At 40.2% G+C, this 70731-nt stretch overlaps 5 protein-coding genes and 3 long non-coding RNA genes across 10 annotated transcripts; 6 read left to right on the top strand and 2 right to left on the bottom strand.

Moving 5' to 3' along the window:
* The first annotated feature begins 15704 nt into the window (after positions 1–15704).
* On the top strand, positions 15705–25903 carry LOC147504019 (Na-translocating NADH-quinone reductase subunit A). 3 transcript variants are annotated; one of them, XM_086557125.1, is made up of 4 exons: positions 15739–16027; positions 24889–24986; positions 25147–25415; positions 25653–25903. In XM_086557125.1, exons 1-4 carry the CDS (start codon positions 15946–15948, stop codon positions 25660–25662), a joined length of 459 nt encoding a protein of 152 aa, XP_086413251.1. In that variant the 5' UTR covers positions 15739–15945; the 3' UTR covers positions 25663–25903. The 3 variants fall into 3 exon arrangements, with proteins under 3 accessions (XP_086413250.1, XP_086413251.1, XP_086413252.1); XM_086557124.1 differs by lacking the exon at positions 25653–25903 and having other exon boundaries at positions 15705–16027; positions 25147–25540; XM_086557126.1 differs by lacking the exons at positions 15739–16027; positions 25653–25903 and adding an exon at positions 16125–19265 and having other exon boundaries at positions 25147–25540.
* Positions 25776–27182, bottom strand: LOC147504018 (uncharacterized). Its single transcript, XM_086557127.1, has 3 exons — positions 27044–27182; positions 26851–26920; positions 25776–26105 (listed from the first exon to the last, which is right to left on the bottom strand). Exons 1-3 carry the CDS (start codon positions 27180–27182, stop codon positions 25961–25963), a joined length of 354 nt encoding a protein of 117 aa, XP_086413253.1. The 3' UTR covers positions 25776–25960.
* Positions 27183–33543: 6361 nt separating this feature from the next.
* LOC147504017 (uncharacterized) lies at positions 33544–34863 on the top strand. The gene is made up of 3 exons (XM_086557123.1): positions 33544–33701; positions 33805–33889; positions 34062–34863. Exons 1-3 carry the CDS (start codon positions 33690–33692, stop codon positions 34628–34630), a joined length of 666 nt encoding a protein of 221 aa, XP_086413249.1. The 5' UTR covers positions 33544–33689; the 3' UTR covers positions 34631–34863.
* A 6967-nt stretch (positions 34864–41830) lies between these two features.
* LOC147504016 (uncharacterized) lies at positions 41831–45532 on the top strand. The gene is made up of 3 exons (XR_015220326.1): positions 41831–43563; positions 45044–45112; positions 45248–45532. It is a non-coding gene; the product is annotated as an uncharacterized LOC147504016 (long non-coding RNA).
* A 1763-nt stretch (positions 45533–47295) lies between these two features.
* LOC147504015 (uncharacterized) lies at positions 47296–48273 on the bottom strand. Its single transcript, XM_086605041.1, has one exon. The coding sequence runs from the start codon at positions 48271–48273 to the stop codon at positions 47296–47298; it is 978 nt and encodes a 325-aa protein (XP_086461167.1).
* A 4746-nt stretch (positions 48274–53019) lies between these two features.
* On the top strand, positions 53020–66377 carry LOC147504012 (uncharacterized). Its single transcript, XR_015220325.1, has 2 exons — positions 53020–53511; positions 65951–66377. It is a non-coding gene; the product is annotated as an uncharacterized LOC147504012 (long non-coding RNA).
* Positions 55007–57064, top strand: LOC147504014 (uncharacterized). Its single transcript, XR_015220324.1, has 3 exons — positions 55007–55260; positions 55349–56149; positions 56241–57064. It is a non-coding gene; the product is annotated as an uncharacterized LOC147504014 (long non-coding RNA).
* On the top strand, positions 57909–58633 carry LOC147504013 (uncharacterized). Its single transcript, XM_086604026.1, has 2 exons — positions 57909–58039; positions 58111–58633. The coding sequence occupies exons 1-2, from the start codon at positions 57998–58000 to the stop codon at positions 58534–58536; spliced, it is 468 nt and encodes a 155-aa protein (XP_086460152.1). The 5' UTR covers positions 57909–57997; the 3' UTR covers positions 58537–58633.
* Positions 66378–70731: the final 4354 nt, after the last annotated feature.

Below are 70731 nucleotides of genomic sequence, written 5' to 3'. Positions count from 1 at the left end.
GGAATCTAGATCAATGGTAGAGTTGCCTAGTGACGATGAGGTATCTAGGGCTTGGCAATGTTTTGATGTGGAAAGCACTAGTGAGGCTGTTTGATGTTTTGTTTTTGATTGACTTATTAATATGAATACAATTTTGGAATTTGTTTTTAAAAGTCTCTTATGATTTATATCATCCATTTTATTAAGTTTTTTTGTGTTTTGTACAGTTATTGAGGTATGAACACTGAATGTTTATAGTCTAACAAGAGTATGAACATTCAGTGTTTGTAGTTTCATGGTATGAACACTGAATGTTCATAGTCCAACAAGAGTATGAACATTCTATGTTCGTAGTTCCATGGTATAAACACTGAATGGTCATAGTCCAACAAGAGTATGAACATCCAGTGTTCGTAGTTCAAAGGTATGAACACTAAATGTTCATAGTCCAACAAGAGTATGAACATTCAGTGTTCGTAGTTCCATTGTATGAACACTGAATGTTTATAGTCCAACAAGAGTATGAACATTCAGTGTTCGTAGTTCAAAGGTATGAACACTGAATGTTCATAGTCCAACAAGAGTATGAACATTCAGTGTTCGTAGCTCCATGGTATGAACACTGAATGTTCATAGTCCAATAAGAGTATGAACATTCTGTGTTTGTAGTTCCATGGTATAAATACTGAATGTTCATAGTCCAACAAGAGTATGAACATTTATTGTTCGCAGTTCAAAGGTATGAACACTGAATGTTCATTGTCCAACAAGAGTATGAACATTCAGTGTTCGTAGTTCAAAGGTATGAACACTGAATGTTCATAGTCCAACAAGAGTATGAACATTCAGTGTCATTTTGCAAACATGGAGTCCACAATCAGTGGTGCAATTTAGAAAATACAAATCTCAGGTCAATTATAACTTTCTTAATGTAGAAGTTTATAAGAATTTCAGTGAATAATTATGAATTTACCTATTGGTTTGCTACAGACATTTTGGAGACTGTATTCTTACTTGACTACTGAGCAAATGAATTGTCTTTTTCTCCTTTCTGATCCGAAGATTTTTTTCTCAACCAGTTTCTTCTTCTGCAAAATAACAAGAAGTTATTCCTTTACTTATGTTAGAAGATACAAAAGTTTCTTCTCATTTTAGTGTTGAAATTACCATGTCTTTTGCAATTTTGGATGACTTTTTCTCGTGGCTTATGGAGTTGAAATGTAACCATTTCTCTTGTTTTTCCACTACGAACTCCACAGCCAGTAGTGTCCAATGGTTTTCTGAATGTATTGGAATCACCAAGAATTTGGCACTCAAGTCGATTGTGTCCACTATTTTTGACATGCCTCCTTCCAATATATTCTGTGACATTAAGTGCGTGAAATAATAAGAATGTGAGACCAACCACAAAATAGATATGAAACAATAATTTGAAATAAATAATTCACCTTTGAGTTGGGAGATAGTAGACATGTTTCTTTTTTGTTTGGGAACTTTTTACGAAGTTGGACAGACCACCAGTCGATGACCTGTTGAATTGAGCATTTTTGAGATTCAAAACAAAGTATAAATGAAGTAAGTTCTACAAATAAATGAAGGTCAGATATCGAAATTAAAAAGTAGCAAAATATAAACATTATTCTGTTGATGTAAGGCCAGGTATGAACATTCATTGTTCATAGTCCACTAGGTGTATGAACAATGAATGTTTATAGTCCAACAAGAGTATGAACATTCATTGTTCATAGTCTACTAGGTGTATGAACACTGAATGTTCATAGTCCAACAAGAGTATGAACATTCATTGTTCATAGTCTAGAAAAGGGTATCAGAATTTATCTGATAATCAATTTCCCTATCAAACAAAAGGTCTTCTACTAGAGAACCACCCATTTGGAAATTGTCACCATCTCCACATGCGATTGTGCTTCAAAAACCACAAGAAATTAGCATAAGTCAAAAATGCTATTTGATGTCATTTTAAACTTGTAAAACACATACAATCTTCCTATATTTACCTGGTGTCCGCTATTTTGAAGAAAGTGTCGATAACTTGTCTGTGGCTTTCTTGTAATCCATCATAGTAGGGACTTGTCTTAGGGTCTAGCAGTGACCTACTGTCAATATCTCTGACTTGCTTCCCCTTCGTTTATCAAGAATTTCTTTGCCAGTGCCAAGGTTCTTGACTTTTTTGAGTGGCTTCGTCTTCCCTTCTTTGGTGAAATTGGGGTCCATCTGCTTAGTTTTCTTATATGTATTGTTCTTCACTTCCCTGGCTATGGAAGTCATTTTAATTTCTCCCCTACCTATCTCAGTTTCTTTCTCCCCATCATTTCTTTGTTCTTTTTCTTTCTCCTTGGGTATAGGCGACAGAGGAATATCGAGGGAAAATGATGGACCTCTAAAGTCTAGTATACTTTTCTTCCCTTGCTGCACCATTTCTGCAGACTCATTTGGCACCATTTCTGCATCCTCATTCGACACCATTTCTACATACTCATTCGGTACATGATGGTGGACTGCTTTATCAGTTTGAGGTTGCACTTCTTCCTTATGCCCCTCTTGCTAGTCCTTCTTTTTCAATTCTTCCTTCAACTTTTCATTTTCTTCTTTGCACAACAGAAGTTCTTGTTCGAGTATGTTGACCTTCTCCCTCAAAATTTGGTTCTCCAGTCTTATTGACATGGCCTCATCATCTTCTTCAGTCGTAGGCTGGACAATCATTTCTTGATATGAGGGTACAGCGTCACTGTATATGTTCTACAACAATTTTCTTTCCTTATTTGTTATAGCTTCAGCATCAACAATTACCTGATGAAGTTCAGCATCAACAATTAGTGTTTCAAATTTGGACCATGAACAATCAATGTTCATACTCTTATTAGACTATGAACAATCAGTGTTCATACCTATTTGGGGATATGAACACTGATTGTTCATAGCCAATGGAGTATGAACAATGATTGTTCATAGCCAGTTTAGTTGTATGAACAATATTTGTTCATAACTACTTTTGGATATGAATAATACTAATACTATAATATATTTATACACTAATACTATAATGTGTATTTATACACTTCATATAGGTCGAAATCTACCTGATCTGCTTTTAACATGTTGAGTGCTGTGTTTCGGAATTGTTCAATCAATTTCTTCAGATTCTATCTCGCACACCTTGAGAATTTGTTTTCATGATTTTCCACCTTTTTGATGAGTGCGGTGTGCCCACATATCCAAAACTGCAATGCGTGTGATGAAACCCACATTTAGTGCAAAAAATATTATACAAACAGGCATTTACAATGATTTCATATATGAACAATCATTGTTCATACTCCACCAATTGTTATACAAATATACAAACATATATTAAGGAGATGCAGTTGAAATACTATATTATAAACATTATTGTGCATCGAAATATTCAATATATATTCATACTCTTGTTGGACTATGAACACTAAATGTTCATACACCCATTGTAATATGAACAATGATTGTTCATACTCTTGTTGATTGTTCATAGTCCAATAAGAGTGTGAACAATGAATGTTCATACATATATTTCCTAACATTCAAATCCTAACATGTAAACTATGCAAGTTACCATGAAAATCCCAATAGTGATATGAACAAATAATGTTCATATTTTTTTCTAGCAAAAAAATCACGAATTTCGATAATTATAACAAGAAAAATATAATTCAACATCATTTAAAGGTACCTGTAATGGTAGTTCGTCTACTTCCCCATCATCAACTTATTGTGAAAATAACACAAGTTGTTGGTTTACTTCATCCTCTTCATTCAAATCATCACTTTATGTTTTCTCACTCGTACCCTGATTTTGTTATTCTATATCACCTTTTCTTCTGTTTTCATTCACATTAACTTCTTCATTTCTATCCTCATCATAAAACATTTTCTATGGTATTTGATAATTCTTCATGGTGTTCTTCACAATAAATTTGATTTTCAAGTCTTAGATTTGTGCAATTTTCAGTGTTGCATGTGTTCTCTTCAGTCCGCAACGGTAAATTTGACATTTTGTTATGTTTAGATGGAAATTTGAGATTTAGGGTTTCGATTTGTGGGAAGTTTTTTGCGAAGGGGGGCACCTGTTCCGTGTTTTTGAAATTTTCAAAACACGTACCGTATTTGATGGTGGACACGTATTCAAGGGCAAACTTGAACTTTCCCCATCCCTGTCCTTGAGAGTGATTATGAAAAAAGTTTGGATTTGGGAGTGATTATTTCACTTGTTTTGTTCTTGAGAGTCACTCTCTGTTATTTTTTTTTTCCATTGGCGAGTGTTGGAGAAATTTCATCTTGAGGTAGAGAATCCATTGACTAGACAAAAAAAAAGCTAGGGAGAGAATTATAATGAAAAAGAATAGGGACAAAAGTGATAGAGTGTTTATGCACTTGAAATTCGAAAAAAATCGTTTTTTGCCCGTTACAGCAGGAACGTCACTTGGAATGACGTTGGAGTTCAAATTTAAATGGGACGTCACTTGAAGTAACGTTTGCCTAAATCACCGAGCTATTCACCCGGGTCAGGACATTCCATGTCTTGCGCAGTAAATTTGATTGGGTTCGCGTAGCTAAAGCTCTGTCTGTCTAGATTTGGTTCGCCACAGAGCTGACACGAAATTTTCCTAAGATTATCTGTTATAATTTGTTTTCAAGTAGCACCATCTAAAATCACAGCTTTTGAGTACAAGTTTCTTAAAACATCTCTCCATAGTTTTCAAAACCAGAGGATATAAAAATGAAAATTATACGCCTGAAATAACCAAAATAATATCGGATTAACGTATAATTTTATCTTATTGGCAAAACCTCTATATGGATAGAGATATATTTTGAATGAGAAAACCAACTAAAAAAAAAAAAAAAAAAAAAAGGTCGATGTCTCCAAACGAGAATTAAAAAAATAGTTAGAGTAACCCAAAGTGATACTATTCTCTGTTTAATTCTATATTTTGCCTCTACCTCTCTATTTTGTCTCGAGAATCTGACGTTAAAAGACTCAAAAATTTTCAAAATTTCAAAATTTACCTTTCTTAAAAATCTCTCCCCTTTCGTTTAAATCTTTTCCCCTTCTAAATCTCTCTCGTTAATGAAAAACTTTTCAAAAATGTCTTCTGTAGCAAAGAGAAACCCTCCACCTAGCAAGATTAGATGGATCAATTTCAATGATCGTGTGCAAGCACTTCCTAGAGAACTACAGCTTAAGATATTGACACATATACTGAAAATCATTCCTAGTTTAGGTAAGAGTTCATACGCACGTAAGAGACGAGCTATGAGAGAAGGCTGGTGCTCGAATTGTCAAACATCAACTTGCCCCGGTCTTCAACCTTAGAATAATTTAGTTTTTACGGTTTTCATGTGCCAACCACCTGCTCATCGAGTACAACTGAGGAGAGTAATCCAGCCATCTGGTTGGGATTGACTCAAGTTTTCAAAAACTTTCAAGTGTTGGGGATCTGACTTAAAACGACTTGCATTTTTAAAATTTCAGTCAAACTTATTCAAAACTCAAAAAAAAAATTAATTAAAATTTCCTTATGTTATCTGTACATATTTCCCTACAGTTCCTGTACAGTTATTTCTATCATCTATTTTTCATCCACCGTTGGATATGAGTGTACTCTATATCGTTATGTTGAATTTTCGATGCTGATCGTTTTGATACCTCACGGGTCAAGATCAGACAAGTAACGAAGCGCGGATCGGCTCTTGAAGTTGGCAAGGCACTGAGGACAAGATTGGAATTTCCTAATTTCATTTGGGCTTGGGCCAAAATTTCAATTTCATTAAAAAGGCACGTGCCATCAAACTATTTAACCCACGCAACCGCCCACTTCCTTTCTTCTTCCTCGCGAAAATCCCCAACCCTAGCCACCCAATTCTGCTCACGCTCTCCCTTTCTAGCTCGCGACCGCGACCTCACCACAACACACCACCACTCCAAATTTTTACAGCCTACCCCATTTTCAACCCCAACAAGAAACCCCAATTTCATCAATTCCTACTCCAAATGGCTGGAGTTCTTAAAATCGTGCTAGAGCAAAATTTTCAAGACCTCTTCAATTTCGATCTGTTTGAAGTGCACTTCAGGGCTGAGATTAGAAGAAGAGGATGGGAACCCTTGGTTTTGTTGGAAGGTGCGGCTTATTCTCCCTCTATTACTCTTTCGTTTTATAACTGCATGCTTAGAGGGGAGGATGACCGCATCACGGCTGTTAAGAATGGCCGCTCGCTGGAGCTCACCAAGGAGGTGGTGAGTGGAGTTCTGGGGATTCCTCTGAAGGTTTATGTTCAGACGGAATAATCCCCAGACGGTAAGACCATTGATGTGATGATGGTAAAGACACTTTTTGAGGGGGTTAAAAACCCCAAGTCTCACTGCACATTTCAGAGTTCGCTACGAAGGAACCAGCTAGCAGTATCTCAGTGGATAGCTTACAACCTGCTAGGCTCAGCCAAGCCTTTGAATATAGGTAAGGTGATGCTTCATTTTTTATTGATTCTTCAAGAGCAGAAGAATAGCTTCTGCATCGTCTCCTTTATCTTTGAGCAACTCTGCAAACTGAAGAAGTCAACCGCCCTTCTACCAATGCTGGTCACCACGATCATGCAGCACTGAGGTTCCAAGCCACAGACGCCCTAGTGGAGGTCAGGGATGCTACCGTAGGTCCTATCTATGCCCACTACGTCCAGAAGTTATGGCTTCCACCTGCCGCCAGAGCCGCTGAGCAAGCACGCTCGACCCAGAAGGTGGATTACTTCACTGAAGATGCCACTCGATAGTTCTCTCAGCCCATGGACGGAATTCACTTCCTCCATGGAGGCCAGAGGATTCTGCATTTGTACCTCCACTAGCTCGGGGAAACTCAGGGTAACATTATAGCGAGCAAATGACCATCGAGAGGAGGCAAATGTCCTTCCAAAGAGAGAACAACGACGTTTTCAGCACAGTGTCACTAGAACACTGCAGAGCATCAGAGACGCATTCCCACGTAGTGATAGACATGACATGTCCCGACGTCAGCAGGGAGAAGGATCTTTTAGACGTTGAGACGAGTCATGCACGGATTTCTGACTAGGATTCCTTGTGTCCATATAGTTGGATTTATTTTTCTGTTTCTTTTTTTTACGTGTATGACGTAGTATAAGTTTAACTTTATGCTTAATATAATTTGCTTGTTTTATTTTGTTTTGTTTTTTCTTGTGGAATTTGGTATATGAGTAGAAGGTAAAACAAATACATAATGCAAAAAAATTCCATTTTTCTTTTATGCATTTCATATATGTTTTCAAAAAAAAAAAATACAAAAACCCAAAAAGATTTTATAGTAGAATAAATATCCCAAGTATAATAAACCATGCATTTCTCATTCTATATCAAACAACCCACACCCCAAACTTATTTGAGGGTGGCGTATTTTCATCATGAAGAACAGAATATAGGTGTATAGTTGTTTTTGCTCATGTTTCTATGGTAATATATTTTCTTAACTCTTCATACTTTGAGGACAAAGCATAGTTCTATTGGGGGGTGGTATAGCAACATTTTGTAAAAACTAGGCATTTTCTATATAGTAGATATAATATTATATTTCTTTCTTTCTAATTTTTTTTCGAAAAAGACCAAAAATATTTTTCCGTTTAGTATTAAAAAGTCTTGTTTCCTTTTTCTATAATGAATAATAAGTTTAGAAGTCTCATTATAGCAATAGAGTAAGAATTTGTTCTTCGTACTTGAACTAATATACGTACAATAGTTTCTGCATGTTTTCATGAATGACATGCATCAGCATTTGTTTATATATAGCAGTGAGTTTCCAAAGCCAAAATTATAACAATTAAGTTCCATATCCTGTGAGAATCTAGCCAAAAGCCTCATCTGAATGATTATTGAGTGATGACACAAAGAATGTCCGGATAGAAAGACCACACGTCTATTTGTTTGATCATCATATCATATCCTAAGAGGGAATTTAGGCCCTTTTTGGATTGATATAGCCAAATAAACGTTAAAAACTCAAAAAAATAGTTTTCCTCTAGTTACCCCTCTTGAGCCTTCACCATTTCGAAAAGCCTTTTTATTATTCACCAAATATTCCTTACCCATTACAACACATAATAAAAAGCTTACCTAGTTGACAAGTTGAGAATTGGATGGATATCAGAAAAAGAGAAGAGAAAACCTTGTACAAAAACAGAACAATTATTTGCTTAAAAAAAAAAAAAAAAAAAAAAAAAACCAATAAAAATCCAAAACTCCAAAAAAAAATCAAAGGAGTCAAAAAAATCGAATCTCCCAAAAGTTCAAAATCAAAAGGAGACGATATCATAAACAAAAAGAAACAAAAGCAAAGTTAGAACTCCCAAAATTTAAAATCATATGGAGTCATGATAAGTGCTCAAAAAGTGCAATTTAACCCTCGATTATGCCTCTTGTTTAGCCATCTTAGTGTTTGTAAGTTATATTTTATGATTCTACAGGTGAAAAAGAGAGTTTTGTGGAATATTAGAGAAAAAGGGGTAAAACGGAGTAATTCGGAGCATTAAAGATCACATGGGAAGCCCGTGGACAATCATGGAGAAGGCCAAGGAATTAAAGCTATTAAAGATGCGACTTGAACCTATTTTAAAGCCTATTTGAAAGCCCAAGGCAAAAGAATTCGTGAGGATAGAGTAAAAGAGGAAAAATAGACTTCCGCGTCTGGGACGCAAGGATCGTGCGTCCAGACGTAATGCTCGCGTCTGAGATGCAAGGATCGTGCGTCCAGACGTATGAAACGACACTGTAACTACTTCCTTCTCAGTTTTGGAGGCGAAGTTGGGCTCTGAAAGAAGTTGATTTGTATTAGGAAACAAATGGTGATTTTGAGTGCTTCTGGAACTCATTGTAACCCCTATAAATAGAGGACCTAAGTGCCTCATGTAATTTGCCAATTCACTTATACTCTTGTCTCTAGAACTTGAGGCAGAGAGAGATTAATAATAAAAGATTCGGTTTTAACTAGTCGAGTCTTAATAAATTAGTCTTTCTAGTCTTATGTTCTTCGACTCTTCTTCTTCTCGTTCTTCGTGTTCTTCCTTCTTTATGGAAGACTAATCTTCTCCTTCAAGGGAGAAGATGAAGCCGATGCTTAAGGTTTAATGATTCTTCTGGTTCATGGTATTCTTCAATTAGATTAGTTCTTTATGTTTTTAGTTATTAGTTTCATTGCCCAGACCAAGGGATGGAAGTATAGATTAAGGTTTTTATTTATTACAATCGAATATCATGCTAGTTTAGGGTTTTATTTATTGCAATTGAATATTTGTTAGTGACATGCTTTTATTTATTACAATTGAATATAATGCTAGAATATAGTTTTATTTATTATAATTGAATATTATACTATTATTCTTTACTTTTCTTCTAGTTGTGTAGTGTTTTAGAGTAAGGGAAGTATTCTTTGTGTTTGCCTTAGATGGTGATTAATTGAATAGCTGCCCAAGCTCACATAAAAGGAAAGAAGATATTAATAGCACAAACATAGGAAAAACCTTAAGTAGAGTTATTCGTTAACGATGTTTCGTCCAAGAGGGCATCGACACTCGCTCGATTGCCTAATTGTAGTCTACTTGTGAGAACAACCATGAAGCAAAAGGTCACAGATCAAAGGTATCGGTGGATTCTAATATCTTGAATTCCCTTTTTTTTATAAATTCTCAATAGTTTAGTTAGTTTAGTTTATTTTAGCATTATAATCTAAAATCTATAATAATAGTTTTTAATCCCTCAAACCCCCTTTCCAGTCCTGTCTTTCATATAAACATACACTTAAAAGTGGAACGATACCCTACTCATCCTTTACTTATTGAGGGATAATTAGGTTTTGATACGCTTCTATTTTGTTCAACGACTATCATCTATCTACATCATCCATATACCATCCAATAAACACAAAAAGGAGCGCGTGTCAAGTCAAAAAGCCAAAGGGCTAAAAGAATGTATCACAATTCGGAAGCAAAAGAACAAAATGAGGTTCTTCTCTGGTTACAAGTATATTGAAGACCCAGTTTCTCGACTTATCAGATTTTGTTTTTCCCTTTCTTTTTCTTTCTAAACCATCACCCTAGCCCCGTAACTCCTAATAAAAGACCTTTATCTCAATTAGGAATAGGATGGTGTGATAGTAAGTGGCAAGCGTGATCAATCGACAACCCCGATTTCTTTCGACATCATTTAAGTATGCGAGGAATATAAGTGCCCGCTGCACTTGAGAGAACGAACCTTGAGTGAATCTATCAGAGAGTTATGATTGTAACACACCCCTGTGAGAACCCACCTTAAAGAAGCTCTCTAAAAGCCTCGAAAACAACTCTGCTTTTGCATTTTATTGCTCATGTTTTGCACATTTATCTTTAGATGATTAAATTACTGCATATATGTTATTATAAGTTCAAAGGAGTTTGTCCTTATTCACCACTAATGAGATGTATGAACTTTTGAGAATAAATAAGGAAACAAGACCCTTTGTACTAAATAGAAGAAGTTTGTGAGTACCTTCACTGGAAAACTCTCACGAGGCTTAAAGCTCATCCACTAGGGAATTCCTATTAGTTTAAGGCATTGTGGCATATGGTCAATGCAATCGCGCTCTACGAAACGAGATTAGTATAACTTATAATAAATCACTCATTTATGATCTTAGTTTTTTCTCTCATCCTTGATTGAGGACAAACAAGATGATATTTGGGGGTGGTGATCAGCCCCCAAATGTGTGTTTTATTACCCGTACAACAAAAAGACAACTCATAGTTTTTATTGCCTTTTTCAGGTTAAGGAGTATTTCAGACCACTTATCATAAAAACTGCGTCTTAGCACTAAATTAAAAGGAGCATTAATCACGCTTATTATAAAGACCAGAACCTGCTATAGAAAAGTACTGAAAAAGTTAAAGTCAACAGTCAAAGTCAACAATCAAAGTCAAAAGTCAAAGCCCTCAAATCAGAAGACTAGAGATAGAGGCCCTTATCTCAAAATATGACATTTTCCTAAAACCTACCTTGGTTGATAAATGTAAAATGATTAGTTTTACCTATGAATAAATGATAGAATTCAAACGCAAGTAAAACTAAAACTAAACTAAGTCTAATTATCAAAGATTTATACTCTCGATTCTATTGAAATAAAGTTGGAGTAAAAGATTCGTTCCACTCCTAGTTCTTTAGAATTAACGTTTCCTAAGTTTATTGGTCTATCCAAAGTCAATGAGAGATTTAAGAATGTATACTACGATGCAAATTATACTCAAATACTTAACTATGATAATTCAACTACGACAATACTTAATTTATACTATGATAAGGAATTATGGGGGATTGATTCCACCTTAACTCGACTTAATTACTAACGAAGAATCGTCGTAATCCGAATTGAACTGTTTTCGCATAACAATTGGTTCTTCCTAATCCCTAGTTGTTCATGGTAATATCTACCAACTAACATCTAGCATGTGAAACAATCAAACCCATTCTCATGTCTCATGGTAAACTAATCGTTTCTAGAATGGAATGGAAATTACGACTACTCTACACTAACACAAATCAAGCTTCATCAAGGTTTCTTCAACCCCCTCTAATGGAGGTTTAGCCTAGAATCATTATGCTATCATTTCCCAATGAAATTAAACAAGACATCACATAAAGATTGTAAATTTACTAATTTGATCTAAACAATAATTCAAATATAAATTAACAACTAAGAAATGATTAACAACTAAGAATCGAAATTAGATCTAAGTAATTTTAAATAACAAAAACTGAAATTATAAAGAACTCACTACTTTTATTAATCTAATGAAGGAATAACAATGATTCAATAATCTAAATTAAAACAAGGTATGAAAAATAATTAATGGAATGAAAACTAGATCTAGAACTATGCTCTAATGGCCACTTGATACCTAAAACTAATTGTTACTTAAGAGTTAAGTCTTGTATATTGAAATGGAGGAGACCAGATCCACATTTTCGTGCATGGGTTGAGGAGCCATGTTTCGGGCCGGAAAATAGAGCCCAAAATCCAATTTCTTCAGTCCACATAGGCCTTTTCAGCTGGATTTGACTTCCACAGACTTTTCGTCCACTTTTGCTCTTTTTATTGGGTCAAGGCTTGGACCATTGGAAAGCTGATTCCAAGCCGGTCGTTTTGACATAAGGTAGGCCCAATTCCGAGGTCTGAGCCCAAAGATACGGTCTTCAAAAAAGTTCTCACTGACTTTTGTGTCTTTGTTCTACGCGTTGACTTTGACTTTTCAAATTTTGACCGGCTTTTACAAAGGCTTTTTCTTCTTGAATCTCGGCCTTTAATCACAGAACTTCTTAGCAACCAACCCTTGCTCCTTTATCTCGCCAAAGTGACACATTTCTGCACATAATTGACTTCAATGCCTGAAATACATAAAAGCACGTAATCAACATTAACTCTTATTTATTACTCGCATAATTGGTCTAAAAGTATTATTGTTAAGGGGTTAAAACTACAGTTTTGGGCTCTTATCAAACGAGATTAGTATAACTTATAATAAATCACTCATTTGTGATCTTAGTTTTTTCTCTCATCCTTGTTTGGGGACAAACAAGATGCTATTTGGGGGTGGTGATCAGCTCCCAAATGTGCGTTTTATTACCCGTATAACAAAAAGACAACTCATAGTTTTTATTGCCTTTTTTAGGTTAAGGAATATTTCATACCACTTATCATAAAAACTGCGTCTTAGCACCAAAAGAAGCATTAATCACGCTTATTATGAAGACCAGAACCTGCTATGGAAAAGTGTTGAAAAAGTCAAAGTCAACGGTCAAAGTCAACAATCAAAGTCAAAAGTCAAAGCCCTCAAATCAGAAGACTAGAAATAGAGGCCCTTATCTCAAAATATGACATTCTCCTAAAACCTACCTTGGTCAAGAAGAAACCAAAAAGCAAAAGCAAAAGTGATGTGTGAGATGTCTAATTTGTAATGGAGAAGGGCAAATCTGTAAAAAGCAAAAGTAGGGGTATATAACCCAAAAGTAAGGGAAAGAGAAACCATCCATTGTCTTAGGTTCCAAACCATTTGGTTTGTTTAATTTCTTGTCTAGTTTTTTAATTCATGTTTTTACTTTATTGTTGTTTTATTTCCTTTTAATCTTCACTTGTTATTTACTTGTTCTTATTTCAATCTTCACTTGTTATTTACTACTTCTTGTTTCAATCTTCAATCTCATTTTATTGTTCTTATTTCAAGTTTTAATCAATCTTTCCTTCTATGTTTTCAAATCATTTCAATACCAACAACTAAAACTTTCAATGTTTTCATTAACTTAAAACCATTCTAATCCATACAAGAGTCTACCTTTCTTCTTTATATCTCCCTCACTCAAACTCTAACCAATTTAGGATGAACCTCACTTATAAAACAACCTCTTTTGAAGTTACCACCACTATCTAAAGCTTTACTAACATATTGCTATTTTTGTGAAATCGGGCATAGTACATTGATACATTTGTTAAAAAAAATTGTATGTTGATACAAGTGTTAAATGGACCTAAGTACGTTGCATATTTCTGTAATTAAGCCAAAAAAAAAAGGATGCTAGTCCCAACAGTTCATATGGAAGCTTTAATGTTGGTGGCATGCCTACTGGGGAACAAGCATGGAGGCGTAAGTCCAATAATGATCACACTTGCAAATTTTGCTAGAAGGCTCTGGAGACAGATTTCCATATCGTTTTTCAGTGTGAATAGGCTAAACAATTATGGTTTGGATCACAAATCAGACTGAGAACTGAAGCACACCAAGGATGGACTCTAAAGCAGTGGATCTTACAATTTGTGGAGTGGGCAAAGAACATATTGAAAATGATAAGGAGCTTTAGTATGGAGACATTCACTCCTTAATTCTTTTACAGCATATCTGGATGAGTAGAAATGAACTTTGGTTTGAAAGGAAATCACATGTGGCCAGAAACATCTATGAGAGGATTGGAAGGAAAACTGAAAAAGAGATTAAAACCTTCCAAAAAGAAAATAATCAGGAGAAAGATAAACTTTTAGATTCATGCGTGCGTAGAGTTTAATACTTAACTAAAATGTATTGGATGTGTCTCTTATACCATATGGAATAAATTATTCTTTGATGATGGTGCCTATGACATGTTTTATGGTAAAGGAGCTGCTGCTGCAGTTTGTCTGGGGCCAGATTATCAAATGCTAGGTATGGTCTACAAAAAATTTAAGACAGGGAGTGCTATAAAGGAAGAATGCATTGGAACTGAGATTGCAGTTGGGCTACTCAAGGACTTGTAGCTACACCACACTATGGTTCTAGGAGATAATAAATATTTGATGTAGATGTTCAAAGGGAATAGACTTAATCCTTAGGAGTGTTTATTTGTTTTGTCTCGGAAAACTCTCTAAACTATGATTTGATCTTTTGTTGGATTAAGAGATTATGTAAGGTAGTTTAATCGGGCACTCATGAAAATTGCATTGGGCAACCCCCCAAAAAAATATTACAAGTTTGCCATTTTCTAAAAAAAAAAATGTTTTGTGTTGGGCAACCCCCAATTACATCAAGATACTCAAAGACTCCCCCAAAGCTTCTCATTCTCATACACCCCCCACATTGAAAACTTAACAACTTAAATTTCCCTCCACATCTCAATCAAAACTCAAAACATTACTCATTATCATACATCCCCACATTGAAAATCCCTCCATATTTCAATCAAACTAAGTCAAAACACTACTCATTTAAGTTAAACCCATTTAAATAATTTGAAATTGACAAAACCCATTTAAGTAATTTGAAATTGAAATATCATCTAATTTGAAATGAAATATATTTTTAACTGAAAGTCAAAAAAAAAAAAAAAAAAAATCAAGTCATTGAAAGTCCAAAATCACAACTGTAACGAGACCCAAACGACCTTATCATATTATTGGGATTTACTTCCAATCGACGCCATGAGGTCGTTTAAGTATATAGCGGAGCGGTCTAACAATGTCGTTTGAGCCCAAAGTCTCAAACGACCTTATCATATCGGTAGGATGTACTTCCAATCGACGCCATGAGGTCGTTTGGAGACTCTCTTGGGCGATATGGCTGGGTCGTTTGGACTCAAAAAATTGAGAAGTTAATTTTGTTTTTTTTGTCACTTTTATATGCTTGATTAACCCTTAACCAAATACAAACAGCCGTGAAACTAAAAACCAAACTCAAAACCTACTTTCCAAATCAATCCCAACAATGGCCATTATCGATAATCCTTTAATCGATTATTCGAAACATTAAAATACTTGGTTGTTTCATTATTAATTTAAAATACTTGTGCAACCTTCTTTCTTGTCTCGTTGTTTGTGTGTGAAGAGAGATGAGAGTCGAGAGAGAAAAAGAGAAAATGACAATGGCGGTTTTTTCAATTTCTTTGTGTGAATAGAGTTGAGCCCGACAGAGATGATAAGGGCTGAATATATTTTTCGGTTTTTTTTAGGGGGGTTATTGGACCTAAGTGATTGGATTTGGTTGTTGGGCTTGGACCGGAGGCTGCACAATATAATTTGGTGGGTGTAGGATACAAGACCCTTATGGCCTTATGTAATGATGATGATAGAGCCCCCCTTGAGGGGACCTATAATTTTGTAACTTCTTTCAGAACAGGTTAATCGAAAAAAACAAAATTCCAAAATTTCGTCCTTGGTCCGTTCTCGGTACTTTGCCTACAGTACCCAAAAGGGGTGCAGATAAGAGTATAACACCCCACGGAACGTTTGTAATTAACCAGAGTCCCTGGGACCTGAAACCACGGATGATTATTAATTAATTAATTATTATTTAGTTGTGGGGTGGTTAATTCGCCCAGTTTAGATATTGGAAATCCATGATCAAGTGTTGTTGTTCGTGAATTCAATGGACCCTTCTTCTTCTTCTTCTTCTTCAATTCAATCCACTCCACCCAACCAAGTACAAGTTGTTGCTGACGATGAGTGGGGTAACTAACTTTTACTTTTGCATTACTTTAATAACTTTTATTATTCTATCTAAATCTTCTTTTATATTGCACATGGTTTCTGTGGATTATTATATATCTCTATCACTCCTCACTCTCCTGTTAACGGCTTTACCTTCTACTTCTTCTGCTTTAGCTTGTTTGATTTGTGTTGTTTTTCCTTGTTACTCTTTCTTGTCGTCCAAGACTTCGGCTAATAGCGTTGCAGTTTATGTTGTATAATCCACTATTTGTTTCTCCAGAAAAATGTCTGATAGTTTATGTTTGCACTACAATTCACCTTAAGGCGTTTGTTTCCTAGATGACATTTGGGGTATTATTGATGTGGGCTGGCATTTTCTTCCGGCAGTCGACACTAGAGGAGGTGTGTATATTTTATGGGACAAAGGGAAGGTTGAGGTGTTTGAAACTGCAGTGGGCACCTTTACAGTATCGGTCATTTGCCTCTTTAGGGGCGAGATTATGTGTAAAGTTGTGACCGGTGTGTATGGTCCGTCCAATGGTTTGAATATTCAAGAATTTTGGGCCGAATTGGATGATACTTTTGCTTTTGGGAGTGCTTACCCGTGGTGCATAGGTGGTGATTATAATGTCCTTCGGCTGTCGAGCGATAGGAGGGGCGGTTGTCATATTGATTCGAGGATGGTGAGTTTTGATGATTTTAGCACTCGTTGCGAGCTTCTGGACTTACCTCTTAAGGGAGGTCAATTTACGTGGTTTAGTAGGCAAGATAACCCCTCTCTCTCTAAACTTGATCGTTTTTTGGTAAGTGTTGATTGGGAGGAAGACTGGCCTTGTTTGTCTCAGAATGTTGTTCCTAGTTCGGCATCTGATCATCATCCCATTGTCCTTGATAATGAATGTGGGTCGCGAAGACCTACCCCGTTTAGGTTGGAACTCATGGTTTGACGACCCAAATTTTGAGTAGAATATTAAGGATTGGTGGAACTCGTTCTCTTTTGAAGGGCGACCTGGTGTTATCTTTTCAAAAAAGTTGAAGGTGCTTAAAGAAAAGATTAAGGTGTGGAATAGAGAGGTGTTTGGGAGAATGGATAGGTGGAAAGAAGAGCTTCTCAGGGATATTAGGGAGTTAGACTTGAAAGAGGAAGTGGATTTTCTTTCCGATGAAGAAAGAAATTTGAAGGCTAAGCTTAGAGCCGACTTTCAAGTCTCGGCAAGAAGAGAGGAAATTTTTTGGAAACAAAAAGCAAAGGTAAAGTTGACAATTGAGGACGAACAATGTACTAAATTTTTCCACCAACTGGCCAAAGCTAGAAACCGAGTTAATTTTTTGGAGAATTTGAGAATAGAAGGGCGTGAAATTACAGGATAGGATAACCTCAGAGAAGGTATTGTGGGTTACTATAGTCATTTGTATACTAAACCTGGTCGCTTTAGACTGACAATAGACGGTTTGTGTTTGGGTAGCATTTCCGATGAGGAGAAAAGATCTCTAGAGGGTCCTATTGAGGAGGATGAGGTGTGGGCAGCTATTGTTAGTTTGGGGGGAGATAGAGCCCCAGGACTAGATGGGTTTCCGATTGAGTTTTACAAAAGCTGTTGGGAGACTGTTCGTGTGGATTTTATGAGCATGGTGAAAGACTTCTTTGATATGGGTTTCCTTGCTCATCATTTGAATAACACGTTCATTGTTCTTATTCCTAAGGTTAGTGACGTGGATGATATTAGTGAGTGGAGACCGATTAGTTTGATTGGGAGTGCTTACAAGATTTTATCTAAGGTTTTGTCTTTGAGGATAAAAAAAGTTTTGTTTGAAATTATTTCTCAAGAGCAAGGGGCTTTCATTAGCGATAGACAGATTCTCGATGGAATCCTCATAGCTAATGAGACTATTGATGATAAACAAAAGAGTGGTGAGCCGGGTATTGTTTGTAAAGTTGATTTAACGAAGGCTTATGATCATGTTAGTTGGAGGTTCCTCAACTATGTCTTAGGGAGGATGGGGTTTGGGGCGAAATGGAGAAGATGGGTGTGGAAGTGTATATCGTCGGTATCCTTTTCAGTTATAGTAAATGGATCTCCAGCAGGTTTCTTTAAGAGTTCGAGAGGTATTAGGCAAGGTGATCCACTCTCTCCTCTCCTCTTTATTTTGGTGGTGGAAGTTTTCGGTAGAATGATTTCGAGAGCCAACTCGAGGGGTGGTTTTAGAGTGGGTAGTGACATGTTCCGCATTTCTCACCTCCAATTTGCTGATGATACTTTGATTTTTCTTGGAGCGGAGGTGGGTCAGGTTAGGTGGTTGAGGGGCATTCTTTGTTGTTTTGAGGCAGTTTTTGGGCTTCGTGTGAATCTTGCCTAGAGTAAGATGTATGGTGTGGGGAGTGTTCCCTTTTTGAGCCATCTTGCGTCGGTGTTAGATTGTCAAGCGGATTTGTTTTCTTGTATGTATTTGGGTTTTCCTCTTGGGGCCGACGTGCGTTCTAAATATATTTGGGTTCCTGTTATTGAGAGATTCCAACATAAGCTGGCAGGGTGGAGGTGTAGGTATCTCTCGAAAGGGGGTCGTTTGGTCTTGATTAAGAGCACTTTGTCCTCTCTTCCAGTATACTGTCTCTTTTTGTCATTCCCAAGAGAGTTGCTAATAGGATTGAGAGTATCATTAGGAATTTTTTATGAGATGATTCTGAGGAGCAACATAGGTATCATTTGGTTAGGTGGGAGATTCTTTGTTTGGCTAAAAACGTTGGTGGTTTGGGTTTGCGTAGTATGGTAGCGTTCAACGAAACGCTTTTGGGTAAGTGGTTATGACGTTTTGGGGAAGAGAGAAATAGTCTTTGGAGGAAGGTGGTTGTGTCTCGATTTGGGGAAAAATATTTTGGGTAGGAGAGTGGTCCGGTTTCCATACCTTATGAGTGTGGAGTGTGGAAGGCAATTCTTAAGGTGCTCCCTTTGTTCTTAATAGGTATTCGATGTAGTTTTGTAACTGGAGACGAGATTCTTTTTTGGGAGAATCATTGGACAGGTGGTGGTGCTTTAGCCTCTGCTTTTCCTTTGTTGTTTGGTCTATCCAGGTTCAAAGGGAAACCCATTTTTGATTGTATGGTTAGATCCGAGGGAGGCATATCTTGGAATCTTTGACTGTGCAGGGCTTTGAATGATTGGGAAATTGGAGACCTAGCTTCACTGATGGCAAGGCTTGATGTGGCTATCCCGAATGCACAAAATGGTGATATAAGAGTGTGGTGTCCCAGCAATAAAGGTATCTTTTCGGTTAAGTCTTTTTATTTTTCTATCATTTCTTGGTTGTCTAATGCTAATAGTCCTAGCCCCATTCCTGAATTCCCTGGGACTATAATTTGGAAATCCAAAATTCCCTCCAAGATTGCTTTTTTTGCATGGTGTGCTTTCTTGGAACGCATCATTACCATTGATAACCTTAGGCGTCGGAAAATGTGTTTGGTCAATTATTGTCAATTGTGTAGAAAAGATGGTGAGTCTATGAATCATGAACTTCTTTGGTGTTCTTTTTCTTGGAAAATATGATTTGCTTTTCTTTTAGAGTCTGGAATGACTTGGGTATGCCCGGGCCGGGTATTGGATTTGCTTAAAGGTTGGAGTCATGGTACTTTCTCTTCTTCTGGAAATCGCATGTGGAGCTTATTACCTTTTGTGATGATGTGGGGCATTTGGCTAGAGCGAAACCGTCGTCACTTTGATGGCATCTCTATTTCGCATAAGAAGACAATTCTCTCGATAAAAGCTTTGTTATTTCGGTGGTCTAAAGTCTTCAAAGAGTTTAGAGGATGTTTCTTTGAGTATTTTGTTGCTAGGTGGGATCGTCTTATGTCAGGAGTTTTTTGTTTTTTCTTCTTATGTTTTGTTTCATCGCTTGTAAATATTTATTTTTCGGTTGTTCTCTTGTAATGTAGGCCTTCTCAGCCTACTTTTCTTTTATTAATGGAATATCACTTTTACCGAGCAAAAAAAAAAAAAAAAAAAAGGTGTTTGTTTCCTAGGATCCACCCTGACGATTTGTGGCAAATTGGAGCTGAATTCAAAGTGAATTGAGAGAAAATTTGTGGATGTACATGAAAATGTGTCCACAGTACAACAAAGTCTGGTTGGTCCAGATAAACCCCTAATCCATGTCAACCAATTTATTTTCTTTTTCCCAAAAATTAAAGATAAGAAACTTTGAGAAAGAAGAAAAATTACCCAATCATCTCCTCTGATCTGAAATCACCTCCCACACATGTACAATGGTCGGAGAAATCGGACTTCGCAATCATTTCGGTGTTTTTGTTCATGGTGTATTGCTCTCAAAACCTTTTGTTTTGAAATCTCAATATCAGGTTTTAGTTTCTGTGTAAAGATAGGAACTGGTATTCTAAACGTAAAATTTGAAGATAAGAACAAACAGTGAGTTTAATGTGGTCACTCTTTCAGGAATTTTTCCACCCCGTATTAGCAACTCTTTGTTGCTGTAACATCCATTTGAGTGTACTTGAATTTTCAATTAAAACTGTGACCTACCTTTGTTTTGATTGAAGAACTAAGAATCCAAGATAAGTAAACCCATTTTGCACAAGTTAGAACTTAGCTATTTTGTTTTTGATCAACAACTTAACCTTAGTGATACAAAAACCCACTGAAACTCAAGTCCCATGAATAAGGTTTGATTTTGACAAAGAATAAGCAGCGCTAGAGGTAATTTCAATCGGAAAAGATGGTTAAGGCTTTTTTCAAATTTCTATATAATTTTCTGGTCTGTACTTGTTGTAGAAAAGGAAAATAGGTTAGATGATGTAGCTTAGAGGTTATGTCGACCAACGAGACTTTGATGTCATGTGGACAGATTTATTATGTATTTCCCTAAATCTGCTCTCAAGTGAATTGGGTCTTTCTTCTGCTTACCCATTGATCCTCGAACGTGTGAGATCTAAAATTACACAACCCTATGTATAAATTGAAAATTTCTCAATGTTGTTGTTATTGTTTTAAAATTTAAATTGCTTCCACTCAGTCTCATTATTGCTTACACTCCTATCACCCCAAGCCACATCTTATTGAATCACATCAAATTGTTCCATACACCGGCATTCCCTTTGCAATGCTATTCTTCAGATCTAGGTTACATTGACACTCCGTATCGGACACGGATAAGAATTGTCGGACACGGCAAAATATCAAAATTCGAGATAAATTACATGCAATATGTGTCCGACACATACACGTGGATACGTATCCGACACGGATTTTTTTCAAAATATGGCGTGTCCATATAACCTAGCTTCAGATGAATGTATGCCATGATTCCTCTGTTGCATGGGTACGCCCTAATTTCCTCTGTATCGCGTACCCGTGTCGTGCGGACACGGATACGGACAGGGACACCTGGACACAAGCAAAACAGTACCCTAATTCTCAAATCTCGCCGTGTCCAAATCGTCGTATCCGTGTCCAAACCAGACACTCGTCCCGTACCCATGCAACACAGCATGATACACTTATTCAGTTGTTTTACTTTTACTATTTTAGATTTTCAAAATATTACCCAAACTAAGTTAACTTTTGTTTATTCTTTTATACAATCAGCTGGTTTTTTGTACTTAAATTAGTATACTGTGAGTTGATAAAAATAAACCATTCCTTACTTACAGAATTAAAATTCTTGCTTAGAGCATCAGCAGTTTTCCCTTTTAGAGACTATCATTATCAAGTGTGATGATATAACCCATTCTTCCATTTTATGCATTTTTTCTGTTGCACAGTAAGTGTAAAACGATAATTAATGTAGCATGTATGTACTATTTGGTGCTGCTGGTGCCCCTTAGTGATTGGGATCAAGAATCTCCTTGAAATCCGCAAGGTCAACTGTTGCTGTAAGGACATTGAGTTCTGATGGGCATGTTGATATTTTTCGTTCCTGTTTTAGTAATTAGGTTTGTATATATTAGGGCTTTGTCCTGTGATCAGCACGGTCATAAGTATTCAGTATGTTGTCCTCTCCTCCATGAATATTTTGAAATTAAAACTTTACCTTAGTGAGATATACTTCCTAGTTCTGCTTGTATAATTGACCCTTATAGTTGAGTCCAACTCTTTTTTTATTTTTTAAATTTGTTTTAGCACCTCTCAACTAAGAATAGATTCACAAATGAGAAGTTGGCAACTATAGTGTCTTTTTAGGTCAAAAGAGTCGATATGTGTGAGCCATCAGTACTCTCTTTCTTTGGATGTTTGTGATGTGTTGTGTGGTCTCTCTCAGCCGTTACAATTGTATCTCCTCATGGTGGACTTTAGAGGCCTTGCTACATGTTGGCTTGGAATAGGACACATGTACATGATTTTGTTTAGGTATAATATTGTGGTGCCATAGTACATCAATGATCCAGGAGGACCATCTGGGGGAAAGCAGGGATACCCCCCGTGAACATGAGGAAAGACATCTGAAAATTGTTGGAAATTAAACCGAAGTAATAAATACAGTAGTTTCTAGAGTTCATGTACCTAGTTGAGAGTAAAATATCTAGATCCTAAGAGTCAAATTATTAAGTATTATGCATGTGCCTGTGTGTTTCTGAGTTTCTATACAAGTCATGTATTCTAGTCTTTGTTAAGTAAGAAGTCCAGAGAAGTTTCAGAGTTAGTTTGTTCTCCTTGTGTTCTGAATTTAGTCTATCACAACGAAAATGGAGTAGGAGGTCAATGGAATTTAACTGCAGGATAACTGTCGGAAGTTGATAGTTTGAATTATTTCTTCACAAGTTTTGAGCTATATATCAGTTTGAGCTAATTCTCACCGTAAGCATTGTAACTGTAGACTGTAGTTTAAGAAAACGCATTGAGGCTTAACACTCAATGGCACCTCAAGGCCTCACCTAGAAAATTGCATTGAGACTATAGCCTCATGCCCTTACCACGGTTAAAATAGGCTTACCCTTGAGGCTCAAGGTGAGTATAACCTTTATGCACACATGAAAATAGTAACCCGTTACTATAGGAGATCTACAGTTTTGCAATTTCTTATCACCTTTTTTGTCTTTATCCCCCTCACTGTTATGTATCCACTATATTGAGTCTCATTTGAGTAACAAAACAACTTAGGTCCAGGTAAGTATTACATTTATGCTCTGGACCCTCATCCCCTTTTTGAATGATTTGTTATTTGCTACTCTTCTACTTTTCTATTGCTATATCTAGTGTTCATCTCCAACTTATTAACTTCCTATAGCTATGGCCTCGATAACTTATGATGTTCTTTCAGTGCTATGACTACATACTTTGTTCAAGTTCAATATGGAGCTCGACAATGTTATTCAGTGTAAACAATAGTGCCAATAATTTCTTGGCTTCTTTTAGTCATTTATTTCTTATCGTATGTAGTTTCTGGAATTCTTGTTTTATGTAAGTATTTTCTAGAATCTTTCAAACACATACTTCTTTTTAACATTTAGGATTACCCGTGGTATGCCTTTGAGGGCTCACTTTGGACATTAAGAGGAGGTACCCGCTGTCGAGGCTTAAAAGCATATTTTAGCTGTTGATAATAGGGTTGTGAGTGCAATGAAGTTTAATTACTAAGTTCAGTAAGTTGTATTAATAGTGTTCTTGAGAGTAAGTTACTAAGGTTAGCAAAAACAAAGAGAGTAAGTTACTAAGTTGTAAGATTCAACACTCTTTACCTATGTAACGTGGACACTTAATACTCCAAATATCTGTGTCCCACGCACAGACACCCGTGTCCGACACACAAGCAGCGCATCATGCATTTACGATTTTAAACTAGGGGTTCTTTTAAATCCTAAAAGGACTAAGAACATAATCTATCAACATAGTTGCAACTCCATGATATGCCACATTCACAGTAGTTTATTTGTGAGGCGCTTTGTAAGGTCTTGACTCTTGAACCCAAGAACTAGTCTTGTAATTCTGTAACTAATGAATAGTAATAGTTCTCTTTTTAATTAGCTGTGTCCCTGTCTCCTACTTCACATAGGTCGCCGTGTCGGAGACTCCGTATCCATGTCGGACACTGACATGCGTATCAGTGTCAACTGCGACTTAGCCCTTTACTAACAAAGAACCTAGGGATTAGCTAAATTAGTGAAAATCAGTAGTTGAAAGATTTTCTTTGTCCATAGATGTGCTTATACAGGATTATGGTGTCGGGTCTAGAGGAAGGTCCTACGCAAAGTAAGTGTCAATAAGGCATATGATCTGCATTCTGTACTTAGTCTAGACGTGTAGTGCCATACTAATAGTTGATTAGCAACAAGAAGAGTATATTTTTCATACTGACAAAAAGCAAAGTAGCAAGGTGTACACAGAATCAATCGACAAGCATGAATGTGAAGCCATTGACTCAATTCCATCTGTTAGAAAGGAGAGACCATACTACCTTTACATCTGATACCTTCCACAACATTTCAGTTTCTTGCAGTTTGTTTAATTTTTTTTAGTTGCATCTTATTGTTCATCTATGCACTCTTCTTGTGCTCACATCTATTTATATATTTAATGATTAAATTTGGAATATAAGTTTCCTTTGGCTAGCATATCAATAAGACAATAACAAAAACCTTATCCCATATGTTTAGGCCAGGAGCAAGATCCTGTTCTTGAATTGGTTTTATCCAATTTTGTTTCTGATAACTCATGTCCTTGACGTTGACCTAAGTGAAATCCATCTCATCTTCAGTACCTGTTGCTCATTTCCAAGTCTGAATGAATAAAATATCATCACCTTTTTTTTTGTGCAAATGTTTTCTTCATTCGCCCTAGTCCATGTTATGATTGTATGTGTTAGCGTGGCATATCTTTACATTATATCTCTGTTTATTGTTTACTGTTTAATTTTTAATTTTTGTTTCTTCTTTCAGATACTGATGGCTTCGTAATTCCAAGTCTGGGGATAGAAAACTCAGAGGTGAGTGAACCAGATGTTCCAGAAATAAAAGAGAAGCCTACTTCTCCCAAGGTATGTGCCAAATATTCTTTTCCTTTTAAGGAAGAAAAGAGTACTAAAATCTTCCAGTTTTCAATTTTCCAAGCTATCTTTCTGTGCCTTACCCCTTGCGTTTGAGTTCGTGTATTGAGTTTCAGTTCAAGATTATGGATTTCAATTTTCGCCTGGACAGGTCACTAAAGAAGAGGAGAAAATCTACTTGGGGCCACACGGCGCACCTCCTTCACAAGTGAAACAGCAAGAGCAAAACACGACAGGCCGAAAGCAGCGGTTCAAGCAGAAGCTGAGGGAAGCTGACAAGAAAGGTACAGGGATTGGAAGGGAGAATAAGGTGGAGAGTCTTCGAGAGCTTGTTGGCAGCAACAAGGGAAATGCTACGATGCCAAAGAGTTCTCCAAGGGATTGGCTCGATCCACATTGCCATGAGTCTCAGTTTCAGAGGTCTTACTCTCAATAAGTGGTTTGTTTAAGATACTTATTAAGGCTTGTACTTTTTTAGGTTACTGTTACTGAAAACCGTAAGGTTGCAAGTTGATCACTATGAATATAATGTACCTTTTGGACTTTGTTACTGAATGAAGGGATATAAACCCCCTTTAATCTTGCTTGCAAATAAGATAATCCATAATCGTGCATTGACTACTGAAGGTAAAAATGTACTTTTCTTGCTATTTGCAGCCTACTTTAAGCAATGCTAGCCGCCTACTTCTGGACCAGCCAATTCAGGTGATCATTCCATCTACTGGTATAAATCTTATCCACGACTCTGGACCAGCCAATTCAGGTGATCATTCCATCTACTGGTATAAATCTTATCCACGACTTTGATATTGAAATTGAAAGGAATCCTCAAACGAGTTACAGGAGGATTGCATCAAGAACAAACAGTAAAATGGATAATAAAAAGAAAAAGTCAAAATTATAGATTCTTTGACACATTGTCATATGTTGCGCTCTTCATCGTGCTGCTGTGGTCTTATACCTCCTCATCGAATTGGCACTTTGATCCATCCATTGGCGAAACCAAGTGCTAATATGACAAAAGGGGTAGACATACCAAATAGGATGATGTACGGTAGTGGCGTTTTCATGGGATTTTCTCCCTTTCCTTCTCCGGCTGCCCGCCAGTACCTTCAGATGCAATTTTTTGTTATTATTAGTAACTCAGTGCTCTACTCTGAACTGTCTATGCTTTCCCCGCCATCATATAATCGCAGGAAATTTAGTTTCCAATTTTCCGTCATATGATTGCAGGAAAGACATGAAAAGTTGTTTAGTCGTGTGAATGAAAAAAACACTCAGTGGAGAGAGAAAGTAAAACAAATATATGTACGCAAATAAAAACAAATATATGTACGCAAATAAATTTGAATGCAAATACAAAATCTAGGAATGTACGCGCGGAGTAGTCTTGAATTGAACCATTTTTTTTCTATCTTCAATGAATCATATATATAAATAAATAAAGGTTGAACAGAACAAGTAGTCAGATTGGTAACCCCTCCGTTAATTATCACTTCCCAAGCTTTGGTATTTGCATGATCACCTAAAAGAATGATTGAAAGGAAGTAGAAGATGGTAAAATTATTTATCCAAAATTCTATAGCAACCGAATGTTTTGAACCGAATTTGTGAACACAGACATGGCACTCATCAGGCAGGAGGTGCGTGTGTATTGGTCAAAGAAGTACTGAAAATCAAGGTCTCTCTGCTTGCCACGTCAGTGTGTTCACAAATTCGATTCAAAAGTGTGAGTTGCTGTAGAAACACTCATTATTTATTGAGATTGATTTTAGATTTGAAATTTAATGGGTTATCATTGATCAGTGTAAGAATAAATATACGGTAACAACGTAAGATATGCAAGAGTGCTCACTGTTCAGGTTCTTGTTCTCTAGTGATGAACTTCTTCTTCCCTGCTCCTTTGGTATTGCCATCTCCCCCACCTACACAACCCATTGCCATCTAAGCCTTGTTTGGCCAAACACGTACACAACAATATAACAATGGCTGACATTAATCAAAACAAAGTTCAAAGCAAGATATTGACAATCATATAGTCATCTTACCTAATTGTGCATGAACTTTGAAACTTTTGGACCTTCTCTTAGTAGGTGAATAAAAAAGAGTGCAAGGGTGACCAGATGGCAATGAGTTTGGAAGGAGGGAAGGGAGAAGTAATGAGGATGCAAGAGTCATATTAGCCATTTTTCACTCTTCTTTTTTTTTTGATAGGAATTTTTTACTCTCTTCTAATATGATCTGCACTTGATCATCACATATATCTTATCTATCTATTCAGGAAATGAAGTTGTATGAATCTAATCCTATCTATTCAGGAAATGACCACCATACCCACTCTCTCACACCCTGTACATGCTTAGAGCCTTAAACATCTTATACTTATACCGTCCAATCGCAGGTAAGCATTGAAAATCATGAAATATATAGTTTAAGGCCACATAACCACGTCAGAGTCCAGGATGCATTGGCGCATATATTGTAGTTATTTAAGGCCACAGGGTAGAGTCGTTGGGTGTATTGTTAATTACCTCATCCTTTTGTGGTACTTAATATAACAAGTTAACGACAAACTGACACAAGCAAGGCGGCAGTCAGGTATATTATTATATATTGTTGTTTTGGTATACGAACCTCTAAATGTTATATTTCGTCTTTACACGTGTGTAGGTAATTTGGAGGACAGTGGGCATCCATCTAAAATACTTTAAAGATTACACCTCTCATCTACAGTGGGGCAACAATATTTTATTATTTTTTAATGTATCTCTTAGTTACTTGGTCATTTATTATTTGTCCTTCTATTTTTTGATTATTTACCTAATTTACCCTATTTAAAAGAGAGAAACAGAAAAGTTGTTGGGCATAAAAAAGAGAGATATGGTTGGGTGAGAGGAAAGAGAGAAACGTGCATAGCACGTGCACCATTCTAGTGTTTATAATGTCTAACTTTACACGTGTGTAGGTAATTTGGAGGAGAGTGGGCATCCATGTTTATAATAGGTTGCATCCATGTTTGACTCATCTGAGTGTCAGAGAGTAGCATAAGTCGGTAACTTTTAGGACGTGCTCATTTTGGTAAGTGAGCCGATAAACTACGTCACAGTTCGGTGTTTGGGTCGCGAGGTACGCCAAGCTATCAGCATGGCGATTCTCTTCTCGTAGGAAATATTGTATGGTGACTCTTTTGAAAGACGGTAATAATTGATCTACAACTTGAAGGTACTTAGAAATGTTACCTTCATTGGTGGTGTATTCATGGGTGACCTGGCGAACTACCAGTTGTGAATCGCTAAAGACCTTGAGCTCCTGCACATCAAGTTTAATGTCATATGGAGTCCCATGATCAGGGCTTCGTACTCCACTTCATTGTTGGAGGTCGCGAAATTGATGCGAACTGACTTCTCCATCATAGAATCATCTGGTGACACTAGGACTACTTCGACACCACTGCCCCCTAGATTGCTAGCTCCATCCACGAATAGTGACCATACCGATAGGTCTAGTTGTTTAGAAGTTGGGGCGGTGTCTTCTGGTTCCCAGTTCAGATTGTCAACTGGGAAATCTGCTAAGAAATCAGCAACGACCTGACCCTTCTGAGAGGTTCTTGGGGTGAATTCAATGTGGTGTTCACCGAGTTCTTCTACCCATACTGCCATGCGAGTCGTCTTGTTGACTTTAAGAAGTATTTTCTTTAGTGGCAGGTCGGCGAGCACTTTGATTGGGTGCGCTTGGAAGTAAGGCCTGAAGTTTCTTGCTGAATAAAGTAGTGCCAGTACTGCCTTTTCAATATGGGAGTAGTTCTTTTCTGTTGGCAACAATGTCTTGCTAGTGAAGTAGATTGGTTTCTCTGTGTTCTGTTCCTCTTTGAAGAGAACTGAACCGATAAAGCAAAGTCGAAACTTGACTAGATGCTTGCCCGCAAATTCACCATCAATCGGTTTTGCCATCACAGGTGTGGTGTTGTCAAATAGTCCTTGAGAGTAGAGAACGCTTGGTGGCATTGGTCATTCCATGAGAATTGTTCACCTTTCTTGAGGATTTGTAGGAAAGGTCGGCACTTGTCTGATGCTCTCGATATGAATCGGTTGAGGGCGTCCACCATTCCTAACAATTTCTATATTTGTTGCTTTGTTTTTGGGTCGGGCATATCCAAGAACGCTCGAATCTGGTCCGGGTTCGCTTCTATCCCTCGTTGAGATACTTGATACCCCAGAAATTTCCCGGAGGACACATCGAAGATGCATTTCTCTGGGTTGAGCTTCATCTGAGTTCGCTTGAGTCTGGAGAACACTTGTTCGAGATGATCTAAATGATCTCCAGATTTCTTACTTTTTACAACCATGTCGTCTATGTAAACCTCCATGGTGTCTCCTAACATGTCCTGGAACATTTCGGTGACCAATCGTTGGTAGGTCGCTCCAGCATTTTTTAGGCCGAACGGGAGTACGTTGTAACAGTAGATGGCCTGTTCTGTTACGAACGATGTTTTCTCTTGGTTTTCTTCTGCGAGTGGGATCTGGTTGTAGCCACTGTAGGCATCCATGAATGACATGAGTTCGTGGCCAGCGGTTTGGTCCACGAGTTGGTCAATTCTTGGTAAGGAGAAACCATCTTTAAGGGTTTTTTGGTTGGCATTGGTGAAGTCGACACGTGAACTGTGCCGTTCTTTTTTTGGCACTGTTACTATGTTAGCAATCCATTCGGGGTATTCCACCTCTCTAATGAAGCCTACTTTTTTGAGATTGTCGATCTTGTCGTGTATTGCTTTTTTGAACCTAAGAGATAGTTTCCTAGGTCGTTGGCGAACTGGCTTAGCATTAGGGTTAACATTTAACTTATGACATGCAATATTGGGATCAATTCCAGGCACATCGATATACGACCAACCAAAAACATCTTTATTTAATGATAAAAAGCTTACAAGTTGTGCCTTGAAAGTAGAATCAAGGTTAACTCCTACATAAACGAACTTGGGGTCGTCCTCAGTTCCTAGGTTGACTTTTTCCTTCATCTCGGTCTGAGTAGCCGTTTCAGTGGGTTGAGCGACCTCTGGAGTCTTGGTCCCTTGAGGTGTCTCTTTCACTGGAAAGGGTGGGGCGACCTCTGGGGTCTGGACTTCTGGGGGGACGTTTTTGACCGAGCCCCCACTGTTCTCTTTAATGAGCTCGCTGCGGGGGGTATTGGTCAAGGTCTTGACCTCAGAGATGAAGTCTTCTACCAGGTTGGTTTTGGTGATCTCGCCTTTGTTTTTGAGTGAAGCCCCAGCGGGCTTGCTAACTGAGTGGATCTGATTACAGTTGTGAGCGTCGAGTTGGTTGCTGCGGAGCTCCATCATGCCTCTGGGGCAGGGGAAACGCAACACTTGATGAAGTGTTGATGGGCTTACATCTTGTGGATCCAACGACGACCTAGTATAGCAGTATAGGACAAGTTGACATCCAGAACGCTGAAGCGTTTGTTGATGCTGACCTTGTCTTCATGTGATCCCACCGAGACAGGTAGAATGATGTCACCTATTAGATTAGCTCATGATCCGTTAAAGCCATAGAGGGGGGCTATTGGATCGACCATAACTGATTTGGGCAAGTTCATCTCCTTCAGAGTTCGATAGAATAGGATATCGCACGAACTACCTAGATCGATCAGGACGCGTTTAACAATCCAGTCGCTGATTTTGACATGGACTACCAAGGCATCATTATGTGGGAGGTACACTTTGTTGAGGTCGACTTCAGTAAAGGGGATGTCTCCTGAGCTGCGGCCATTTGTGCGTGGGATGGGTGCCGCTTGTGAGGAGAATTGGTAGACTTCGTGGAAGACACCTACTCATCCACTTTTCTCTCTGGAGGACGTGACCGAGTCGTCTTGGAAGGTGATTATGTTGATGGTTCTGTTGGTGTCTCTGTCAGAGGAATGCTGGCGTCGCTCGTGACGTGATCGCTCGTTTGAGCATCCTCTAGCATGAGAACGAGCTCTTTTGCTTGGGCGCAGTGGAGTTCGGCTTCGCTCTCTGCGAGCCATGAGTTTGTGACGCAGATCGCCATCGGGTATATCAGTATAATGTTTGATATGTCCTGCCTCGATGAGGTCTTGAAGGTAGTACTTGAGCCCCCGGCATTCGTTGGTCTCATGGCACTTTACTTTATGGAAAGCGCAGTACGACTTTCCTGGTGTGTCCTCTTGCCGTTTTACCTCAAGTCGGTAATAGGCCATATTTTTTATTTTCTCTAGTATGTAACTTGGAGATCTTGTAAGCACTGCGAACTCACTTTTGGTTTAGTTTCGGTTGCTAGTCTGCTGACCCTGTTGCTTGGGTCGCTTGTTGGAAGATGAGGCATTATCTGAGATCGTAGCGGCCTCGCCTGCTGCCTTCAGCTATTCTTTTTCGATGCCTTCCGCAAGCTTGATGTACTTCTCCATACGTGCGTACAATTCGGCCAGTGTTTCAGGGTGCTCTTTCATGAGCGACCTGGATAGATTAGTGTTTTTCCCGATCGCATTGGAGAAGGCCACTGTGGCGAACGACTCCTTGAGGCCGCTCTCCATGAACAGTAGCTCTGTATTGAAACGTCCCAAGAAGGTGTGAATTGGTTCGTCACTCTTTTGAGACAATTGGAAGAGTGAATTGAGGTCGGCTGTCTTACGTCTGTTGTGGACGTACTGGCTGGCGAACTGGTTGGTGAGCTTTTCGAAGCTGTCGATTGAGTTTGGTCCGAGTGAGTAGAACTAGTCGAGAGCTCCATCCTTTAAACTTGCTGGGAACAAGCGGTATTGTAGGTGGTTGAACTCCTGCGCATTGTTGAGTGTAAGGCTATGAATATAGCGAGCCACGTGCTGACCCGGGCACGTGCTGCCGTTGTACATTGCGAACCGAGGATGAATGAAATCCTAGGGAGAGGCTTTATTGAGTACCTCTAGTGTGAAAGGTGATGCCCAGTACGTCTTCAGCATCTTATGGACGACCTGAGTGGCGTCCTTCTTCCCAGTGCTCTGTTCGATCCGCTGGGAGAGGTTGTTGATCTGTTGGTTGACCTCATTGATCCCGTCCTTAGCGGTAACCCCATTTAGTCTCTGGGACTCGACCTGGGTTTTGAGAGCGGTGTTTTCCTGTCGGAGCTGGATGATGCTACCGTTCATGGCTTCCACCTGGGTAGCCATAGTCTTCAATTGATCTTGGAGGCTTTCCATGCTTCGTGGGCTTGAAAATTTGCAATTATAAGAAGATGGTTGGAAGTAATGTAAATTTTGAGTAGATGAATTTTCAAGAAATTCGATCCACAGACTGCGCCAATGTAAATGTTATATTTCGTCTAACCTTAAAGGTGTAGGTAATTTGGAGGAGATGGAATGGTTGATTAGGTTTGACCGAGTTCGTATGGACGAACTGTCTACGTATCAAGTTATCTCTCTGGGAGGGGGGGACTTGAATCAGGTCAAACGTAGTTCCTCAGCCTCTTTATATATGCAAGATGCTCGCGCCTCTTACTCTCCCACTTCAGATCAAATCCAGGTCTTCAGGTCACTTATGAGCCATGAATGTGAGTTATGAAAAATCAATGAGTTGCGTGCCTAAAGCTTTGGTCTTGAGGGTTGCAATAAAGGCTTACGTTATTGAGGACGCGAGGAATGAGCGCTAGTGAGGTCACTTCATGGTGAGATTGTCTACTCGACTCGAGTCAGTTTGAAGCGAGCTTGCAGGTCGAGTATGGGAGATCGGTTGGTGGTGACGTTACTCTGGGTATGAGTTAAATAGGTTGCTTGCCTTAGTCGAGTCACTATGAAGCGAGCTCTGAGGACGAGAATACGAGGTTGGTTGTTAGTTCTTTATATGCTGGACACATGTATGGTATTCATTGGATGTGAATACTACTCCTTCACAGAACCATAGTAAAAAAAAAAACAAATGTAGCAGTTTCAGCCTTTCCGGTGTGGTTGTTTTGGGATAGGATGGGATAGGAACAATAGTAACAAAATTCGAACTTTATACCAATTCATATTTACTCGAGAATGTATGATTGGGTTATAGGTGAATAGGTGATTGTGAAAAAAGAAGTTGTTCAAATACCACTTTCAATCAATTTTTCTTTTAGACTGATAGGCAATAATGCAATATAAGCTGTATATATAACTATAACTAATTTAGTCAATTAAAATAAATAATTGTTGTACAACGTGGGTTTACATCATATCGTTGCCAAATGCCAATGTTTCATTTTCAATAAGAGATAAATTACCGGAAAAAAAATCAATAATAATAGATCAAACTTTAATGATGATTGAAGATGACGATGGAGACCATATATTAAGAATCGAGTAAATAGAGTTTTGAACAAACTTTCACGTGAAAGCTTGTACATTTTGTCGGCAAGTATACGCTATGTTACTCATGCTCCGTTGTATCTGGTACCAGAAATGGAATTGGAAGAATATTACAGACAGACTATATCACAATAATCACCGTTAAAGACACGTGGCATCATTTGGTTAGATGCAGTATAGACTTTCCAACGTTGGCTTACAATATTAATTTTGGCACGATATAATAATGCTTACGATCTTGCTTGATTTATCATTTTTTTCTTTTTGCCCTTTCACTTTCTCCACCCGCTGGCCACTCATATTAATAACTCCAATCTTTCTCATATTTTGAGTTCTTATCTTGATCATTTGCAAGTTTTTTAGTGTCCAACAATGGCAGAAAAGGTTCTTGAAACTTTACTTTATTTTGTTTGTTTCAAAGTTCATTTCAGTTGTAGTACGGTACTGTGGTTTGATCCATTTTCTCTATTTTTTGTTGAATATATAGATATCAACATTGGTGTTGAAAGTGGATCTTAACTGCACCAAATGTTACAATAAGATGAGGAAAACTCTTTGTCAATATCACTATGGTGAGTTGTTTTTTATGTCATTTTCATAAGTGTTGAATATTTTTAGTTATTCTTTGTATCATATTCATAATCTTTTTTTCTTAAAGTGTTTCTGGTTGTGTATATAAAAAGTAGAATTAAAGAAGAAATGGTACTTAGAATGATATTTGGTGGTCTGTTTTTGGAACAAGAGAAATCTATAGCCAAACAATTGATAAGAAGCACGGTACGATTACAATAACTGGTCATTTCGACCCGCAAACATTCTCAAAGAAGCTCAACAGCAATGGAGGTAAAGTAATAAAAGGTATAGAGATCAAACAAAATGCCAAGAAGGAAGAAGAGAAACCAAAGCCAAAACAAGCCGATGCGAAACCCGACAAACCAAAGCAAGCCGATGCAAAATCCGACAAGCCACAGGAAATAAAGGCCGCCGAGAAGCCGAAAAAAGCAGAAGAAGCCAAATCAGATCCACCAAAACAAGCTGCACCGGCAGCCAAACCATCTGAACCAGGGCCACCGATGAAATTGGTGGAACCGGGTCCGGTCCTTGCATATCCACCATGGGTCCAACCATATGGTGCATATTCAGTACCATGTTATGAGGGTTATGTTGGAGGTCCAGTTTATGATGGTTATGGACATGCTTATGGAAGACAGCCGTGCTATGATAACTATGGAGGAAATAATAGGGTCAATGGGTACAATAATGATGGTTCAGATTATTTCAGTGAAAAAAACCCAACCTGCACTATCATGTAATTACTGGATGTAGCCTAATAATGTTCTAAAGCTGCTTTGTCCTTTTTGGTAGGGGCGGTGGTGGCTATTTGCCCAAATTGAGCTAAAGTTTGGAATAAGAGGTCTAATTGAGACTCAATGAAATAAGCAATATTGTCTTTATCAAAAGAAAAATATAAGCAATATTGTAATTGAGACAATGTTATTATGAAGTTACTGAAAGTTTCATACATAATCACAATTATACTTATTTTTCTTTGTTGTGAAAGAACTTATCGTAAACTTGGTGATTGGCATACTTATAATAATTAATCTTACTTGAGGTTGTTGCTGTTTAGGGTTGTTTCTTTTTGCCGAATTCTCAATTTTTTTGAAATCCGACTCAAAATTGGTCTGGTTCTGGGTGTAGTTTTCATGAGCCAATTTTCCGATTTCCAAAAATTTCGAAAAAAAATAGATCGGATTCGGATATAACTCTAAAAACCGATCTGATCCGATATCCGATCCGAAAGTTTCGATATATAGCCGATCCAAAATTTCCGATATTTTTGTCAATTTATTTCGAAAATATGTACTTCTCTCACTATACACTTGATTAGATCTCAACCAGATCTCGACCGTTCATTTATTTTCTAGTTTTTTACTTCCAAAAACAAAACAAAAACATAACCTAGCCGCTACTTCCCCACTTGAATTGGACCACTCCACTGTCATTACACCGTCTGCCTTAACAACAATGATATGAAAAAAAAAATGTCATTGAGTCATACAATGACTTCCAGACCAATTCAAAAGCCAAATTTCAATAGATAGAATGTTATGTAAAGCTACTTAGAGTCCAAGACCATAATCCATTATTCATGCAGACACTCCACGCTTCAATTTCCATACACGAAAAAAGATTGAAACATTACAACTATCCAGACCTTAACAGAATGTAATGCTTGCAGTTGGTGACTGCAGGTTCTTTTTCTCATTTTTTTCTTAGATAACTTGTTTGAATGAAAATGGATTTTCTCAGTAAACAAGTGTGTATTGCTGTTGGTAGTTGGTGGCTGCAGGTTCTTTTTCTCATTTTTTTCTTGGATAACTTGTTTGAATGAAAATGGATTTTTTCAGTAAACAAGTGTGTATTGCTGTTGATACATTGGTGTTGTGGACATGGTTTTCTCTCCCTAAAATGAACATTGGCGTATGATATTCCAACAATAATTGAAAGTAAAGAGATTTTTAAAAATTTACCATGTATTCCGAAATTTCCGAATTATTTTGAAATTGAAAATATATTTTGAATCCGAAAAAAAATTGGAAAATTCCAAAAGAGGTAATCCGATCAGATCGGAAGTCACCCCCACCTCTATTGCTGTTACATCAGGTACCACAGCAAAAGTTTTTGATACAAATTATCTGGTCCTACCGTCCTAGAGACTAGATAAATGGGCGAGAGACTAAATAGTACGACTACTGATATGTATTGATTGCGTGCATGGCCTGTGTTTTCAATGGAGATCGACTTTACGGCTGTTACGGAATCTTTTTTAAGGAGTGTATATTTACACCGTACCAAAACGTTTTAGATGAGTGTAATAATAATCAAATTGGTGTAGGAAAACTTTATCATCATAATTACAAGATTGATCCGTTTGATCTTAGCTTAGCTTAATAAGAAAGTATCTCCACGAAGAACTTGTAATAATATAACACAAAAGAGAATAAAAGATGGTGACACCTGAACGGAGTTAATGGTTGTCTAATTTGGCAAGACATCCTTTTCATGTTTATTTCGTCTTTATGAAGGGCCATTCACCATTTTTTCTCTCAACACATCTACAAGTATCTGAACCGTGCCATGTGTAAAAGAGTAATACTTTATTTATAGATTAAGGTTGTAATAATGAGAAAGTAGTTGCATTCTTTCTTTGGAGAAGAGTTGCCTACATATTGAGTCTTTTTGCCAAACTCGAATCAAACCAATCATAATTCCTATTTCCCTTTTATAGTTGTAGGACTGCCATTTCCTCTTCTACATGAAGTCGTTACAAAGTAATGACCTGGTTGAGCTCTTGCTCTCATTTCTTTTAATGGGTGTGTAACTTTCTTCATGTAGATTTGTTTTCTTCACAAAAACAACTTCACTTTGATTGTACAAAGTACAATATAGAAGGAGATGATATATATATATATATATATATATATATATATATATATATATATATATATATATATATATATATTTTTTTTTTTTTTTTTTTTTTTTTTAGCTAAAGAGTGATTTTGTATTAAAATAAAAATGATACAAAAGTAGCAAAAAGAAAAAGTTTACATTGTTTCCTGGGCTGTGGGAGACCACACCCCTTTTCTAACTAATTGAGAAACCTATAGTAGGTTAACTCTGGGTTCTCTATCCGGTTCAGAAATTGTAGCTTTCCATTCCACCATTGTTTACATCCCCTGTTAAGACTTATTCCTTTGTTTGCGCAATGATCAACAACAAAGTTAACTTCGCACCAAGAGCTTGTAATTCTCACATCAATGTTGCTGAGTTTAATTCTATTCCATGTTGCTCGTACTTTCCACAAAACATTGTCAGTTTGAAAGGCCTTAGCCGCTGCCGCAGAATCTGTGTCCACCCATATGTGTAGCCAACCTTGCTCGATAGCTTTCGTTATACCTTCCACTATGGCAGTAGATTCTGCTTCATAATTCGTTGTCACTCCCAATCCTCCAATATATGTACCAATGACAGTACCATTATAATCTCGATACACTGTTGCCCATCCAGCATTGCCCGGGTTCCCCCTTGACGCACCATCAGTGTTCACTTTTATGTACCCTGAAGGAGGAAGGTACCAATAGCACTCCAACATTCGAGGGGCACTCCTTTTTCTTGTTTGTAGCTGAAAATTGTGCAAAGTAGTGAGGTCCTTGGTTGTGTTGTCCATATTCCCCTTGGACTGCTCATATGCATACTTCGCTGCCCTTGAAATACAAGGCACCATGTTGTGAAATCTCCCACTTTTGATTTCATCATACACCATTTTGTTGCAAAATTTCCAGATGCTTACCATCGCAGTGACTGCGCATGCTTTCCATATATCCTTGATTAAAGGGCTTCTCTCCTTAAATGCTCCCATCATATCTGAAACTTGATCGATGCTTTTTATTTCGCAAAACCAGCCTGTAATCAGTTCCCACAACCTTCTAGAGAGTGGACAAATAAAGAATAGGTGAGTAAAAGTTTCCGAGCTATTTTTACACATACAACACATGGATGCCAGTTTGAACCCTCGAACTATTAGGCTTCCATCATAGTAGATGCCTTTTTGTAGAGTCTTCCACCCCAATGCAGTTGTTCTTGGATGTATTTGGGCAGTCCAGAGGAATTTGTGCCATGGCAGTGAGTTCTTTTTTTCTCTGATGGCTTCGCATGCTATTCTAACAGTGAATTGGCCACATAGGTACCCTTCATTTATTTGTTTTTGGATTGAAATTACCGTTCAAATTTCAAAATACACACACACACGCCATGACACAACAATTTAAATATTGCCCAAAAAGTATAAAAGCAAAGCTTTTGGATTAATTTATCACTAAAAATGTAAGAATGAGGGACAGTAAGAGTGATGACATTTAAGTACATAAAAAATAACAAAAACGCAACCGAATTTTCATTAATTTTTTTTTTTTTTTTTTTAGCGAATTTTTGAAAAATTAGCCAAAAATTCGGAAAAAACTCATATTATTCGTTTCAAGGCAAAAAATCATGAATTATTGCGAATCTTTCAAACATTCGGAAGTATTATACGTTTTGCCCTTCAAAAATTCGATTCGCGAATTATTCACGAATAATTCGGCGAATTGCTAACAAGGACCTCAATACCAACTCGAGTGAGAATTTGAGTCATAGTGGGGGAGAAATTCCACCCATTTGGATTGATGTACAAGCTCAAAGTATTTTTTTAATGGCTTCCAGAGGGGATTGCTAGTCATCAGCAACTCACTCACACTTTTCTCTCCAGCCCACCTATCCTTCCATAGATGTATGCTCTTGCCATTGCCCACGACCCATGTGAAGTGATCCTCTATGATTTTTAGTACTTCTTTCATCCCACTCCAGAGCAGAGAGTATTTCTTCATGATTTCACCAGCCTTGTTGAAGTACTTCCCTCTCATGTATTTAGCCCATATACAATCTTCTGTGAGGATGCCCTAATTAAGCTAATTTCATCAGCATGGACCTGTTGATGTCTTTGAATTTCTTGAGCCCTAGCCCTCCCTCACACCTCGGTTTGCATACTTTATCCCATGCAACCGTAATCATCTTTCTGTCGGTAGATTTTCCAGTCCAGAGGAAGTTTATGATAATTTGTTCACACTCCTTTCTTACCGCCAAGGGCCATCTATAAATGGCCATGTTATGTACCGGGATACTGTTCAAAACATGCTTCACCAAAAGAATTCTCCCTTGAAAGGATAAACTCTTGCCAATCCAGCTAGAGATTCGAGTTCTTATCTTATCCAAAAGTGGAGTAAGCATAGCTTTCATGACTCTTCCTTGGAATAGAGGCACTCCCAGATACTTTTCCGGCAGTTCACCTTCTTTGATTTCCAGTAGGCCCTCTATCTATGTTTTTCTTTGTCGGTGCATCTTGCTTAGAAATATTTTACATTTTTCCCTATTGACACTACACCAGAATTGTAAAAAAAGGACGGGGTCTTTAGACGGATTTGGTCGTCTTCAATTTAGGATGGGCTTCTTAGTCCCAATTGAGAAAAGCCCGTCGTGTTGTTTATCTTTGAAATATTGAGGACGTTTTTCCTTGTCCTTAATATAGGATGGACAATTTAGTCTCAAATTTTGCTAGACGATACCGTCGCTACGAAGAAAACCCCCTCTTTAGCCATCGCACACTTTTCTCAAACAATTTTTTTTCTTTTCTTTAAAGTGGGAACTCGCCTTCTTCCTCCCCTCCACAAACCTTAGTCTTACTGAAAAAAGGATCGGCCCCTTAATACGTCAACGGAAGTACTCAACACAAATCTGCTCCACCAGTCCTAATTTTCATTTATTCTCTTCCTCTCTCCTCCATCACTTGTGTGAGTGGGCTGTGTCTGCTTACCCTCGAGACTCCAAGGTATGGGTTTCTCATTTTTCCTTTTACAACTCTTTGCTTGGTTTTTCAGTAATCATTTTGATGTCGGATTTGGGGGTTAGGGTTTGCCAACTATGGGTTTGAGAGACTTGCTGAGAAAATGATTTTCTTGTTGGGTTTAGTTATGTCGGGTTTGGCATGGAATCTCTGAAATTGTGCTGGTACATCATAGTCAATCAATTGCTTGAAAACCCTTTCATGTTTATAAGTTTTAACAATTGATTCACTGTTTCCCAGTGTTTGATTATATGACTAAAATGAGTGACAGTTATATGAACCAATTCAGCGTAGACATTTATGGTACCATTAATGCTAAAAAGACCCGGGAAGCCCTCTTTGGGTTTCTCAGTAAAAGCTTGTTTAAAAAGATTTTGCCGTAATTGTTTTGTTGTTTTTTTTTTCCATTGTTGTTTTGCTATAATTTATAGAACTTAATTAATTGGTGTTGGTAAAGTGACATCGAATATAATGTTCATTGCACCTTGACAACAACCTCCCCATCGGTTAAATCCGATGGAGTTTTACCCAAAGTCTTGGAACTGGTTGGCCACTATCGTATGGGCATGGACAGAAACTTCAAAGTTGATTTTGTGGGTGATTAGGGTGGGGATGGGAGGGGAATACAATGTTGACAATGTTTTTAATGTACCAAGCATTGATCTTTGATGGTTTTATGATGATTTAGAAGTGTTTTATGAGACCCTTTTATTAAAATCTTCGTTTATATGATTTTTACTTCATTTTTTTTTAGCTTTAGTGTGATTTATATGGGGATGGACATGGGATTCATTAGATGGGTAGTCAAAAATCAATTTCACCTTGTGTTTTTGCTAGTTCATGTTGTAGCATGGTTATCTGGCTGTCAGAATCGGTCTATAATCTTTACACGACCATAAACCGGATCTTGGACTTGATGTGTTGCCTCGTCGACAAATAATCTGCTACTCACGCGCCCGCATGAGGGATTGGAAGTTGTTGCAGTCCAACAAAGCAGAAGAAGATTTCAGCAAAAAAAAAAACACAAAGCAGAAGATTAAGTTGGAGCAACATGTTGTTTGAGATGCAAGTACTCAGAGTATTTCGTAAGGTACAACTGATAGCCCCACCAAAAGTTAAATGCTACCAATGTCACACACACACATAAAACATATTAAAACACAAGCTTCAATAAAAATTGCTCACCAGAGGAGATCGTATATATTTCTTCCTAGGTGTCTGTGTCACTAAGTGACAATTAGAACTTAGTCTCTACTCATTCTATAACACTAGAGTTGGTATTCAAGTCGACCAAGTTCAGCTTCACAATGTTTAAGCTCGGCTGTTTAAGATATTTTTAATAGATGCAAGTACAATATTGTAATACCCCACATTTTTGTAACTGTAAATTGATTTGTCGCATTGAGTTTCCTTAAGTTACATGGTTTGTTTGATTTGGAGGTCAAGTGTTAATACTAAAAAGGTAACTTACTTTTTTGTGTTAATGAGTTCTGTGAACGTGTTGTGCCAATTTTGATATTATCTAATCGAGTTGTTGGGTTGGCGCCAATGTAATGACTTGGAATTTCACTGAAGGGTATTCTAATAATTTTACGTACCATTTTAGTGCTAATAAAGAAAATTTTGTGTAGATTTATTTCGTCAACGATAGTCGGAAATTATTTTGTATTGATATTAAATTAGTCTCGGTTACAAGGTACGGTAACCGGAGTATATTTTATTCATTTGCTTGATTTTGTATTATTTCCCAAATGTTTTGTATTAAAATATATGTTTTTTTTTTTATAATTGACTAACTAGCTTATAAGTGGGATGGTGTATATGTGCATGTGGGATGAAGAGGAGCAAACAAGGTATGTAAAATAAGCGTCGTTGATTATTAAGTTAACTAGACACTTCATTAGTTAAAGCATGAGCTGGTCTAGAGAATATATGTAAGTCTATCTCTATCTAACTTATGTAGGATAGGCGTGGGGTACACCTCCTGGAATAAAAGGAAGCTTATCATCTAATTTTAAGAGGGGGAGGCAAGTAGCCAACAACAAGCATGGATGCGCCCGGTCACCTTACCTGAAATGAATTATTAATGTTTCAAGGACAACACCTTTAGTTAGTAATTAAGACAAACAATGGCATGCAGGAAAATAATGAGAAAGGGGTTGGGCATTCTCCTCATCAGTTTATGGCATGTTATATCTTTTTTACATTGGAATTTCTCTCGAGAGAAAATGAGGAGGGGAGGATACAAAGAACTGAACATCACTAGTTCGTCTAGGTTCCGCTGAATCTATTTCAAGTTTTACATCATATTTATATTTTTCCTATTGAATTCATCCAATCTTATTAGTTAAACTTGAAATCTTACTTATTTGATGAAATTGATTGGTTCGAAAGATTGAGAGGGGTTATTTGTCGCAGTAAAATATCGAGACTTTTGATTAAAAATTCTATAGAATTGTCTATGGTTTCTTGGATTTATTGTTGTTGTCCGTGCTAATCTCAATTTGTAACTCAGTATTTAAATTTTGGTGTGTGAATATCAATCGTAGAAACTTAGGACTTGGGTCAAATTCTCTGGTTATATGATTTCAAAATAGGTCGTAGCTAGTGATGGAAGCGTTATCTACTACTGTTGGGGTTCATTCCTAAGGTGAGTAATTGTCTTTTAACTCTGTTTTAATGTTATTTGAACATGTTTAAGATTAGATTGAATGTGGTGTGGTTGTTGAATTTAAATTGAGTGCAAAGTGTTAAGGATGAATTGGAAATTTTGTGCTTCTGCCTCCTACTTTGATATTACATATAAAATTGAACGTTTGATATTTTTAATTGAATCCAACTCTGAATGAAAGTTGAATGAGTCCTTTGTTCAACGCAGAAAGCCCCAACTCATTTGGATGTGTGGGGAGAAAGTTATGGTTTCGGCAACTTAGGTCGTCAGAGTTTTTTTACTGCAGAAAACTAGTTTCAATGCACTGGATTGGGGTTGGTTTAGGGATTTTAATTTTGGTGTTAATTTTGTTAGTTTATGTACCCAGGTTTTATTGATGCGCTTAGAGACTTGGATGCTTGTTTAGCAATGGTGCATTTGTTTGCGGTCTAGCCTACACAAGTGTCTAAGGTTTGTATATAGTCTTTTCACTCGCCTAAAGGTAAGCTACTCGTCTTAGTTCGTTTTTTTTCACTTACATTCATTCAAGTACTTGTTTTAGCTCTTGTAGTCATTGAGTTAGATACTTACAATATATTATTACGAGTTGTCCAAACATTGGTTATAGTTTCACTCTGTTTTGTTGTGTATGCACAAAAGTTGTTTGCTGAAAATCTTATCTAGAAGTTCTATTATATGAAACAGACGACTAAATAACTAAGAGACTTACAAAAGTTCTGTTTTGTTTTGAATAATGAGTGTTAGTGGGGGTATTTCAAACTTTGGTAGTAAAATGGGCTTTTGTTGGGATGTGTTTATATATGATTTTTAAGGTGACTTGATGAGTGTAAAATCTTTTTTGTCCAGCTCAAGTTTAACTTTATTTATTCTTTGTTTATTAGATTTAACTTTAGAACTAGATGATGATTTGGTAAAGGTTGTTGCTCAACTCCATTATGTTATTAAGTGATGATAGAAGGTCCAAAATTCCAAGTGGAGTTCACTGATGATGGACAAGATACTAGACAATATCGAGCAAGTATGCCACAATAGTCGGGAAGGTGGCTAGGACACACTGCTCACCTATTTGTACAAGGACTGGGTAGATGTTCCAGAATTAATTAAAAAAAGATGATTTGTGGAAGGATGTCTAGGTAAGTACAAGTCACTCTACCTGATTTTATTTTAGTAAGCACTTTTAATTTAAGGTTTGTGTACCCATTAACATCAGTGATCTCGTGGGTCTCGCTAATTTCGTGTCTTCTCAGATCTTTTCTTTATATTTATTGATTTGAAATCCAACTTAAAACCTCATATAGATATAATCGAAGTTTGATAGGTTAAGAATATAAGAAAGTATATACAAAACAAGACAAAACTGTGAACGACTATCTCCCACAATATATTATATGATGTGTCTTCCCAATGATCCTTTTGACATGGAAAATAGTCAAAAGGCCTTATTGTACTCCCGATAGACATGGTATAAGTAATTCTTTCCAGTCATCTCTGTAACTAGGATAAACAATGTTCTAGCACAGCCATGGTATAACCTTTCTCACTATGATATGGATTGCCCTAAGTGAATCTAACACTACCTAAACCCTCGGATATCCGACCTTTAAACATATTTCTAGCCTGGTCTGAATAGCTACTATCTCTACCTTGAGTATTGAGCTGCTTTCCCCTTGAGGTACATGTACTTAGATCAGAGTAGTAATTTGATGATACTCTTCATCCACATATTCGTGCTACTTTGGCATACACGCCACACACTTTAAGATACGCAAGGGCAAGAGATCCGCATTTAAGGATTCTATCAAGTTCTTACAAGGGAGGGTTTCTTCAAATATGTATGCTAATATCAAATCGCATGAGAGAGTATGGTGAGATAGTGGGTCTCAACTCAACTTCTTGGGCATCTTATTGAATAATGTTGTCTAGCTAAATAGAAATACATTTGTATGTCATTTTACTCATTTAACTTTGTTTAGCCTTTAGTTGAACATTCTTTGCTGTATTTTTATATATTTCCCATACTTCAAGAACAAACTTCGATGAGAGTTGCTTTTGGTAAGCCACTAGCTAGGGACCTGTGCTAGGGTCTGTATTAGACATGTTCTTTCAATGCGATGCAAGGATGGTAACAAATTATGTACTTTGGTGATCTATTTGTTGCGTACTCTTTGTTTGTTGCAAGTAGCTAGCTATAGTTTTGGTACTTTGGTCCATTTTTTGTTGTTTGATTGTTTATTCAATTTAGAGTGTATTGGAATTTGAAGTTTGCAACTTTTGGCAGTTGTCTTTGATTTTCTGCCTAAAATTTGAAGAACAAGCTAGGAGTTGTATCAGACTAATTTAAGCAATTGTTTGATATTTTTCTAGTTTTCTGGAGTTGGAACTTATCATTATAAACCTTATAAGTTTCAACAGAATTGAGTGGGACTCCAAGTTTTGGAAGTTGAAATACAGCGTTAGTTTGCTTATATTATGCCTAAAAGTAGTAGTTTGGTTTGTTATGCTTCTTCTCAATACGTGAAACGCTATACCATTGTGGTTTATTTTAAATTCATTTTGGCTAATGCATGCATTAGATTTTCTAGAAACTTAATATTTCTTTTGTATGTAATACAGAGGAGAGGATCGAGGATGATGATGCCATTCTTGGATCGTGGTGCTATTTTGAACCTTCTAATGTTCTAAGTAAGTCGGTACTAGGATTTTTATTCCCTTGTGATTTTGTCTTTGTCTTGAACTTCATTATGTCGAGGCACATTTGTCCTTCAATTTCTTGTTTGTGTTGGAATAATTCAGCATTTTCATTATTGTTTTTTAAAGGTGAAAATGAAGAATCGACCGATTTTCAATGAGTAGATCACATGTTTTCTTCAATATTTTACCGAGATGAAATGTGTGTTAGCGTGAATGAAGTTATGCGTTATGTTGTGCGATGGAGCTTGGTGTTGAAGACTAGTAGAAAACAAATTGGTATTCATAAATGAGACATTGGTTGTTGATATTTATGAAGTATTTAGAGGTTAGTGCTAGGTTTAATTATTTGTTTTGGCTAAAGTGTTGATAGGCCTTGATCAATGTCAACAACTTATTTAATGTATTCTTGCTACAACACTTGTATGTTTTGGGGTTTGTTTTTATATATGTTTGGATGTGGCGAAAATCCCCACTATTTATTTTTGAATTTTTTTTCACTTATTGATAAAAAGGTATATTATATTTGTGATTGTGCAATGTTGGAAATGGTGTTGTGACTAGTGGTAGAGATTGTTAATGGATGGATAGAAGAATTTGGCTTGATATATCTTATTGAGTGAACAGGTGCTGGTCACCTGAACAAAAAAAAAATGCCAGAGAATTATTCTTTTAAAACAACAAACTATTAGTAACGGATATAACTGTTACAAATATTTGAACCTTCCATTTACGACGGTTCAGTGCATTCTAGATTTGAAAATATGTAGTTGCAGCAAAAAAAGGAAATTTGCTACGGTTTTGAATGTCCTATAATTAACGATGGCTTTAAGTGTCGCACACCCGTCGCATTTCTAATTCGCTTTACCACGCATTTTCCCGTCGTTAATATTAATGACAGGGCTATTCGCGACGAACTCTAGGACACCATTTCCCGTCATAAATCTCGATTTAGGACGGCAATTGCTGTCGTTTTTGGCCTTTTCTAGTGTAGTGTGATTCTTTGCCCCGATATATCTTGGTATCTATCTAGGACTTCCACTAGGTTTGTAAGAGTCCTCCTTTCCGCCTTACACAACAAGAAGATGGCATCCGCATATATTAAATGAGTTGGGCTACTGTGTGTGGCATTATGTACCATCCTCTTCATTTTTTTTCCCTTTCCAGCTTGTGAATGCTCCTGCTTAAGCATTCCTCCGCAAAGGCAAAAAGCAAAGGTGATAGAGGGTCACCTTGCCTAAGACCCCTATGAGCTTGAAATAAACCAACTGGACCTCCATTGAACATAATGGAGAGAAAGTTATGAGTGATTGCCCCCTTGATCCAGCTAATCCACTTGTCATTGAATCCAAACTGTTGTAGTACTCTCTATAAGAATTCCCAGTGGAGAGTGTCAAAAGCCTGAGAGATGTCAAGCTTTATGGCGATGCTTCCTCCATGTCTTTTGTCTTTTGTTCTTAAGCTCATTGATCATTTCAGGGGCTAGTCCTATATTTTGATGAGAGTTTCTGTGCCGGATAATCCACTTTGCTCCTCCAAGATGACTCTCATGGCTATGCTACTCAATCTCTCTGCAAGGACTTTAGTAACAATCTTATAACAGAAATTGGACATACAAATGGCCCTAAATCTGTTCAACTTATTTGCATTCTTGTCTTTGGGGATAAGAACCATGAAGTTAGAATTAAAGCATTTTGGCATTCGACTTATCTGAAAGAAATGTAAGACTGCATTTGTTACCTCCCATTCAATGATATCCCAGCAAAAGTGGTAAAAGAATCCATTGAATCCATCGGCCCAGGTGAACTGTTGGAATCTAGATTGAATACAGCTTTTCTGATTTCCTCTTTGGTTGGCATACTTGTGATTTGTGCATTCTCTTCTTCAGTGATCATCTCTGGTACATTCTGGATTATCTCCTCATCCATGTAAAGCTCTTCCCTCTTGAATTTTTCTATGTAATGCTTCACAATGAATTATGAGATGTCCTTCTATTCTGTCATCAAGTTTTCGTTCTCATCTTGCAATTCTTTGATCAAAGATTTGCTTCTTCTTATCATGGCCATAATGAAAAAGAAACTAGTACATCTGTCCCCATGTTTGTACCATTTGTTCCTTGACTTTTCTTTCCACATTGTAGCCTCCTGATCGAGCAAGTTGTCCAGCTTAGTCTCCTGCTATTTGACTTGTTGTGCCAACCCCTCATTTTCATAATCAGTGTCCAGTTGTGTCTGGAGATTTTCTAGTAGTTGAGTTTCCACCTTGATGTTGGTCTGAAGATGACCAAAAGTTTCTTTGTCCCATATCTTTAGAGCTTTCTTCAGTCGTTTGAGCTTTTGTATCAGAATAAAGAATGGGTTCCCTTCAATAGGAACCTGCCAATTCTCCTTAACCATCTCCTTGAAATTCTCGTGAGAGCACCACATTTTCATGAATCTGAACAGGGCATTTCTTGGCTTCGGTATATTATGATTCCAACCAATAAGAGGAGAGTGGTCAGAGGTAAGCCGATTTAAGGCTTTAAAGGCCCACCCTGTATGTACAGATAGCCATTCTTGGTTAATAAGCAACCTATCCAATTTACAAATGATTTTATTTATGCCCAATTGCTTGTTCCACCAAGTGTATGTGACTCCAGAGTGAACTGCATCTACTAACTGGTTGCTATCCAAAGCTTTTCTAAAGTCATCCATTGCTGCTTGAGAAGGACAACGACCTCCCTTTTTCTCTGATGGTGATAAATAGGCATTAAAGTCCCCAATCACAGCCCAAGATGTATTCTGAGGGTTCAGAGTTTCCAGCTCATTCCATAGAATTTTCCTTTGAGGGTAAAGACTTTGGGCATGCACAAAAGTGATCAAATTCCCTTGAAAGTTGATAGTAATCTGTTGTGAAGAATTTCTTGTAACTGTAGGCTGAGCAATGTTTTTCTTCCAAAAAATCCAAATATTGGCCTTTCTATCTGCCGTTTCATTAGAAATGATAGAAACCGAGCATCCTAGAGAGTTCAAAATTCCAAAATCTATGTTTCTAGTCCAAATTTTTGGCTTAGCAAGAGTTATGCAATCCGGACTATAGTCTTGCACAAGCTTGAAAAGCCTGTCTCTTCTTTTCTGGTTCGCGAGACCGCGTACATTCCAAAAGATGCACCTCATTATTAAGTGCTTATTAAGATTATTATGAAAAAATAGTTATGTCTCCTTCCCAGACCTGTGCCTGGTATGTGGAGGAGATAATTCTTGTTTCTTCCATTGTGGGGTGTATGGGGTCTTTCCCAAGGTCTCTTGGATTTCCCCTTCCTCCATAGATTCTGCTAAACTCAAAGGTGCCTTATCTGGTGGTATTTGTTTTTCCATCAGCTGTAAGACTTGCTCTGCCTCAGAATTAGCAGCCCCTTGTTCCTCTGGGAGTGATGCCTCCAACTGCCTATTTCTGTGTTCCACCGTCCCATTTTCTTGTTGTAAATTCTCATGTCTTTGAGCCTCTTTCTCTGTACTTTATGTTTCAGCTGCTTGGAGAAGATTCTCAGCCATTTCATCTGCGTGGAGAAGGTTCTCAGCCATTTCGATTGCCAAGTGATGACTTGCAACCTGATGTTGTACAGTTTGGGCACATGTAGTCCTATCCGCCATAGTAGGCCTATCTTCTATACTAGGACTTTCTTCTCTTTCTATATCTTTCATTACTTCCTCCTATGTTATTAGGCTTGGTTCCTTTGTTGGTATATTCTCTTGAACCTCTCCAGCCTCAACCTCTTGTAATTCAATGTTCCCTTCCTCCGTTTCCTATAACACTTGGAACTTGTTGCTTGCTATGACTGTGTAAACAACTTGAGGTGTGCTTGTGCCTGCCTCAGCTCCCCTTGAGGAGCCAGCCTCTTGGTTCTTGTTTTTATTTTGCACTTCAGTTCATTTCCCCCCTTGTTTTTGTTTCCTATTCTTTCTCTGTATATTGTTACCACCATCTTTGGGAGTGTTGTCGATCACCACTCCTTTGTTCTTATCCTGTGTTATGGAAGACCTGAGCTTTTTGCAGTCACCCACCAAATGCCCCACAATTTTGCAGTGATTGTAAAACTTGGGCAATTTGCGAACTACAATTGTCTGCCAAAATTCGTTGTCTTTTGCTTCCACAAAAACTTGTTCTGGGATGTTCTCGGACAGATCTACATCTACCTTGCATAATACCCATAGGTTCTTTTCAGCGTATTTGCGTCAACCTAGAGGTGGTCAATAAGCTCTTGGTACAACTCCTTTCTCATATGCGGCCAATCTTTTGACTTCTTCTCATTGCAATGCACATAGCTCTATACCCATAGTTACCATCGCCAACAGGGTCATCAGCTCTAACAATGTATTTGTACATTTCTTTAGGAATATCTAACCCGTAATATTTCGGACCCCTCAGGATGCCAAGGTCTACCCCATCTCTCACATTTTGGTCTTTCAAAGGAGTCTTATTCGGTGTTTGAGGTCTTCTTGGAGAAGCGATCTTTGGTGGTAAAGGTGGTTTCAAATAAGACTTAACTTCAATTCCAGTGTCTTCGGAGTAGCTTTTTTTTTGTGGTATAGGTGTTTTGGGTGAACAGTTGGACTTCAGCGTACATTCAGATTATTGTGATGAGACCCACTCCTCGTGGTGATGTTGAGAATGTTCAAAATGAGATTGATCTCACTTTGAAGAGTTCTCATCTCCAGGTGGTTTCGAAGAAGACTTAACTTCTTGTGTCTTTGGAGTAGGTTTTTTTCGTGGTGTGGGTGTTTTGGGCGAACAATTAAACTTCGGTGTACATTCCGATTGTTGTGACGAGACCCACTCCTCATGGTCACATTGAGAATGTTCAAAATGAGATGGATCTCACTTTAAAGAGTTCTCATCTCCAGTTGGAAGCTTTTTTTTGCAGCTACCTTTCGTCCGACCTTTGGTTTTTGCTTTCTCACGAGGCAGTTCTAGCCATGTACTTTCTGGTGTGCGCGACAAGCTCCATAAGCTTCCTAACCATAACCATCTACTCTTCTTCAGAAACCACTGCAAACCTTTTGATAAACATATCTATCGAAAGTCTAAAATCAGGACCCACACCCACTAACACATTGAGAGAAGCAGACAAAGTTTTCTAAAACGGGTCGATAACATTCAAAGGAATGGACTGTTTTTGCTCTTCAAATTCAATTATATCATGAGCACATGGCAATCCATGGCTCATACGCAAATAACACTAACACCTTATCTCTCAATCTTTAACACACTTTACATGGATATCTATTTCTTCAGAAATCAAGTCCAAACATTTGCGTGAGATGAGGCATCTAAGTTCACGAAACAACAAAATCCGATGGTGGTGTTGAGTTACAATCAAACTCTTCTCGAAGGTAGCTCTAATCTCAGACATCTAGATCTTTAGAATTGGGTGGATCAAATTAAATATAGTTAAAAAATTATGACAGGTTGAATTTCCTAGAACACGTTTCACCTGGGCATGAGACCCTTCGACTATATTGGTAGTTGTACTCCCAAAGTGAATATATTGGTCATTCCAACAACATACGAATCGATGCATATGAGGAAATCAAGTCTCTCACAAATAACTAACCAAATTGGAGTACTCAACCCTATAATATTTTTCCAAAACGTCCCATCTACGCTTGAAAATAACCTTTATCTTCGATTTTACTGCAGTATTTCACAAGAACTAGGCCTTTTCTACAAGTTCTATGCTTGGAAAAATATTATAACATCTTGGAAGGACACACGTAGTGATATGCCATCTACATAGATGTTTGTGTGCATTAGGAAAAACTTTATCAACGACACTCATCAGGGCCAAGTCCCTGTCAAACACGATCATGGATAGACTTTTGTCACCAAGCATGCCACTAAACTGACGCAAGGCCCACTCATAGTCGAATGTTTTTTCGGATTGAAGTAGCACTTGACACACGGCGAAAGACTTCCAAGTTGAAGCCACCCTAACAAACTGTACGAGAGGCCACCGATACTTGTTAGTTTTGTAGGTGGCATCTAACATGAAAAGTGTTGGAAAAGTCCGAGCCAACTTAACACCCTCTGGATGGGCCCAGAACAACCTTGTTATCTCATCGGTATTCTCATCATCTCTTAACTCCTCCAAATAATGTTTTTTCGCTAACATTTCACGCAATCTTTGCAATTCGCGTGAGACCGTTCATATCGAACCTCCTCACCTTCTGCCTTACAGTATAGATTTGGGATATGCTAGATATGTTTTCATGATACCTATTCTTGATGGAATCCAAAATTTGTTGTTTAGGCTTTATTCCACATTTACTCATCTCTGACAAGTACTCGAACTCTAGAACGGTTAGACGAGTATGTAGCAAATGCATGTCTTTTAAGGGTCTTCACCAATAGATAGTTATGAATACCATTTCTAACTTCTATTTTCCAACTATCAACAGTGCCACATTGAAAAACACATTTTAACTTAAATGAACATCTCGATTTCTTGATTCCTAATTTTCTCTTATTAGCCTTTCCTTCACTTTCCTTCTTGTATGACCAATACACACCCGAACACTCACAAGCCAAATTCAACTTTGCTAGTCGGTTTCTCTTAGTATACTCCGACCTGTCAATTACCACAACCATATTAATTTGTTTTTCTCTAGCGGTTGCCCAACCAATTGCCTCACTATGTGTATGAAAGACCTAAACACATGAAAAAAAAACTATTTATATATTAATTAATAAAATTTCATTTAGAAAATCAAAACAAATGAAATTAATGCCTACTCCATTCCTCTTCCGTAGTAAATATTTTTGTTGTATCACTTAAAATCGGGTGAACATCATCCACGTCATTCGAGTTTGCAGAGGATCGGTTCTCGGATTCCGACTAATGAGCCTACATATAAAATAAAACAAGAGTCTAAAATAATATGTGTTTGAAATTTCATTGGTTGTAAATCAGAGATTTCAAAGTGACCAAACAAACAATTTGAGCTTCTCATTAAATTTAGTCCAAACAACCCAAGCATGTCGCCTTAGAGAGTCCCCAAACGACCCAATTATGTCAGCCAATAGAGTCCCTAAACGACCTAGGTCTGTCGGGCAGTAGAGTGCCCAAACGACCTACTGATGTCGGCCAATACCTAAACGATCTTGTGGTGTAGTTTCTAAATGTTGTCGATACCAAATTGTAGTTGCAATATGTTAAATGGAAGTTTGCAATATTAACAATTGTAATACAATTCAAGGGACCAATAAGAACCACAATAACAATTGTGCAGTAATGTGTTTATAAATTGTAGTTGCAATGGTTTACCTCGTTATTTGGGTTTGGTTGTCTTCGTCCTTGATGATTTCTCGACAGCTCTTTTTCATGACAAGTCGCATTTTCTACTTCTTCACTTTCCAATGCCATTTCTTCACTTTTCATTGCAACTTCTTCACTTTCCATTACAAATTTTTCACCTTCAACATTTCTTGTCACTTCTTCACTTTCCATTGCAACTTTTTCACCTTAAACATTTCTTCTTATTTCTCTAGCTAATTTGTTGTTGCACCTCAAGCATTACCTTAAATGTTTCTTCTTCATCTTCATGTTCCATTTAGGGTTTTGATTGAGTATGAAAAGAGTAAAGAGTAAATGAGAAGCTTGATGTAGTTGGCAATGTAAATGAGAAGCTTGAGTATTCAATGTAAGGGTGAAGGGCTAAAATAGTTGCAATAGGTTACCTTGATGAGTTGGGGGGTGTCCAACACAAAACATTTTTTTTGCCTGATTAAACTACCTTAAAAAATTAGACTCTTGTTATTAACGGACTCCATTTTGTGTTAGGCAGACCCAACCCAATTTGGGGTCTGTAATTATGTTGGGTACAACAGAGAGTGTTAGGTAGACCCCATCACCAAAGCCCGAACAAAAATAAATTGGGAATAACCAGTTACACTCCCAAGTCCCAACCAAAAAGAAACCAGTTAGCAGTCTTGGTTTAAACGAGATAAACCCAACACTTCCTTGTTGGCGTTCATGGCAGTTGTCTGTGTTAGCACTCGACTAAATTATCTTAATCATTTCTTGTGTCTTATCATGTTTGATCCGTTATTACATTGTCACGAGCGTCTTTGTTTCTGATTTTCCTTCCTCTTACTATGCTCATCTCATCTCTTCTTTGCTTAATTAGTCAAAGTGTTCTTTATTGATTAATCTATTTGTAGCTCAATAGATAGCTGACTCGGTATCCTTCTTATAAAATGTATCAAGTACATTAGTATTTATCGGTTAAAAATGAGTGGGACATGTTTTTGTTGAAGCAGGTTCACGATGAAGTAATATTGGAAGGTCCAACGGAGTCAGCAGATCGAGGTGGCGAAGGTTATAGTTGTTGATTGCATGTCCAAACCTTTTGTTGGCACTGTAAAGGTGTGATGTGATATTCCCTTACACACAGTCTCTGGGGGACTGATATGGATGGATGGGTGAGACCGAGTTCGGCTTTTGGAGCGAACCGCCTACGATCTTACTTTGGTTAAATGGTCGAGTAGAATCAGTCCGGGCGAGTTCATAGGAGTGGTATTTATAGAGATTCGAGTATCCTCACCCTCCACGTGTAGAGGATGTCACCAACGTGGGGTGTGGATCATAGGAGCACGTGAGAAATATCTACATAGGTCTGCTGTGATGATGAGGAGTGGCAGTCTGAGCAAGTAGCTTGCGGCCGTGATCAGTGACTGTCAGTCAGGATTAGTGCAAGTACTCCTTCAGTCATGATTGCTTATGGATAGAGTCCGTCATCCTTTGCTCGGGTGTAGTTCGCGTGATGTTGCGATCGTGCCTTGTGGCGCGATGTTGGCTCGTGGATGCGACGATATCATAGGTCGGTGCATTAGTTCCACCATGCTAAACGCGCGTGCTTTGGATAGAGAATATCACTCCCCTACACAGCCCCCTCTCAGTAGGTTGTGGTAACGACCTGCTGAGAGAGAACGGTGGCACGCGCGTACTATGTGATATTTGGGAAGCGGCCACGATCAGTGTAGAACAGCTGGTGTTAATCGCGTGCGCTAGTTAGTATGATCGTGTGACGCCGCGGTGCAAAGACGCGGATGATCCGAAAGCGATTCTGAAGAAAACGCGTGGCGCCCGTTTTTTCGATCGCGAAAAGACAAGACAGTTACTTGGAAGTCGTGGATGGCTAGGGCTAGGGTGTAATCATAATGCCTTGAAACCGAGGGCGGTTGTTCAAAAATCCTACTTGCGTGACCGAGACTTCATTTTGCTGCTTCGTTTGGTAGAGAGAACTTCATTAGCGCATCAATCTTCAGGTTAGTGCTCTGCCATTTTTGAACCCGTTTCCCTTGTTTGGTGCTAAGCTTCGTGCTAGAATTGTTAGGGTACTCGCTAGATACTAGTAGCTAGATTTGATAAGTTTTAGAGGAGAAAGATGTCGGTTCGATGACACACTCGTTCGAGCGAGATCCGTGAAGTTTCCCTTTGGTTGGGAGGATGAGGAGGAGACGGATGAATCGGTTGGTATCGCGGGGTGAGGGTGATGGGGATGAGGTCGCGGAGTGAGGAAGGCGATGCTCGATCCGCTTCGTGGTTGCCGACGCTGGCACTTCAGACGCGCGGTGAGAGGTCGCTCTTCGAAATGTACCAACTATGGCTGTGGATAAACACGCTTTGAGGCGTTTCCATATCCGAGGAAAAGATATGGTATAACCGTAGACGGTCCGGAGATCCACGAGCCGATCGAGGCGCATCTTGGTTTTAGCGATAGGTACGCCCCACCGCCACGGGTGATCGTCTGCGAGGGCAGCCGAGGGCGATATGACGATACCATTTTCGAAGTTGGTTTGTCAATTTTGAACCATCGCGGGCAAAGCGCTGTCGCGATTCGTTGGTAACACGTGGCGGTTGTTGAAGGTGTTCGACCTGTTGAACGCCAGCGGTGAATACCGGATCGAAGTCGCTGATATTATTGAGCACTTCACCTTGAAGCGATCTAGGGCATATAACTTTAGCTTGCAAACCCGAGCTACTCTGTCACCCGTTCTGGATGGAGTGAGTAACGAGTCTTGGGATAAAAGACCGTTCCTGTTAGTGGGTAACTACTGTGCGAGTGGGTTCAGTGTTGACAAGAAAACGTGTGATTTCACTGGTGGGTACCAGTACGTTTTCTTAGGTTTTATGCTGATAACGATTGATCCTGTATTGATCTAATATTTGTTATGTTGTCTTTTGTACAGATAACCGTCCTGCACAGGAGACGAACCGAGCAGTGATCGAGAGCTTCGCTAGGTTGACTCGGGACGAGAAAATTGCGAAGTTGCCAGAGGTCGCCGAATTCTTTAAGGAGCGTGGAGGGCCCGTCGTTCTCGGAAGAGAAGGGAAGCTCAGAAAAGTAGGGCTCGTGGTAAGGGAGCGTCCAAAGTACGTGTTATGGAGAAGCGTGGGAGTGATCTGGTGACCAGAGAGGATAGAAACCGGGGCCGTACTGGGGTGAAGCGACCCCTGGGGTCTTTGCCGGGCCTCCGGTCCGGTCGGGATGGGTCGGGAGGATGCTCCGTTCGACGTGGAGGACGCTCCCTCCGACGTTCCGGAGTACCGACCTGCTAAGACTGCGAGGGTGGCCCAGACCGCACAGGGTGGTGAGGTGCGAATGGGTGGGAGAGGCAGCTCGAAACCGAGGTCAAGGCCGATGCCCGACTTCAGCGTTCTGGTTGAGGACGGCCCGAGGTTGTCCCGGAGGTCGTTCGACCCCGTGTTGTTGGAGATGCCTCAGGCAAGATGAAGGGGAAGGTTGGCTCAAGAGACGCTGGTAAGGGGCCGTCCAGTACTGGAAAGGACGAGCTGGAGCGCAACCTGATGTACATTGACGAGACAACTGGGAAGAAGCGCTATGTGAAGAAGAGGTCGATCGCAGCTACAAGTCCGCACCCATAGCTGCTTGCTTGCTGGAGGGGATGACGCTTGATGGTGATAGGAAGGACCTTGATGCCAAGGAGCTGGAGTCGAATCTGAGAGGGGTGGATAAGGCGATTTGTCTGGTAAGTGGTCGTGTTGTTACTGTTTTTGCTATTACTTATTGTACACTGTTGCTCATCGTTTGTTTGTGGTACTATGTGCGAGCTGTTGCAGCTGATTGCCGGGTACCAGAAATTGAAGACAGCTGCCTTGTTTGCTGAGATGGAGAAGTCGGAGGTTGAGTCCTTGAGGCTCGAAGTCTCCGATCTCCGAGCGATAGCTCAATCGGAGAAGGTGGAGCTGGATACTCTGAAGGCACAACTTGTTTCTGTACCGCTCGATAGGACGCCGGCGGCCGTGAACGAAGGCGGCTGGGCTGAGGCATGAGGTCGACGATCTGAAGAAAAAGCTGCTGCTGCTAATACGCCGCTGCGTTGCTAAAAGCTACCGCGATGGAGGCGAGGGAGGCCTATCTTGCTATCCGTGCTGAAATAGAAGAACTGGAGGCGAGATACAGCGACCTGCCCGAGGTGTCAGCGCATGGACCGGCAATAGACCGACAGGTCGATTCACTCGAGGTCGGTAGTGCGGGTCCTGCGGTCGTTCTTACTGCTGCTGGTGAGGTGGTTGGGGATCAGCCTCCCCGTCGTTGGCGGCCCCGGGTGGGGCGTTAATCGAAGGAGTGGTGGCGCCCCCGGTGATCCGAAGCTGTTCCCCAAGTGTTGGGCGCCCCTCTTGTGGAAGGCTTCGATGGTGTTATTTGAGAGGTCGTTATGCGGTTTTGTGTTTGTAAAAGCGCCTCGCCTAAACCAATAGAGCTGATTTCCTGGGGTTACCTGGGCAGTTCGTCCTTTTCTTTGTCTGTCTTTATGATACTGATGTTTAGTTGGGCTGGATTTTCTGGGTAGACCCAGCAGCTCGGCTTATTCGGCGACCTGAGGCTGGACTGCGGTCGTCAGTTTGCTAACTGTTTTATATTAAGGCTATATTGTTATTCTTTGCTTTTTCTTCCTTCGCATCGTCTTGATGTCCGCTTTTGATTTGTATGCCTTTGGGTTGGTAGACCTGTGTCACCCTTGGAATGTTTTGCGTGTAGCCGGTGTTAGCGTCCTCTAGCTAATCAGTATAAGTACGGCTGGAGCGTCCTGTGAGCAGTGGTCACTTCCATTACAGTGCGTGCTGGGCACGTGTGCGGAGATGAAGGGTCTGTGAAATATGAAATGATGGTTGCCAGTTGGACTGGCGTTTGGCGTCTCGATGCCTTAATGAGTTGCCTCGGGAAGAGACGTTTCCTTTGCATAAATAGAAACTGTTCGGGGGGAGCAACGGCATTTGGACTTCCTGTTACTGCGGTCTTCGCTCCTCTGAACTTGCTTGCTTTCGTTGGTCATCTTCTTAGGTATGTTTGTTCTGTCATTCTTTTGATAGTGACGTTGGATGCTGTCTCTCGCTTATTGGCTTTGCTTTGTTCCTTGTGCTTTAGATTTTTCTATGGCGCGTTGTTACGCTTTTAGTAGGGGGGAAGGCAGTGTGCGAGAGAGCTCTCCTCTACTGATGGAGGAAATGGAGTTTCATCCTCACGTGCACGAGGACCGTGGTAAGAGGAAGGCGGTAGCGTCGGGGTCCAAAAAAGCTAAACGGCCCCGGAGGTCGTGGCGCCCTACTGGAGGTGTTGTGATCAGGTCGCCCCACCGGGAGGACGGCGTCCCTCGGGTCGCCGAACGGATGGACGACACTGAGCGGGGGCCGCCGCTAGTGGGAGCTCAGCGCCGCTACCGGGGACGGGGGGAGTGAGTTCTTCTACGCCGGGATGTCGGGAAGAGGCGTCGCTGTAAAGCCCGGATTGCAGCTTCCACTCTGCGCCTATAGCGACGAGTCTTCTGAGGGGTATTGTGCTGGACGGGGACAAAGCTGAGGTCGAGGACGACGACATGGATACGCTCTTGGGGACCATGGACATGGCGAGCTGTTTGGTGAGTACGCTGTTTGTTAATTTCTCAGTTGTCCTCTTTGATTGATTTTCATCGTGCTTCCGTACTTGTAGTTTCTTGCTGGCTATGATAAGCTGAAGAGGGTTGTGCAACGCTCTGATACTGATACTGATGCCCGAGTCGAGCTGGGATGTCTGCGAGCTGCTCGGGTAGCTGATAAGAAAAGGCTGGAGACTATGTCGGCTAGATGTCGTGCTGTTGCTGATGAGAATGCGAAACTTGCTGCGTCTATGGCTGATCTGCAAGTGGAGATCGCGGAAGTCACCGAGTACGCGAAGCAATGCCAGAGGGTTGCCCGTAAGGCTCAGGACGCGTATACCACTGCCTGTAGTGAGTACGCCAAGCTGGACGAGAAATATTGTCAGCTTAAGAAGGCGGATGGTGCTCAAGAGGCCGGTATGCGTGTTGTTCTGCGAGCTGCCAGGCATGTTCCCTCGACCAGCACTGTTCCTGAGGATAAACATGTGGTCGCTCCGTGATGCTGATTCTGACTATTGGTGAGGATACGTTTTTCGTTTTGTTTGATTTGACCGCGTGTTTTCTTTGCCCCTATGAGGGTTAAACATTAGAGCTGCGTTTTCGGCTTGCCCGAAAAACGCTTTTTGATTTTTTTGAGAACCGGTTTCCACGAAAGTGGCGCTTCGTTCTCTTTGGTATATGTAAGTTGGTAACCGACCGGATTTTCCGGGTAGACCCAAAGCCGGTCGGTGCTCGGAGCCGATTTCACCGATCCGATATGTGTGCTTCTTTTGGTGAACACTTGATTAATGATGTATATGTTGTGGTCCGATTTGTTCATGGCTTTGATTACGTGTATGAATTTTTAAGGCCCGAAATGTATTCTTGTTACATGTTATGCCGCTATGACAATGCATGGGAACACGCCATGTAAGTGTTTGATCTTTTAGGGCCGAAGGGGCCTTGCCCCCGCAAGCTCGTGGGTTATGGTGCTCACCGGGAGCCGCTCTTCGTTAGTGAACCCTAGGAATATCGGTCCTCGCCTAGTGAGGATGAAAGAGGCTATGAGCCCGTAAGCTCTCTACGGCGTCGCCGGATGGATGAGTTTGTTTTAGTCGCCGAGGGCTTAATGCTCCCGGTAGCCGCTCTCGCTTAGTTGATTCGAAAAGTGTATGCCCCCAACTTAGCGAGACTTCGGAGAGGCTGGAAGCTTGTAAGCTCCCCGAGAGCGCCTTGCGCGTATGAGCGTGTTTAGCCCCCGAGGGCGTTCGCTTCTCGAGCGCTCGCTTAGTTGAATCGAAAAAAGTGTATGCCCCCAACTTAGCGAGATTCGAGAGGCGCTTGAGCCCGTAAGCTCCCCGAGAGCCGCCCCGCTGCATGAGCTGTTTAGCCCCCGAGCTCTGCTCTGAGCGCTTCGCTTAGTTGAATCGAAAAGTGTATGCCCCCAACTTAGCGAGATTCGAGAGGCGTTGAGCCCGTAAGCTCCCTCGAGAGCGCCCCGCCGAAAGTGAGCGTGTTTAGCCCCCCGGGCGTTACGCTCCCCGAGAGCGTTCTCGCTTAGTTGATCCTAGAAGTATAGGTCCTCAACTTAGCGAGACTTCGGAGAGGCGCTGAGCCCGTAAGCTCCTCGAGGCGCCCCGCGATGTATGAGCGTGTTTAGCCCCCGAGGGCTGCTTCGCCTCCGGTGAGCGTTCGCTTAGTTGATCCTAGAAGTATAGGTCCTCAACTTAGCGAGACTTCGTAGAAGCGCTTGAGCCCGTAAGCTCCCCGAGGCCCCCGCTGCGTATGAGCGTGTTTAGGTATGGAGCTTGCTCGGGAGGTGTGGTTTGGAGATGTGAGTAGGTCCGCCATTTATGATACCATCTTGAGTTTCTTTCATTTGAACTTTGTTGTGCCTCGGAACAGAATTACAATGCGTAATACAACTATTGGTAAAATTGCTTTTAGCAAGTATGTGTTCCATGGTCGTGGCAAAGATCCTTCCTTCTTGGGTTTTATCCAATACGCCGCCGCCAACGACGCTGCTCCACGATGTAAGGGCCTTCCCATGTTGGTGCTAGCTTAGCATCGCCTTGAGTTTTCTTCAATAATGATCCCCCGTTGAAAAGATCGTGGATGTACTCGTTTGTTGTAAGATCTCTTGAGGACTGTTGGTAGGTCGCCACTGACGGCTGCTAGGTCGCTACCGTTCCTCGAGGAGGTCGATCTCGAGCTAGAACCGAGTCATTAAGGCCCTGTTTCGACAAGTTCAGATCGGGTTGTCGGATTGTCACTCGGTGGGTATGGCCCGGCTTCGTACCATAGCATAGGAGAATGGTGACTTCGCCCGGTGCTTGAGCGAAATATAGTCGCGATGAGCCCGTGAGTATGTTCTCCAAATTGATTAGGCCAATCGGCTTTTGTTCTTTTCAATTTTCTTTTCAAATTCTCCGAATGGCCTTATTGTCGGCCTCTCGCTTGTCCATTGCTTTGAGCGCATCGCGGGTGTAGAGAATGCATGAACGATCTTCCATTTGGCCGAAACTCTTTGACTCGTTTTGCCCTTGAACTGGGAGCCATTATCCATCACCGGTGTATGTGGTAGGCCAAACCGGTGATGATATGAGTCCAAATGAAATTTCGACATGTGATTCTTTGACGGTGTAACTAACGGAATTGCTTCAACCCACTTAGTGAAGTAGTCCGCGTGGCGCAGGGACGAAAGCGAAGCCGGTGCTCTTCCTCGAGGGATGAATGGTCCCATAATGTCCATGCCCCACATGTGGAACGCCAAGGACTCGCGATGTTAATCGGTTCATGAAGCTGGTTGTATGATGTGTGACCAAATGTTTGGCATTTGACACATTTGAGGACATACGCTTTAGCGTCGACCGCATAATAGGCCGGTACCCTTTGGGAGATCGCTTTGTGGGCTAGTGACCGACCTCCAAATAATGGTTGCCGTGACTCTCCTTCGAATTTCAGCAAAATTAGCCGGCCTTGCTCGATTGATACATCTCGGATGGGGTCCCCGGCGGATTTGCGGAATAATCTGCCGCTCACCAAACAATAGCTACGTTTTGGTGTGGAACCTTCTTGGCTTTGTGCGCTCTTACGGTGTGCCGCGGCCGATGTATCAGATAATAGGTCATCGATCCGAGAGCTTAATTCGTCGATCTTCTTCAGAGCGGGAACAGTCGCTAATTGTCAAGACTTGGTCCTCTTGGTAAGCAGTCGGTCGACTACTTCGATAATCAGTTGTCGAGGGACACATTCGATTAATCCGAGTGGCTAAGTATGCCAAAGCTATCTGCGTGGCGGTTCTCGCCACGCGAAAAAATGGTGTATCGTTGTTCGCTAAATGACGGAAGCAAATTGTTAACAACTTGAAGGTATTTGGAGAGGTTACCTTCGGGGTAGTGTACTCTTTTGCAACCTTGGCGACGACGACCGATTCGCGAGTCACTAAAGATTTGATCTCCTTTACTCCGAAATGATCGCCGCAAGATTCCCATTATTAGTGCTTCGTGACTCGCTTCGTTGTTTGACGCTATAAGTCTATCCGAACTGCCTTCTCTACCATAGCTCCCTCGGGGGAGACTAAGACGATTCCCATACCACTGCCTCCAGGGTTGCTGGAACCATCGACGTAGAGGACCGACCGATTACTTGCACGCTTTCTTGGGTGCGACCTCGTTTCAAATTCCCAATTAGGGTCGTCGACTGAAATCTGCTAGGAAGTCTGCAACGACCTGACCCTTCTGTGATATGCGCGGGACGAAGTCCATGTGGTGTTCGCCCAGCTCTTCGGCCCATATTGCCATCCTGGTAGTCTTGTTTTCTTTGTGAAGAATCCTCTTCAAAGGGAGATCGCTAAGCACTTTGATTGGATGAGCACGGAAATACGGTTCGAATTTTCTTGCCGAAGTATAACAAAGCAAGGACCGCTCTTTCTATGTAAGAGTAGTTCTTCTCGGTTGGAGTGAGTGTCTTGCTTGTGAAGTAGATCGGCTTTTTTCTGAATTGTGTTCGCCCTGAATAGGACCGAACCGATGGCGAAATCGGATACCGCCAGATAGAGCCCCAAAGTTTCTCCGTCGGTTGGTTTGGCTAGGACGGGAGGTGTTGTGAGGTACTCCTTGAGGGTGGCGAATGCTTGGTGGCATTGATCGCTCCATGAGAATTGCTCGCCTTTCTTGAGTATCTGAAGAACGGTCGGCATTTGTCCGACGCCTCGATATGAATCGGTTGAGTCGCGGCGACCATACCCGACAACTTTTGTATCCGCTTTTTGTTTATGGTCGGGCATGTCGATGAACGCCCGAATTTGGTCCGATTTGCTTCGATGCCTCGCATGGAGACCTCGATATCCGAAATTTTTCGGAGGACGCACCAAAAAGACACTTCTCCGGGTTCGACTTCATTCCGGTTCGTCAGAACCGGAGAACGCTTTGCTCGAGGTGAGTGAGGTGGTCGGTCGCTTTTTGCTTTTGACAACCATATCGCCAATGTAGACCTCCATGGTATCGCCTAACATGTCCCGAACATATTAGTTACTAGTCACGATAGGTCGCCCCTGCGTTCTTTAGTCCGAACGGAGAACGTTGTAACAATAAATTCCTTGCTCGATGATAAATGATGTCTTCCTCGATCTTCTTCAGCTAGTGGTATCTCGATTGTACCCGCTATACGGCGTCCATGAATGATAGCAGCTCGTGCCCACAAGTCCGGGTCGACTAGTTGGTCGATTCTTGGTAGGGGAAGTCGCCTTTTGAGTTTCTTGATTGACGTTGGTGAAGTCGACGACAAACGGATCGCCATTCTTTTCGGACCGCCACTATGTTGGCGATCCACTCGGTAGTCGACCTTCCGGATGAAACCGACTTGTTTGAGCTTATCTACCTCGCCGTTGATTGCTTTTGAAAGCGTAGTGACAATCGCCTAGGATTGCCGAACCGGTTTGGCGCCGTGGTTGACATTTAACCGGTGGCATGCAACACTAGGGTCTATACCGAGTACATCGATATACCGACCAACCGCGAATACATCTTTATTCATGGACAGAAAATTTACAAGTTGAGCCTTAAGTGTGGGGTCAAGGTTGGCTCCCACATAGACGAGTTTAGGGTCGTCTTCGGTTCCCAGGTTCACTTGCTGCTTGTCTTGAGTCGGTGCTTGGCTCTGTGCGTTCTGCGCGCTCTCTGGAGGATTGTTCTTTGTAGAGTCTGTGCTAGTGCGCTGGTTGGCTGTAGTAGTCAGAGGAACTGGGGCCCTCCTCGTGGTTACGACAACAAAAGGTCGGCGATCGCCGTTGGCGGACAACAGAACCGGAGCGATTCCCTGCCTTTCTTCTGGTTGGAGAGGAGGTGGTGGTGTTGTCACGAGACTTTGCTTGTTCGTGATGCTTTCCAATGGGGCGACCTCCGGGATTTGTGCTGTTGGTACGCCTGCTGCTTTGATAGTGGTCGAGATCGGGGCAGCGTTCTGTTTTGCTGCGCTAGTTCTCACTTCAGCCACTAAATCTTTGGCCATTGTGTATCTAGGACGACTTGGTATCTAGGACCGTTAAATGATGGGCCTCGAAATGTTGAAGGGCCGACTTTGTCTTCCCGGATCCCAACGCCGCCGGGATGGCCGGGAGGATGATATCTCCTATTGGATCGGCTCCCACTCGAACCGTTGAATCCGAATCCGAGGGTGCAATGGGGTCTATGAAGACCGATTTTGGTAAGTTCATCTCTTGGATCGTGTGGTAGAACAAAATATCGCAAGAGCTGCCGTGGTCGATCAAAACTTCGCTTTGACGGTCCGGGCCACTGATTTTGATGTGGACCACGAAAGTGCATCGTTGTGAGGCGCACCTTTGTTGAGGTCGGCCTCCTCGAGAAGGTGATGTCTCCCCGTTCTTCGCCTGAAATGCGTGGCCCGCAGCTTGTGAAGAGAAATTGTATACTTCATGGAGGGCGCCGACGCGCCTTCTTTTCTCCCGTGAACTTGAGACGGAATCATCTTGGAGAGTGATCATGTGGATGGTTTTGTCGTGCGCGCGGCCTCTGGACGGCTGACGGCGATCTTGATGGATGCGTTCTCGGGAGCGTCCTCGGCTATGAGGGCGACTTTGAGACCTCAGATCGCTCGCCTGGGTGGGGACTCGCCAGATCCTACGAGCCATGAGTTTGTGGCGCAGGTCGCCGTCAGGTATATTAGTGTATCGCTTGATGTGCCCAGCTTCGATCAGGTCTTGTAAGTAATGCTTGAGCCCCCCCAGACGCCGGTCTGCGGGGCAATTGGCGCGGTGAAAAGCGCAGTAGGGCTGGTCTGGGCGATCTGTTGGCTGCCTTATCTCTGGTCGGTAGAATGCAGCACGCTTGATCTTTTCTAGTATGTAACTAGGAGATCTAGTGAGCACGGCGAATTCCCGATCATTTCTTGGTTTGGGTCTGGATGGTTGCCCTTGTTGTCGGGGTCGCTTCCTAGAGGAGGATGCTACTTCGTAAACCTCTCCCTCTTCTGCTGCTTCTTCTTCTTCTCGTTTCTGCTTTAGCAAAGCTTCTTGCAGCTTGATGTATTTATCCACTCGAGCGTACAGCTCGGCCAACGTTTCGGGTTGGTCTTTCAAGAGCGACCTGGTTAGGTCGGTGTTACGGCGCGCAAAGGTTGTGGAAAGCCATCGCGGCAAATGATTCCTTGAGGCCGCTTTCCATGTCCAAGAGTTCTGTTTTGAACCGCTTAAGAAGGAGTAGGGTTTCCTCCCCCCCAGTGAGTTGGAAGAGTGAATTGAGATCACCCTTCTTACGCCCTCGGTGTTAATGATCGCCTCTCGCGAACAGTCGGTAAGCCGCTCGCTTCTTATGGAGTCCGGTTCGAGGGAGAAAACCAATCGAGTGGGCCGTCCTTCAAGCTTGCCGGAAAGAGCCCGTCGTAGATGGTCGAACTCTGGGGCGCTGTAGAGTGCAAGGCTTTGAGCATATCGTGCTATATGTTGGCCTGGGCATGTGCGACCGTCATATAGTGGGAACCGTGGTTGGACAAAGTCTGGAGGGGAGACCTTGTGAAGTACTTCGGCAGCAAATGGAGATGCGCGATAGGTTTTCAACATTTTCTGCACTATCATGGTGGAATCCTTCTTGACCGCATTCTTGTCGAGCCTTTGGTTTAGCTCGGTGATCTGTTGACTGACGTTGATGACGTCGTCATCTGCGGTGCCAGCTAGTGGGCTTTGTGTATCTACTTGTGCGCACGTAATGTGACGCGTTTTCTTGCCCGAGTTGGGCAATTTGTTCGCTCATTGTTCCTAGCTGGCCGCCAAAGTGTTGAATTGAGCCGAGGCTTACCATGCTTCGTGGGCTTGAGAATCTTTTGGTTTGGTTTTTGTTACCGATCGGTGTGAAAATGGTTTGGTTTCTCAAGTAATCGGTGACCACGACGGCGCCAATGTAAAGGTGTGATGTGATATTCCCTTTACACACGTCTGGGGGACCGATATGGATGGATGGGTGAGACCGAAGTTCGCTTTTGAGCCAAACGCCACGATCTTACTCGTTCCGGGGTCGAGTAGAATCAGGTTTGGCGTAGTTCATAGGAGTGGTATTTATAGAGATTCGGAGTGTATCCTCACCCTCCACGTGTAGAGGATGTCACCAACGTGGGGTGTGGATCATAGGAGCACGTGAGAAATATCTACATAGGTCTGCTGTGATGATGAGGAGTGGCAGTCTGAGCAAGTAGCTTGCGGCCGTGATCGGTGATGGTCGGTCGGGATTAGTGCAAGTACTCCTTCACTCATGATTGCTTATGGATAGGGAGTCTGTGTCACTGCCTGGTGTAGTTCACGTGATGTTGCGATCTGTCTTGTGGCGCGATGTTGGCTCGTGGATGCGACCTGATATCATAGGTCGGTGCATTAGTTCCACCATGCTAAGCGCGTGCTGGATAGAGAATATCACTCCCCTACAGGCACCAACATTCTAAGTGTTGATCTGGCTGTGGATGCCAAGTGCGCACAAAATTGGTATGCTGCCAAGTAAACACTAGTTTTGTGATTCTATCACAAGCTCCAGTTAGATTGAAGTTACAGTCACAATGGTGCAGTCTGAGATCCATTTTGTACAGATGTAGCGAAGGCTATAGGTAATTAGGTGTATGTCTCAGCCTTTTGAAAACGCCAACAATCTCGGTGTTGATCTGTTTGTCGATGTCAAGTCGCACAGAATTGGTACACCACCAAGTAAACAATGTGCTCTATCACAAGCTCCACTTTTTGTGGTTCCTTCGGGCCTTCAGTACTTGCAGTGGTAGCGGTGTTGTTTAAGATCTGTTTTGTATAATGGTAGCGAAGGCTACAGTTGTGTGCTTTTAACGATGAATTTAACATTTCGTGTTGTATTTTAGAATTTCAGTACCAGATATTTCGACATGGCCTAGTTGCTGCTATGTGTTGACCTTCTCAGTTCTCAGTTTTCACACATTGATACGAAATTTCGGGTTTTTTTTTTAGGAATGTGGGAGAAGAGAAGAGAAAGACTATACATATTAGCAACAAGTTATTTTGATGTAGTTCAAGAGGGGGGGGGGGGTGCCCAACACAAAATGGATGGTGCCTATAGCAAGTACCAAAAATTATTGTTGGGGATTATACGAGGGAGGATATTCAGTTATAGGGACGTGGATCATAATAGAGTTTGGCCCAGTCTTATTTGATCAAGTAACCCTAAACCCTAAATCTAGCCCAATTTCTTGATTCATAATTACTACAAAGTCGCCAATCGTGTGGCTAAGATTAGTGCAGATGCCGCCCCATTTTTGTTCTTCTGAAAGGGAGTCGGTTTTTCATATTTGCTCCCAAATTGGACTCTTATCATTGTTTCCTGGTCTATCACTCGCCGCCAATAAGAGAGAGAGGGAATATATCTCCTTGTACAGCTGGCTCAACGGAAAGACAATCTCGCCAACTATGACAATTCGCTCGGCATCGAATTGTGAGGATGTCGGATCTAGAATTAGCAAGTTTCTATTTTTCTATTATATTTAGACATTTAGGCTCCGCTTGTTTGGTCTGGAAAAGAGCGCAAATCTTTATTTTGGAAAATTTTCCCTAAGATTCTATTTTACCGGTGTTTGGTTGGGTGATTTGGTAGTGGCCCATATAAAAAGATTTGACAAAAAAGAAAAAAAACGGGCTAAAGTTTTGTTATTCTAAAGTCATGTCAAAACTTTCCCTTAAATTAAAGAGCAAGTCATCAGTGCGCGTGATTTATGGCTACGCACAATTCCTGACCACATATTTTCTGACCCGTAACCGGTAGCTGAAGTGCCAACCTAAGGGTAGCGTTGGCATTTCACATATTTTCATTCATCCCCAATTTATTGTATTTTCTATTCTTCTCAATTAGATTGCGCGCCCAAATCTTCTCACCCTTTTCACCTCTTCTTAAATTCATGGTCAATCATTTACTTCTTTCACTATCTAAAGTTTACAGCAAGGAAGTAGAGCAAAAAAGAGTGACAACAACCAACAACACTACACGGCTTGAATACGTTCGAACATTGAGGTTAATTTATCATCCAATCACTGAAGTCAATTTAATCTTCCCTCTTCTCTTTAAGGTACATTAGAATTTTTCATATTTAGGTCGTTTGTACTAAAAAAAAGTTTTCTTTATTTAGGTAGGCACTCCAATGACGAATCAAATAAGGCTCGATGATGACGAAGAGTTTCTTAGAAGTCTATGTTTCGAAAGTTTTGCGTATGATGAAAGTGATTATCTGGATGTGGAATCAATTGTTTCCCTGATGGAGAATGAAAATATTGACAGTAGTGATAGCGATGCTGAAGAGTCTGATACATATAAGGCTTATATAGAAGACAAAACAACATTTTTATCTATGCAGTTCAAGACCTCGGACGAGGCCTACACTATTTATAATGAGTATGCCAAATCAGTTGGCTTCGGTGTTCGTAAGGATGTTTATAGAATTCATCCAAATGGAGTTGCTATTAAGCGGAGATTTGTGTGTTCATCCGAAGGTCAACGACATGCAGATAAACTCCAATCGATGACACCCAAAAGAACACCCAGACAGGTCACTAGGTTCAATTGTAAAGCCTGCATTGTTGTTGTTTTTGATTCTGAAGCAAAGTTGTGGACTGTGAAAGAGTTTATTGGGGAACACACACATCCACTTGTACCGTATCCGAGTTCAATGTTTCTTCGGTCACATAGAAATGTGAGTCGAGAAGCGTTGGAATTTGCTACGTGCCTAAATGATGTCGGTGTTCATAAATGCTAAGTGATGGGTCACTATGCACATATAGCTGGAGGTTTCCTTAATGTTGGTTTTACGAAAAAAGACTTGTATAACAAAATGGGAAAAGAGAGGAGAAGTCACTGTATTGATGGCGACGCCAACACACTGCTTGCCAACTTAGAGGACAAGGTGAAGTTCGATCCTTTATTTCATTACAACTATGAGTTAAATACGAGTGGGCAGTTGGCTGGGCTGTTTTGGGTGGATTCCACCTCCCGCTTGGATTACTGTAGCTCTGGTGATGTGTTGTTGTTTGATTCAACGTACAGGAGCAATCAGTACCAGATGCCGATCGTTGTGTTTGCTGGAATCAACAACCACCTACAGACTATAATTTTTGGTTTTGCTTTGATCATAAGTGAGTGCGACGACACTTATAAGTGGGTATTGAAATCATTTATTGACGCAATGTGTGGTGAACACCCTAAATCAGTCATTACTGATGGTGACGCAGCGATTCGTAAAGCTTTGAAATCTATTCTTCCATATTCGAAACACCGGCTGTGCTCTTGGCACGTATTGAAAAATTGCATCACCAATGTCAAAATCCCTGGATTTGCAACAGAGTTCAGCTCTATTATGTTTATGAAATGTTCTCGGGGAGAGTTCGAAGAAAGGTGGAGACAGCTAGTGGAAAAATACAAAGTTAGTCATAACACATGGGTGATGAAGGTACAGAAGAAACGGGCGAGGTGGGCAGAATCGTATCTTCATGGTGAGTTCTTTGGCGGTTGCGTATAAAACCAACGTTATGAAGTCTATTAACTCTATTATAAGACATCATGTTAAGCCCGGATGCGGCTGTTTGAGCTATTTGGGAAAATGGAATTGGCGGTTGTAAATATCCGTCACCGAGCACGAAGAAGAAGAGGTAAGGACTACAACGAAAGCCTTTCATTGGTAGCCACTTGATTGAATATGCAAAGCAGGCGTAATCCATCTATACTCGAAGCTGCTTTTCTTGCTTTTATAAAGCGATTCTGGGAGGAATCGATGTACACTGCAGAAGATAAACGTGATGTGGTGACAATATTCGTATACACCATCACCATCATTTGAACAGGGCAAAAAAGACGAGTGTGGAATACAACCTTTTAGAAGCGGGGATGCTAGATGTTCATGTGGGCTATTTCAGTCATTTGGATTTCCATGTAGACATATCATTTCAGTTTACAAACACGAGGACCTTCGTGAAAATACCCCGAGCTATTTTTTTAAGGAGATGGACACGAAGTTGCTAAATCTGTCATTCCAAATAACGATCCAAGTTTTCTTCGCAGCAGTCGCTTCCATTATTAGATCACGGTGAGCTTATAGGGAAATACAAGAAGATATGTTTGTGGGCTCTCAAACAGCCAAAAAAAATGATGAAGCTTTTAAATCCATGTTATCATCTTTTTCTAGAGCTTCCGGAAGGCACTCCACAAGTTCCCTTTGAAATGCCTTATATTCCACCGAAAAAGTGGTACAATGGATGACATTTAGCCTTTCTAAAGGCACCGCCGAGGTAGATGCCTTTCACCCCACCTAAAACCACCCATCGTCCATTTGTTAATGATCCACCACACGTAAAATCGAAGGGTAGGCCGCGATAAACGTAGTAGATTGAAAGGTCGAAATGAGACAAGAAAAAGAAGTGTGGCCACTTGTGGTATCGTCGGGCACACAAGGCCCACATGTCCACTTTTGCATCCAAACGATGGGGGTATGTTTCTTATACCGTTGCCATATTTCACTTGTCCGCTAACATTAAATAGTTACAAAAGTTTGTTGATTCTGATTTGTATTCGGCCAATATCTTTCTTGTGGTGCACCGCTTTACAGTCCAAGTGCTAAAAGCGCCAACTATGTCGAAGCGTCTTTGCGCAGGAGTTGCCGATGTGAGTGAGGATGATGACGGGTTAAATAGAGATACTGGATGTAAGTGATAATTTTGCGCATTATCTTCTTTTTATAAACGCAAGAAAATGTTTCTTGTTTGTTATTTTCATGGGGTTCAAAGTAATGTTGCTTGTTTGGTGGGCGTAGTGGAAGTTGGTAATGAAGTAGGAGGATCTCGAAAGACCAAGCAATGTAGCAAGTGTCGATCTATGGAGCACACAAAGTGTAGGTGTCCTGATTTGGAAGGTATGACACAATTTTTACCGATGTAATTTTTCTAGTAGGGAATAAACTAAACTTAGATTGTACCATTAGAGTGACTATTTTTCTCTTGTTGAACTTATAACGTTTCCCGTGGATGAGGTTGGGAGGAAGGTTTCGGAGAAATTCAATGTTGGAAAGTTTTATAGTGACGACATGCGGGAGAGTCTTTTTCCGTATTACGGATGGTTGACGTTAGGAAAGAGGAGTACAATGCTAGGCTTTAGAGCAGTTGTTGCTAATCTTCTAACAAGATTTTTGTAAGCATTTTTGTAATATCGCACAAT

The sequence above is a fragment of the Coptis chinensis genome, chromosome 4 (assembly GCF_015680905.1).
Source record: "Coptis chinensis isolate HL-2020 chromosome 4, ASM1568090v1, whole genome shotgun sequence".
NCBI classification, from domain to species: domain Eukaryota; kingdom Viridiplantae; phylum Streptophyta; class Magnoliopsida; order Ranunculales; family Ranunculaceae; genus Coptis; species Coptis chinensis.
The sequence above is the reverse complement of the archived record's forward strand: the minus strand, read 5'-3'. Positions and strand labels throughout refer to the sequence as shown.

Bases quoted from the DNA above. Each gene is read 5' to 3' on its own strand.
- LOC147504015 (XM_086605041.1), bottom strand. From the start codon at position 48,273: ATGAGGTGCATCTTTTGGAATGTACGCGGTCTCGCGAACCAGAAAAGA.
- LOC147504018 (XM_086557127.1), bottom strand. From the start codon at position 27,182: ATGGCTAATATGACTCTTGCATCCTCATTACTTCTCCCTTCCCTCCTT. The intron at 26,921-27,043 runs GTAAGATGACTA...TGGGTTGTGTAG, and splicing joins CAAAGTTCATGCACAATTAG to GTGGGGGAGATGGCAATACC. The intron at 26,106-26,850 runs GTGAGCACTCTT...TTGCATCTGAAG, and splicing joins AGAGAACAAGAACCTGAACA to GTACTGGCGGGCAGCCGGAG.
- LOC147504019 (XM_086557124.1), top strand. From the start codon at position 15,946: ATGGACCCTTCTTCTTCTTCTTCTTCTTCAATTCAATCCACTCCACCC. The intron at 16,028-24,888 runs GTAACTAACTTT...TTCTTCTTTCAG, and splicing joins TGTTGCTGACGATGAGTGGG to ATACTGATGGCTTCGTAATT. The intron at 24,987-25,146 runs GTATGTGCCAAA...TCGCCTGGACAG, and splicing joins AGAAGCCTACTTCTCCCAAG to GTCACTAAAGAAGAGGAGAA.
- LOC147504013 (XM_086604026.1), top strand. From the start codon at position 57,998: ATGGATACGCTCTTGGGGACCATGGACATGGCGAGCTGTTTG. The intron at 58,040-58,110 runs GTGAGTACGCTG...CCGTACTTGTAG, and splicing joins TGGACATGGCGAGCTGTTTG to TTTCTTGCTGGCTATGATAA.
- LOC147504017 (XM_086557123.1), top strand. The intron at 33,890-34,061 runs GTGAGTTGTTTT...TTGGAACAAGAG, and splicing joins TCTTTGTCAATATCACTATG to AAATCTATAGCCAAACAATT.